Source organism: Saccopteryx leptura, chromosome 9 (genome assembly GCF_036850995.1).
Source record: "Saccopteryx leptura isolate mSacLep1 chromosome 9, mSacLep1_pri_phased_curated, whole genome shotgun sequence".
NCBI lineage: Eukaryota > Metazoa > Chordata > Mammalia > Chiroptera > Emballonuridae > Saccopteryx > Saccopteryx leptura.
Genome location: NC_089511.1, coordinates 89,690,257 through 89,762,345, shown reverse-complemented (window position 1 = coordinate 89,762,345; position 72,089 = coordinate 89,690,257). Strand labels below are relative to the sequence as shown.

The 72,089-nt window shown below is 42.1% G+C and overlaps 1 pseudogene; it reads right to left on the bottom strand.

The window, feature by feature from the left end:
- Window positions 1-39,869: 39,869 nt before the first annotated feature.
- Window positions 39,870-67,765, bottom strand: LOC136381528 (mpv17-like protein 2; annotated as a pseudogene).
- Between the last annotated feature and the right edge of the window lie 4,324 nt (window positions 67,766-72,089).

Sequence of the window (72,089 nt, the reverse complement as noted above, 5' to 3'; positions counted from 1 at the left end):
CCTAATACACAGACAAAATGGGCAGACAAAGAAATGTGACTCAATGAATCAACAAGAGAAATCCCCAAAGAACTAAATGAAATGGAAGTAACCAAACTACCAGATGCAGAGTTTAAAATAATGATTTTTAGGATGCTCAAGAATCTTAGAGCAACAATGGAGGTCATAATGAACACCTAAATAAGGAGATAGCAAGCATCAAAAAGGGCATTTAACTCATAAAAAAAGAACCAGTCAAAAATGACAAAGACAATATCAGAAATGAAGGTAGCACTAGAAGGAATCAATAATAGGCTGGATGAAGCAGAGGATCAAATCAGCAATTTAGAAGACAAGATAAACATAAGCACAGAAGTAGAGCAGTGAAATGAAAAGAGGCTCAAAAAGACTAAGGAAACTCTAAGAGACCTCTGTGACAACATGAAGAGAAACATCTGCATCATAGGGGTTCCTGAAGGAGAAGAGAACAAACAAAGGATAGAGAACTTTTTTGAAGAAATCATAGCTGAAAATTTCCCTAAAATGATGAAAAAAAAAGTCACACAACTTCAAGAAGCTCAAGGAGTCCCATTAAAATGAACCCAAAGGCCCTGGCCTGTTTGCTCAGTGGTAGAGTGTTGGCCCAGCGTGTGGAAGCCCCAGGTTCTGTTCCCAGTAAGGGCACACAAGAGAAGCACCCATCTGGTTCTCCACTCTATCCCTCTGATTCCTCTCTCTCTCTCTCTTTTTTTTCCCACAGCCAATGCTTCATTGGACAAAGTTTGGCCTGGGTGCTAAAGATGGATCCATGGCCTCCGCCTCATGTGCTAGAATGGCTCTGGCCACAGTGGAGCAATGCCCCAGATGGGCAGAGCATCGCCCCATGGTAGGCATGCAGAGTGGATCTCAGTCAGGTTCATGCGGGAGTCTGTCTGACTTCCTCCCTGCTTCCAACTTCAGAAAAATACACACACACACACACACACACACACACACACACAAAAGAGTAACCTAAGGAGAACTACAACAAGACACATCATAATTAAAGTGCCAAACTTAAGAGACAAAGAAAGAATACTAAAAGCTGCAAGAGAAAAGCAGTTAATAACCTACCAAGGAGCCACCATAAGGATGACATCAAATTTCTCAACAGAAACACTTGAGGCCAGAAAGGTTTAGCAAGAAATATTCCTAGTGATGAAAAACAAAAATCTACAATCAAGACTACTCTATCCAGCAAGGCTATCCTTTAAAATTGAAGAAGAAATAAAATGCTTCCAGGACAAAACAACAACAAAAAAAAAACAACAACAACAACAAAAAAAACTCAAGGAATTTCTTACAACCGAACCAGTAGTGCATGAAATGTTAAGGGACATGCTATAAAAACAACAAAAGAAAAAAAAAGAAATAGAGAAAAAGAGGAAGGTAGATTTAAAGAATAAAATTGCAACAAATAAGTACATGTAAATAATTATCTTAAATATAAATGGATAAAATGCTCCAATAAAAAGACATTGGGTAGCTGCATGCATAATGGAACATGACCCGTACATGTGCTGTCTACAAGAGACCCACCTCAGAACAAAAGATACACATAGACTGAAAGTGAACAGATGGAAAAAAGTATTTCACAACAATGGAAATTAAAAAAAGCTGGGGTAGCAATACCTATATCTGACAAAATAGCCTTTAAAACAAAGGCTATAGTAAGGGATAAAGAAGGTCACTACATAATGATAAAGGGAGCAATCTAGCAGAAGGATATAACCATTGTAAATATTAGCTCTCTAATATAGGAGCACTTAAATATATAAAGCAGATTTTGATGGACATAAAGGGAGAGATCAACAGCAATACTATATATAATAGTAGGGGACTTTAATTCCCTACTAACTTCAATGGATAGATCCTCCAGACAGAAAATTAACAAAGAAACAGCAGCCTTATATGACACACTAGATCAACTGGATTTAATTGATATCTTCAGAACCTTTACCCCAAAGGAGCAAAATATACATTCTTTTCAAGTGCTCCTGGCACTATCTCTAGAATAGACCATATGTTATGACACAAAACGAGTCTCAATAAATTTAAGAAGATTGAAATCATATCAATCATCTTCTTTAATCACAATAGCATAAAACTACAAATCAACTGCAATAGAAAAACTGAAAATCATTCAAACACTTGGAGACTAAATAACATGTTATTAAATATTGAATGGGTTAACAATGAGACCAAGGAAGAAATAAAAAATTTTCTTGAAAACAAACATACAACAACCCAAAATTTAGAAGACACAGCAAAAGTAGTCCTGAGAGGGAAATTTATAGTATTACAAGCATATCTTAAGAAGCAAGAAGAAGCCCAAATAAAAAAACTTAACCCTGTATCTAAAAGGACTATTAAAAGAACAATAAATAAAGCCCAGAGAAAGTAGAAGGAAGGAAATAATAAAGATCAGAATGAAAATAAATGACATAGAGGCCAAAAAAAAATTCAAAGATCAATGAAACCAAGATCTGGTCCTTTGAAAAGGTAAACAAGATTGACGAACCTTTAACCAGACTCATCAAGAAAAAAAGAGAGAGGACTGAAATAAAGAAAATTAAAAGTGAAAGTGAAGAAGTAACAACTGACACTGCAGAAATACAAAGGATTGTAAAAAAATACTATGAAGATGTATATGCCAAAAAATTGGACAACCTAGGTGAAATAAATAAATTCCTAAAAACATACAATCTTCCAAAACTCAATCTGGAGGAATCAGAAAACCTAAACAGACCAATTACAACAAATGAAGTTGAAGCAGCTATTACAAAACTACCAGCAAACAAAATTCCTGGACTGGATGGATTCACAGGCGAATTTTACCAAATATTCAAAGAAGAACTAACATTTATCCTTTTCAAGCTATTTCAAAAAATTCAAGAGGAAGAAAGACTTCCAAGCTCCTTTTAGGAGGCAAGTATGTTCCTCATTCCAAAACCAGGTAAAGACACTACAAAGAAAGAAAACTATAGGCCAATATCCCTGATGAACATAGATGCTAAATTCTCAACAAAATATTAGCAAACTGGATCCAGCAATATTTGAAAAAAATCTTACATGATGATCAAGTGAGATTTATTCTGGGGAGGCTAGGCAGGTACACAATTTGCAAATCAATAAATGTGATTCATCACATAAACAAAATGGAGCATAAAAATCACAAGATAATATCAATAGATGCAGAAAAAGCATTTGATAAAATTAGGCACCCATTTATGATAAAAATTCTCAGCAAAGTGAAAATACAGGGAACATACCTCAATGTGATAAAGGCCATCTATGACAAACCCACAGCCAACATCATATTCAATGGGAAAAAAATGAAAAGAAATCCCCTTAAGATCAGGAACAAGGCAGGGGTGCCCCCTTTCACCACTCTTATTCAACATAGTTCTGGAAGTCCTAGCCACAGCAATCAGACAAAAAAAGAAATAGAAGGCATCCAAATTAGAAAAGAATAAGTAAAACTATCATTATTTGCTGATGACATGATACTGTACACATAAAACCCTAAAGTCTCAGTCAAAAAACTACTAGATCTGATAAATGAATTTGTCAATGTGACAGGATGTAAAATTAATATTCAGAAATGAGTGGCATTTTTATACACCAACAATAAACTGTCTGAAAGAGAAATTTAGAAACAATCCCCTTTACTATTGCAACAAAAAATAAATAAATAAAGCCCCTCAGAGTAAATTTAACCAAAGGCATAAAAGATTTGTACTTAAAAAATTATAAGACATTGAAAAAAGAAATCAAGGAAGATACAAACAAGTACAAGCATACACCGTGTTCATGGTTAGGAAGTATAAACATCATTAAAATGTCTATATTACCCAAAGCAATCTATAAATTCAATGCAGTTTCTATTAAAATATCAGAGACATACTTCAAAGATACAGAACAAATATTCCAAAAATTTATATGGAACCAAAAAAGAACATGAATAGCCTCAGCAATCTTGAAAATGAAGAATAAAGTGGTAGGTATCACGTTTCCTGATATCAAGTTTTATTACAAGGCCATTGTACTCAAAACAGCTTGGTACTAGCATAAGAACAGGCATATAGATCAATGGAACAGAACAGAGAACCCAGAAATAAACGCACACCTATATGGACAATTGATATTTGACAAAGGAGGCAAGAGCATACAATGGAGCCAAGACAGTCTCTTTAACAAATGGGTTTGGGAAAATTGGACAGCTACCTGCAAAAAAAAGTGAAACTAGACCACCAACTTACACCACTGACAAAAATAAACTCAAAATGGATAAAAGACTTAAATGGAAGTCATGAAACCATAATCATCTTGGAAGAAAACAGGCAGTAAACTCTCTGATATCTCTCGTAGCAATATTTTTGCTGATTTAGCTGCATGGGCAAGTGAAATAAAGGACAGGATGAACAAATGGGACTATATCAAACTAAAAAGCTTTTGCACAGCTAAAGACACCATGAACAAAATAAAAAGAATGTAATGGAAAAACATATTTGCAATATTTCTGATAAGGGGTTAATAATCAAAATTTATAAAGTACTTCTAAAACTCAACAGCAAAAAGATAAACAATCCAATTAAAATGGGCAAAAGTACTAAATAGACGCTTCTCCAAAGAGGACATACAGATGGCCAATGGGCATATGAAAAAATGCTCAACATCACTAATCATTAGAGAAATGCAAATTAAACCACAATGAGATATCACCTCACACCAGTCAGAATGGCGCTCATCAACAAAACAACACAGAATAAGTGCTGGCGAGGATGTGGAAAAAAGGGAACCCTCCTGCACTGCTGGTGGGAATGCAGACAGGTGCAGACACTGTGGAGAACTGTATAGAGATTCCTCAAAAAATTAAAAATGGAACTGCCTTTTGACCCAGCTATCCCACTTTTAGGAATATATCCTAAGAACACCAAATCACTGATTCTAAAGAAGAAATGCACTCCCATGTTTATTGTAGCATTGTTTACAATAGCCAAGATCTGAAAACAGCCCAACTGTGCATCAGTGAAGGAGTGGATTAAAAAGCAGTGGTGCATATACACAATGGAATACTACGCAGCCATAAAAAAGAAGGAAATCTTACCTTCTGCAACAGCATGGATGGACCTGGAGTTTATTATGTTAAGCGAAATAAGCCAGGCAGAGAAAGGCAAATATTATATGATCTCACTTATATGTAGAATCTAATGAACAAAGTAAACTGAGGAATGGAATATAGGCAGAGGTGGGGTCACAGAGAGCAGAGGGACAGCTGTCAGAGGGGAGGGGGATGAGATGATGGGATCAGAGAAGGTGAAGGGATTAGTGAAATTATATATACATAACACGGAGATACAGATAACAGGACAGCAAATCTCAGAGGGAAAGGGGGGAGTTATGGAGAGGGGGACAAAAGGGGAATAAAAAGAGACACATGGGTCGGCAGTGAGGGTGTTATATTCAGTGGGACACTTGAATCCATGTAAACACAATAAATTAAAAATTAATAAAAAAATTTAAAAAATTGTCTGGGCCTGTGTGTTGCCATCATTCTGTGTTGACAGCGCTCTCTTCCCCCACAAGGGTGCTCCTGTAGGAGGAGTGCCACTCCCCATCTCTCTGGAGCCCAGGCAGAGGTGCAGAGCTAATGAGCAAATGTAAGGACCCCACCTATTCTCAGGGTCACATCCAAGGCCAAAAGCCCTGGTCTCTCAGTCCCAGAGGCTTATGTGTCTTTTTCCTCCAGTCCCACCATCCTACTGTAAGGCTCAGAGAGAGGGCAATAGAAGATCAATATTAAAACACATCTAGAGCTGGAGCAGCCTTCTTGCTGCAAATGTTTATCTAGGAGAGATAGAGTGAGAACTCTGATGTTAAAACCCACAGGCTCAGGGAAAATGTCTAAACACAAACCTTTGGGCTCAAGGGCAGCAAAGCTCTTCCTGAGCTGTGTGCCACAGAGCACAAAGTAGGAACACTATGGGCTATGAATTTTCCCAAAGCTAGAAGACTGAGCTGAGCTGAAATCCCAGTCCATTCTGGTGCCTACACCCGTGTCCTGCCCACTGATCCACACTGCTCCCCACCCAGCAATAAACAAGAATCAGATTATTCTTTTCTTTTTTTTTTTGTATTTTTCCGAAGCTGGAAACGGGGAGGCAGTCAGACAGACTCCCGCATGCACCCGACCGGGATCCACCCGGCATGCCCACCAGGGGGCGACGCTCTGCCCATCTGGGGCATTGCTCTGTTGCAACCAGAGCCATTCTAGCGCCTGAGGCAGAGGCCATGGAGCCATCCCCAGTGCCCGGGCCATCTTTGCTCCAATGGAGCCTTGGCTGTGGGAGGGGAAGAGAGAGACAGAGAGGAAGAAGAGGGGGAGGGGTGGAGAAGTAGACAGGTGCCTCTCCTGTGTGCCCTGGCCAGGAATCGAACCCGGGACATATGCACGCCAGACGTTGCGACGCTCTACCAGTGAGCCAACCGGCCAGGGCCAAGAACCAGATTATTCTTATGTGACTCAGCATCCAGTTCAGAGTTCGACATGTAGACAGACTATTGCTAATCAGGGTGACTCGTGCAATGGTGGCCTCATGAGAGGTCCTTCAGTTTCTGGGTGGTGTGTCTGCAAGTGCTTTAGATAGTCAGAGCTTCTCTTCAATATGTCTTACACACATCCTTATGATACTTTTGGACTTTTTTTTTTTTTTCATTTTTCTGAAGCTGGAAACAGGGAGAGACAGTCAGACTCCCGCATGCGCCCGACCGGGATCCACCCGGCACGCCCACCAGGGGCGACGCTCTGCCCACCAGGGGGCGATGCTCTGCCCATCCTGGGCGTCGCCATGCTGCAACCAGAGCCACTCTAGCGCCTGAGGCAGAGGCCACAGAGCCATCCCCAGCGCCCGGGCCATCTTTGCTCCAATGGAGCCTTGGCTGCAGGAGGGGAAGAGAGAGACAGAGAGGAAAGCGCGGCGGAGGGGTGGAGAAGCAGATGGGCGCTTCTCCTGTGTGCCCTGGCCAGTAATTGAACCCGGGTCCTCCGCACGCTAGGCCGACGCTCTACCGCTGAGCCAACCGGCCAGGGCCTTTTGGACTTTTTTAGACCAGATGGTCCTTAACCCTGAACATAAGTGAGCTCGTCTTGGCTGGAAGTCTTAAGCTGACTTGATCTAAAATAGAATTCAGTTAGTCAACACGGCTTTATGTTAAAAATAAACAGGTGGAAAATAACAGATCATGCTCTCAAACATCAGCCAAGTAATAGCACATGACAGAAAGATCTATGTGTTACCGGGCTTCGTGGAAATAGTCGGGATGACTCCAATCACCCTACGTGCTCAAGCACTGCAGAGTGGGAATAGTTTCTAAGCAATACATGCACACTCATTTGCAAGATGCATGGCAGCTCAGAAGGACCACTGCCTGAATCACTGAGGGAAAAGCCAATAGGACCTGTTTGCACACATAGATTTGAAGAACCTACTTGAGTGTCAACCCAAACTTCTCAAATTGTCTACATGGCTTTATAATTCCTACGTTCATCATCCACCTTCCTGAGGACCTTCTCCTATCTGCTCACATTACCTCTGATTCCTCGTTTCCTTTTCCCCTTAACAGGTTCCTCTGGGAGGGAACCAAGAGTCAGGGAAAGTCAGCCAAAGACCTTCTGCCTGGGGAAAATTTACTGGTGCTTTAAGTGCTCGGAGATCTGTAACTCCCAAATGGACCGTGCTAAGCTCTTTTCCCTTAATTTCAGAGGCCCATGGTGTAGTTGAAAGAATATCTACTCCATGTGTTTCTGATCTATCTCCATGCAGCTCATCCAAATATTGGATTTTAAGGTTTGTAGATACACATGATACTTTTGGATTTAACTTTACAAGCCTTCTATGCTTTTATTTCTATTGAGAGAGGAAGCCAGCTTTTGCCAAGAGTAAATAAGTTGGCATCTCAGAAGGTTCACATCGGGTCTTTAATATTAAAGCCATGAGACTCGAGTGGAAGCTTAGCTTCAGAGAGTGCTGAAATTCAGAGTTTCAGAGAGGAAACTTCCTTCAGAGGGCTTGAAGCCTTCCCTTTCCAGCCTCTGCATGTTTTACGCTCACTTGCTCGTTGCAGCTCCCTGTGGCGCTCAGCAGTGTTAAGAGGGAATCTAACACTCTGCCAAGAGGCTCTTGTCAGTCAGGGGTGATTTTGGGGGGTGGCTGGAATGAACCTTCAGCAGAGAATTGATGCCTTTACCTTCTGGCTTTGAGGTATTAAAAGGAGATGTGCAATGGTGCCCACAGCTAACAAGTTGAATCAGCCCCCAAACTGTCAACACGTAATATTCCTACCTATTGAGGTTCAAGGTAGAAGAACATGACTGTGGATCAATTCAGACCTTTCCAAATGAATATTAGTAGCCAGGGAGAGAGTGGAAGGAAACACGGTCTTTCTGGAGAGAGCGGTGCACTAGAAAAGGAAAGAGGAGGGAGCAGTTAGGCCCCCAGGGGAAAGCAGGCTGCACATCCTTCAGGTTGAACATTTCAGGAATGGCATGAAGTGTCCTACTTGGAGTCTCTTCAAACCTTCCACTTGACTAGTCACTGACACATGGTGTTTATGTAAAGAAACACATGTAGCAACAAAGCAAAATGCATGTAGCTAGAAACTGCCCTCATTTCCAGGCAACAGGACCTGAGGTGCAGCAGCAGGGCATAGCACAGAGCTGGTGGTCTTGGAGCCAGGTGAATCTGGACTTGCGTTCTGAATCTACTACCTAGTAGCTACATCACCCTGGACACATTCTTTTACCTCAGTTTATTCTTCTGTAAAATATGCCTGACAATATCAACCTGTTGGGGTAATTGGGAGAAAATACACAAAGTGCTTAATAAACTGTAATATTACATGAAGATGGTGACAGATCTGACATTGATAGGTGAGTAGGGTTCTAAGGCCCTGTGAGCTGGTTGGCTGAGGTCTCAGGAGCTCTACTCTGCAACCTGCTCATCAGACTTTAACACATTTGAAAGGAGTCAAGACAGAGGTCTTCAGAGATCACACAGTAGGGCCATGCAGAGCAAGGACAGAGCTAGGATGCAGGAGTCTAAACCCTTCAGTCCTAGGCAGAGTCTCCGCTCCCTGTCCTAGGGAAAGTGGCTAAACTCCTCTGGGCCTCAGCTTCTTTATCTAGAGGAAAGAGGGTAATGATACTGCAGCCCATTACTGTCCCAAAGATGAATGAGAACACGAAGTGGTAAGATTCTTGGCAGAGGCCACCTAGCCAATGCTCATGGGGGCCAGACAGGTAAAGAAGTAAGGAGCAATCTGTAAGGGAAATAGAGTGATGGGAATGTTTGGGGGTGGGCTGAGCATGCATGCCCTAATTGAAGGCATGTGTTTTAGTGTTACAAATAAGCTCCTTCACCACCAGGAGGAATTGCACTGTGTGAGTCAAACAGCAGGCCAGCCATGGGGAGCTAGGATGGAATGTCTGGACAATTCATACCTATAATTTGACATGCTACCTCATTACAGAGAGTTCCTCAGTCAAGGATGGAAAACTCCAGTAGCTGCCAATAAGTCAGCTGGGTCGAAAACATGAGAATAAACCATTTATCAGGGGTACATGCTTCTTAGTCACACCATGGTATTAGGCAAGTCATTTCTTTGGGTAAGGCTTAGCGTTCTGCCGCAAAGCAGAGTGTTAGAGAAGACAAAGGGAGAACGCCATTACCAGGCGTCTGGCACGTGGTCAGAGCTCAGTTGTTACTTTTGTGTTTTCACTCCCATACATAAAAACAGTCCAACTGGACCAATTTTTTTCTGATAGTTAGTGCAGGCTTTTCTTAATATTGGTGACCAAATATCCAAAAGAAAAGACAATACAGAGGAGACCAGGCTGAAGGCCACCTCCTGAAACAGCCCAAGGTGAAATGCAAATTTGGTCTTGGCACAATTTACTGCTCTGTTGGTACCAAACAGAAGTGCGCATGACTGTGAGGGCTTCCTTCTCTGTCTTCCTTAGGCAGGGGGCTTGCAGAGAGGAAGGCCCACTTCCTCCTGGGCCCTGCTCACAGTGGACTCCAGGAAGGCTGCTCTCCCACCTCCCCGGTGTGTTTGGATTCTGGAGGCCCTGCCAGTCGCAAACACAGCTCCTATTCACCGTCACCTCTGAAGAGCCACAGAGCGCTTCAATATTGCATGGACCAGGCTCACAGAAATTAGGCTTACAAAGAGTTATTTTCTTAAGTACAGATTTTTTTTAATTCCATTTCCTTCTCTCTTGCTCATGCCCAACCCCATATCCTTGTGATTGGACCAGAAAGCTCCAGGCCAAGCTTTTCTTGGATCGAGTGAATCAAGATCAATAAATATCTGTGCTGGAGCAGGACTTGCCCCGGCACCTCTCCACGTGCTGGAATAAAGGCCCTGGTGTGGCGGCCACGCAGCCTGGCATCACGACTTTGCTGCTGCCATGTCTGTGCTGTGTGTGCTGCAGGCCCACCAGAATGTCAGCACCCAGAGAGGAGTGATTCTTTCCGGGCACACACACCTGGAGGGCACTCTCCCTGAAGTGCTGCCAGTCTCAGTGGTGAGGCACTGAGTCTGGATTAATTTGCAGGCCATGAGGTCCCGCTGGGTTTTAGGTGGTTCATGAGGTGTTCCCAGTGCAGCTACACACATGAGCTCTGGGGAAGCAGCAAAGCTCTTTTAAAGAGTGTAGCCTGGTCTCTCCTCCCTGTCTCCCTGCTCAGGGTCCTGCCTTGAACACACTCCAAGCAGGTGTGTCCCACTGCTCCCCAGAATTGCTGCCGTGCTGCCGTCTTGTGAAACCTGGTGATGAGTGCTTTGTCTTCTCCTGACTCCACCTCTCAGCAACACGTGTCAGTGATCATTCCATCCTTTGCAAACTCCTTCGCTCCTTGTGCTTCCACAGAGCACAGAGGGCCACGTGGGCTGTCTCCGTTATCACTCTGCCTGGGCATCCTCTCCTTCCTGATCCAGTAATGTGGGGTGCCAGGGGCTCAGGCATCTATCGACCACTCACTTCCCAGGCAATCACACCCAGGCCTGTAGCTTCAAACATTATTGATGACGTTAACAGTTCCACATTGATCATTTCAGATCCACCCTCTTCACACTGGCCTAGTTCAAATCACCATTCGAATATTTGTTTGAAATTAATACATTCAAACTCAATGTCTCTAAAACATATCTTTGATGCATCATTTACCTCTACCCTGTCATAAAACATACCCTTGCTTAGAACATACATTCCACTCTCTAGTCTCTTTCTTCGCTTTCTTTTCTTTCTATAATTAGATTTTTTCCCATTTATTCCCTTGTTCCTTGTTTGTGCTATAATGTCTACAAAAATAAAAAAAAGACACTTCATTTATCTTATATTTAATGCTGTATTCTGAGACCCATGGATCATCCACTCAGGCACTCTATAAATATTTAATAAATGAGTGAATAAAATAACAATGAATTTTGTAATGTGAATGTTATTCTCTTTCCACTTCTTTCTCAATCCATAAAATAATGTCTGTAATGCTGTTCTAACACATGATAGTTTCCCTTCTTAGCAAAGAGAGAATAGTTGCAGTCTGAGAAACTTGGCAAAGCAGCATCCTGCTAGGATTTAATGAACTTATTTTATTTTTATTATATTCTAAATAAGGTTCTCTTTCACTTATGGCTGGTATATAATTCTATATTTATACTTGTGATATGAAGTTCCATTTTTATTTTATGTACTAGGCAATATGGGCAAACCAACTTAAAGGGAATGTGAAATAACTAGTAGAAGATGGTACACTGGCACTGGCTGGCAAAGGGAGATATCTGTCAGCACCTCAGCCTCAGCGCCAGTGGGCCCCAGAGTCACAGGAAGAGAGGTGAGGCAGGTGTCTCTTCATCACAGGATGGTGGGAGGAGGCACACGGGCACTTCATAGGGAAGCTGGGAGGGACTAGCCTCACCGCAGTTTTTCCCTCACATGGAGATTCTGGATAATGACCGCCTCCTATCAACTTCTGCTGGTGCATCTGGGACCCCATGTCCTAATCAGTGTAGCAGAGAGAGAGGAGTGTTCATAGGGCTGGAGCCAAATGGCCTCAAGAACCTTCAGGGATGATTCTGGGGAGGAGAGAAGTGAAGGGGAAGAGGAAGAAGTGTGGGGGGAAGAAGTAAGGACTTTGTTAAGCATTCATTATTTACCATACCTTGCAAATTTTCTCAACTGATTTACTCTCTTTGGTAGCCTATAGACACAAAGGTACACTTGTCTAATTGCTTCATTTTCTGCTCTGAGACCAAGTGTTTGGCAGTGAGGTCAGTTATGAACCCTGCTGCAGAGGGCGGGACCTCGGTTCACCTTGAGCCTCATGGTGGCTTCCCCAGAACCTCATGAATGTTTAGCAGCTGAAAAGTCCTTGATGAGTCAATGGAATAGAACTAAAAGTGAGGGGGGGGGGGGGAGAAAAAAATCTCTAAAGATACCAAGTCCTCATCAATAATTTAAAACAAGGTGATACAGGAACACCTCAATAAACATGTGGCACGAATGAATGAATTGACTTAAAGGAAATGTTGTAAGATAAAGGGGGAAGGAGGAAGTAGTTTTGAGTGCAGCACTGTGCAAAGTCACTTAGGTCAGTGTTTTTCAACTGCCGGTCTGTGTACCAGTCTGCCAGAAATTTCATGCCAGTCCATGAACAAGCTAACTGCCCTGACATTGTATGAAGATTATAGACTCAATGATCACAGACTCTATAATCTTCATACAACATCAGGGTGATTAACTCTTTCATGGACTGGCATGAAATCTCTGGGGAACCACTGAAAACCACTGACTTAAATGCCTCTTAGATCCCTAGGAATATCAGTGAGGTCTATGGGTTAAAGGGTTAAAGGAGAAGCCTGGAAGGGTTGGCAGGGAAACGCCAAGCCCTGAGGCCCCTGGTCTATGGCCCAGCCAAGATGTTTTATATGAGTAGCTAGAGAGTGTCTCTCCCAAATTTCAGCCCGAGAGACCCCAGTGAGCTGCCATCTGGAGAGAGAAACAGTGTCTAGAAGCAGGAGTCTAGAAAGGGGATATTGGCTCCAGAACTGCTGAAGGCATGGAATCTACAAGGTAGAAGACACGGGCTGTGGTGGAACCTCAGAAGACATCCTGGGGGTCTATGGATGAATGAAGATGTTTAGAGGGGATGAGGGTGGGCTTTCAGGAATTTTTTAATGAGCTAGAATCAGAGAATACTGAGCTGAGTTTGTTGGGAGTCCATTCCAGGGTCAGACCCCCCAGGCTGGCTTGGTCATGTGATACTTGGTCCACATTGATGTGACCCTAGAGACTGATAACCAACAGGCAGGATGCTGGCCAAGGCCTGACTCTATTTTCATCAATACTGAACGAGTATATTACTTTCATGGGAATGGCCATCCTGTGGCATCAGGGTTGGTGAATGCTTTATTTTTTAAATGAATGTTTGAAAAAGGTAAGATTTCATGACATTTCTACCCCAGTGTTTCACTTCTAGAAATCTAGTCAAAGAAAATAGTATTAAACAGAAAACAAGCTTTATGCATGAAGATGTTTATAGCAGTGATACTTATGCTAATGAAAAAATGCAAAAAAAAAAAAAATCTAAATTTTCCACCACAAGGGGATGTAATTAAGTAAGTTCTTTCATAATCCACTCTGAAATATTTATTCTGCCATTGAAAATAATGGTTTCAAGTTTTATGCTAACATAAAGAAATGTTTAAAATCAGTGAAAATTGGGAAACAGAATTCACATAAGGTATGTTTACATCTGTAGACAAATAAGGAAAAGTAAAATTCTATGCTTTCTGAATTCTAATAAGCTTTTATATTCCTCTAGTAACCAGAAAACCTAGCAGTCCCAGAGATCCTTACCCCAGAGAATCCTATATAAGCTTGTACTTTGACACGGAGCAGGTCATGCCAACATGTCAGCCAGACATCTGGGCAATAAACATGTATTTGTGCACTAAATGGCTCTGACAGGCTCCATTAGTCAGTATGAGTGAGGATGTGCTTCAGTGACAACTAAGATTACAGGTCCAAAAATGTCAACTGGGGACTCTGTCCCTTACTGTCCTCACTCCGAGTGCAGGCTGACAGTTTCCACCCCCAACAGTGCAGAGTATAGAGAGGGGGAACTGCATGTGTTGCTCTCCACAATTCAGTGCCTCACCCCAGAAGTAGCCACATCACTCCATTCACACCCCTGGTACAGAACCAACCCTGTGATTCTCTCCCCTGCAGAAGCCTCTTTGTGCTGAAGAAGAGAGGAGGCCAGCTGCTTCTGAGCAGCACCATTGGCCACCACAAGGGCCTTCCCTGAGCCTGAGTGCCGCCACGGAAGGTTTTTTAGAGCTGCTGGCTCTGCATCATCCCTCCTCCTTTGACCACCTGAGAAAGGCAAGACTAGACCTTTGGGCCCAGAAACCATAGCAAATGATTTCTTTCTCCCTTCTTCTTTGTTCCAGGTACAAAATGGAGATATTTCCCTTCTACACAATTATTCTTTCGGGCACTTCACAGAGTGAACAGCACTTCTATCCGCACACAGCCTGAGGCACCAATGATGGATGAAAGCTGCATGGTCCAGCCTGATGGGTTCTTTGCTGGAGTGGGCACTCCCTCTAGTACTCACCTCCAGCTGCAGGAATGTGCCACACCCCAGAACAGAAGCTTCTTACCTGAGGCGGTGAAGATGCACTTACTGAGTGTGTCTCACAGTTGGCACTATCAGGATGGAAGGGTTTAAAACTGAATAAGTAAATCAGAAGCAACATGACAGTGTTTGCTGTAACAAAAACACACTTTTGTGAGGAAGCTACAGGAGCCTCTACTTTGTGCTGTAAGTATGATGGTTAATTTTTTTTTAATCAAACTTGCTTAAACCGAGATAGGTCCCTGTCTACTGAGGCTTATCTCAAACCTTTCTTCCCAGGCTCTGAGACAGCGAGCAACAGGAAAAGACTGGACAAGGATATGTCAGTTTCTGACTGCTGCATAAAAAACTGCTACCAGCTTTGTGGCTTAAAACAATATTTGTGTCTCATCTCATCTCCCAGTTTCCCGCGTCAAGACCAGGCCCCGGTGGCTGGAGTCCTTTGCCCAGGGTCTCACCAGACTGAAGTCACGGTGTCAGCCAGCTGTATTCTCATACAGGGTTCACTCAAGAACTGGCAGAGTCAGGGCCTTGTGTTTGTGACACTGAGGTCCCCATTTCCTGCAGAACTGGGGGCCAGAAGCCCCTCTCACTCCTGAGACTGTAGAGCTCCTGGCCATGGTCCCCAGCATGGGCGCCGAGGATTGCTTTCCATCAGGCCAGCGAGAGGGCTGCTGCCTCTTGTCTCCCTGAATGCTCCCCTGGCACTTTCCGGCCTATTCAAGGTAATATTTTTATTACATCAAAGTCAACCTATTAGGGGCCTTAGTCACAGATGCACAATAAATATGGCATTATATTCAGGGGTACTACCCACACTCAATGGGAGAAGGAAATTATAAAAGAAACATGCATACCAGGGGGCGGAGTCTCCAGAGTCTGCTCGCCACAAGCTCTGCTCCTCTGATCACAAGACTCAGTGCACAGCTAGAGGGACCCTCCCAGGGGGCACACTGAGCGGTCTTGGACATAGCAAAGAGCCGCATTTTACTCTGAGTGTTCCTGGTTCCCACGTGCCAGGCCCATGATAAGAAGGGAGCCTGCAGTCCTGAGCAGAGAACAGAAGCCATAAGAGACCCACTTCTAATTTGCAGGCATCGCACTCCTCTCTGTGTGGCTCCCCCAGGGAAGGACAGGGCCAACAGAGTAGGGCGATGCCACACACAGAGGCAGCAGGCCTCACAGCCCGGCGGCGGCCACACCACTCTGTTCTTCTCACCAGTCAGGGGATGCAGAGGAGAGTGGGGCTGGGGAAGGTAATAGATGTGTATGGGGCCTTGCGACAGCTGACGACATGAGGAGCGCCAGAGATCTCCCCTCCTCTTTGAAAACGGGCTCTTTGGCCTCTGTCCAGAAGGCTGCATGGGCCATCACTCAGATCAGCCCCCACCCAAAGTCACTTGTCTGGCAGCTGGAAACCTTGTGGGAACTTGAAAGGCAGCTCAGAGTCCCAGGGACGGTACTGGAGTTGAAGCTGAGGGCCTTGGGTACCAGGCCTGCCATTTTACTGGCTGTTGGTCTGGGCAAGTCGCTGAACTTTTCTGAGCTTGTTTCAAGACCCATACATCAGGGTAGGTTGGGATGGAGTGAGCTCCCCCTAGGGAAAGTGGCTGCTCATCCATCTTGTACTGTGGTTCACTCCCTGTGCCATCTGGCCACACAGCTGTGCCAAACCCAGAGCCTGAGCTACTGGTCAGGTCTGATAAGTCGGGATGTACTCAGGGCCTCAGTTTCCCCATCTTAAATTGAGGAAGTTGGGTTGGTCTTAAAATATCCACTCTGCCATCTGAGATCTAAGGCTGGGCCTCTGTGATTCTGGGGTAACCTGCTGTAATTTTAACCATCTCTCCCTCCCCCCATGATGCCAGTCATCTCTTTATTCAAATAACCATCTTGTTTTTCTTTTTTAACTAAATGGTCTAGCACCCAGTAATTAGTAGGCCCCAAAGGTTTACTTAGTGAAACCAAGTTAAACATGATAATCTCTGAGAAGACCTTCAAGCTGGATAAATCTGTAGGTCTAGACAGGGCAGAGTGTGCATTGGAAGAGTCCATCACTGATGACAACACCCAACCCAAGTGGGGGCCTAAGCTTGACCCTCCAGTGATGCAGCGCTCACTGCCCAGAGCCCTCATTTCACTCCTTGTTGGGAGGTCTGCCTTAAGCTAAAGCTGGCCTCTGGGTCACTCCGCATGGTGGCCTTAGCCTTCAGAGAGTGGAAGGAGCTGTGTGGGGCCTGGCCTGTGCTTGCCTGGGGATAGGGGCAGACAGCTATGTTGGGAGAGCTGCCTCTGGGTTTCCAGACCCTGGGCTTTGCCCCCTGAAAAATGGAGCCAACAAACCCATTTCTCCTAGGTAGAATGAGAATGAACCAATCCAGAAGAAACAGTTTTCCTGGGTGTCATGGTAACAGTTGTGGCCCCCAAAATCTGTATGTTGAAGCCCTAACACCCAGGACCTCAGAATGTGGCTGGATTTCCAGATAGGGCTTTTAAAGAGGTAATTAAGGTAAAATGAGGTCATTGGGATGGACCTTAATATCCAACATGTCTAGTGTCCTCATAAGAAGAAGAGAGGGGGTCAAAGACGCACAGAAACCATCTGTGAGACAAGAAGAGAGAACTCAGAAGAAACTGGCCTGACACACTGACCCTGGGCTCACAGCCTTCAGAGCTGTGAGGCAGTAATTCTGTTGTTTCAGTGACACAGCCTGTCGTATTCAGTTATCAGTCCCAGCTCAACAACCCTCAGGAAAGGTTCATTTAGCATCAGGCAGAGAGGGGACAGCCCCAGGAGCTGGAGCTCCACCTCTGCAGGGCCTCCCAAGGCCAATTCCTGGCCCCCTCCCGACACCCTCCACCCCTCACCCCCACCCCATGGCTCCCAGCTCAGTGTGCTCAGCAGGCCTGCAGCCTGCCACAGCCTGTGACCAGCACAGGACAGCCATTGGGGCCTCAGGCAACATCACTGACTGCGCCCATACCAAACTTGTTTTGATTTCAGGAGGCTCTGCGGAGAGGCTGCACAGTTCGCCAACTTGTCTAATGTGATTCCGCGAGAAATGTTGACTCTAAATTACAAGGACTTAATTTTTCCAACCACAGCTAGGAAGTAAATGACTCTCTGAGATGGCAGATGGAAAGTTCAGTTACTATGTTTATCTTCAGGCTCTAAGCAGGGTCTGCCTTCCCCAGCAGTCCTCGGGCTGTCTGGCTGCTGGGCCTGGACCCTCACACCCACCCTGGACACGTGTGGCTGCTGTGTGCAGGACAGGAAGGCCACCTGCAGGCCCTGGCTCCAGGCGCCTCTGTGTAGTCAGCTAGGTCGTCTCTGTCTCAGAAAGTCAAGTGTGCTATCTGAACGGACAATGACCTGGCTTTGTTCCAAGGTGACAAATCACATGACTTCTTCAGCTTGAGTCACCTACAGAATGGTAATTCAAAACTCTCCTCACCAGCCTCTAGGCAGATGTTAGGAACAGAATCATAACTATAACAGCTAAGATCTTTTTTTTTTTAATAAATAAATTTTTATTTTAATGGGGTGAAATCAATAAATCAGGGTACATATATTCAAAGAAAACATTTCCAGGTTCTCTTGTCATTTAGTTCTGTTGCATACCCATCACCCAAAGAGAGATCGTCCTCCGTCACCCTCTATCCAGTTTTCTTTGTTCCCCTCCCCCTCCCCCTCCCCCTCTCCCTCCTCCCTTCCCCCCACCCCCTGTAACCACCCCATGCCTGTCCATGTCTCTTAGTCTCGTTTTTATGTCCCACCAATGTATGGAATCCTGCAGTTCTTGTTTTTTTCAGATTCACTTATTTCACTCCGCATAATGTTAACAAGGTTCCACCATTCTGCTGTAAGTGATCCGATGTCATCATTTCTTCTAGCTGAATAGTATACCATGGTGTATATGTGCCCCATCTTCTTTATCCAGTCTTCTATTTTTTTTACAGTGATTAAAAGCCTTTAAGCAAACTCTTGACCAATACAGCAAGAATCCATAAAAGAGTAGTGTCCTTAACATGTTCACCAAGTCCAAGTTGGCACCATCACCATGCCAAATCCCTGAAAAATGCAACCCAACCACAGTTCAGTCTGTTAGGAGCTGTCATAGGGAGCAGGAGTCCAGGAAAAGTCCATATCCAGGAAAAGTCCTCATGGCACTGGAATTGTTGTCACCATTCTATACTTTGCAGCTCATGTCCAAGTCCCAATGACCACTGCTTCTAGCTGGTAATGATTCAGGTAGACTGAAAAAGCCATTTGCAGCATGCGTGGATATGGAGCTTCTGTTCTCCTCTGCCTGGAGAGATGAGACCAGGTTGCTTTTTCCTGGAGCTCTGTGACTGTGGCATGGTAAAGAGAACCTTGGGATACACTAAGCTGGGTGGCAAAGGTAGATTCATAATAGAAGTTGGCAAAAGGGGGAAGGAGAGCTCTAAATTAGGAGTAGGTCCCAGCCTGAAATATGAGTGGGGCATTGAGGTAGGAGGGATAAAGGAAACACTATATATTAAGCAAAGCAGCAGAAAATAGGAATATCAACACCCACAACAGAGATCTTCGAGGGAAGAATAAAAAACCTGACTATTCAGGCAAAATATAGTTAAGTGGCCATTGTGCAAATGAGATCAGTTTACCTGCTTCTTGGAAGAAATACCCTAGGCTTGTCCACAGTGTCATAGATGGGGCCGACGGCCCTGGGCACCTTCAGCCTTCAGTGGCAAACCCCAGCATTCTGGGCAAGGTTAGGTCATAGGTGGCTGGAGCAGGGCTGGAAAAGACTGAACCCTCCCTTAGAGGAGTGAGGGGGAAGCCTACCTTCCAGTGTCCCTGTTTCCTCACAGCAGAGGCATGTAAGCCTGGCAGGCTCTAGCTCAATGCCCTTCCTTTCCACTATTGAAGCAGGATCCAGATGGCATCCTATGAGACCCCTTTGGGGCATTGGAGCCTTTAAGGGTGTATCCTAAAAGCTGGTAGTTCCCCTGATCTCTATTGGGCTTTTTCTTCCTCTAGGTATCTTAAAAGCCATTCTCAGAAGATCTCGCTGAGGGATTTGAGGATCCCCATCCGCCTATATAAATCTTTTCCATATATCTGGAGCTATTTGGAAAAAGACAAAACAGTATTATTAGCTGGATCTAATAACAAAGGTAGTAGTTTGCAGGTGAAAAAGATTTGGTATCTCCTATTCATCAGCATTCAAAAGAAATGTAAATTTTTTTTTTTTTAAAGTAAGAAGCATGATATGGTAGACCCATAGGAGTTCCAGGATATGACTAGCCCCTTTAAAATTTTTTTTTTAAATTGACCTTAAAATGTTTGCTGGGTATACTTTAATAATACCTTAACTTTAAAGATTGTAAGCATGACAAAATACAGTAAATGCTTTTGCTCCATATGCAGGAGCATTTTCAGTTTAGCCAGTTTAGGAAATCCAATAATAGAACAATGCATACAGACAATGAGCTATAACATGCTTAGCAGCCTCTCCTGTTCTGACAGAGGTTACTATAAATCTGGAATATGTATCCACTGTAATGTGGACATACGAATGTTTGCCAAATGAAGGTATATGAGTAACATTCATCTGCCAAATTTGTCCTGTAGGGGTCCTTGAGGGTTAACTCCAAATGAAGGGGCAGTATATGAGCTAAGATCTAAGTGGTGTTTTCTATGGGTCTGAAACTAGGATATAGATATTATTTTGATTTTTGTGTTGAGGAAATTGAGGCACAGAAAGGGTAAGCAGCCCGCTCAAGGTCACACAACTAGTGAGAGGCTGGTAGGCTCCTAATTCATATTCTAACCATATCTGCACTGTCTCTAAAGAGAAGGTGTAGGATGATGGTGAGGTAAAGACCCTCTGTGGCCCTTGGCAAGACAGTCACCACTCACCCCGGATCCCCTCCCTCCCTGTAAACAGCAGTGTGCTGGGCTTGGGGCCACCTGAGGAGGGTGTCAGGTCACACCGCGGCTGCTCACCCCTACAGGGGAAGAGTGGAACCCCTTCCTCCAGAGCTCCTACATCTGGCCTGCCCATGCTCCTCTGTCTTGGGAGCCTGCCCACAAGCCCCCACGTGATGTCACTGCTAAGACAAAGTAACCATCAGTGCCAGAGTAGGCCCATCCCCTCTGAATCCACTGTTTCCAGGGAAGGACCCCAGGCCATCACCCCAGCCCACTCATCTACTGGCTGCCACTCAGGTAGCTTCCTCGCTTAGCCTGTTGGACATCAGGCCAGCAGCTAGTCCAAACAGCTGGAGCCACCGAGAGGATCTGGGGACAGTTCCACCTTAGTGAGTAGAAAGAAAAGACATGAGCGTACAATTCTTAGCAATGTGGGCCCTAAACACATCAGAGCCCAGAGTGTGGGCAGGGCCTTGAGGCCCAGTGAGGAAAGGCTTCCTTGCCAAGGTTCTGCCTAGACTAGGCCCTCTGGGAGAAGCTTGGTAAGTGATGGTTAACAAGGGTCCCAGGCAAAGGAACGAGGTTAGCAAAAGCAGGAGAAGCAGTGCGGTAGAGTGTGTGAAGAAGCCTCAGAAAGCAGAATGCTAAGGTGTGGCAGGAGGGCAAGCAGTACTGACAGACAGACAGACAGACAGACAGACATGGATGGCCACGCTGGGAGGGGCAGCAGAGCCCACCTATGTGACCTCTGTAAAGGCTGGACATGCCAAGTCTAGGAGTTTGGGTCTCTTCCTTTAAGGAATGCATACTTTCTTTGTGGTAAAATATGCATAACATAAAATTTACCATTTTAACCATTCCTGAATGTGCAGTTCAATGGCATTAAGTGCGTGCATATCATCGAGTGACTGTCTCCACCATCCATCTCCAGAACTTCTCCAGCACCCCAAACTGAAATTCCACATGCATTAAACAAAAACTCTCTGTCTCTCCTCCCAGCCTCTGGCCACCATCATTCCCCATTCTCTCTGGCTATGATGGCTCTAGGTAAGTGGATGTGATCCCAAGCTGGAAAGTCTGACATGCAGAGACAGCTAGTCTCTGTAGCTGCAGAACAGGGTCAGCTGAAGAAAGATCTCCTCAATGGCTGCTGCAGAAGGCCAAGGAAAACACAAGGGCTGCTTGCAAGGAGGCAGTGGGCACCAGCAAATGCCCAGCCTCGAGGTCAGGAGACATGGGTTTGAATGCCAGCTTAAACGTTCAGAGCTTTGTGGCCTCAGGCAAGTTCTCAGCTTCTGCAGGCTAAGGTATGAAACAGAGATGGCAGTGCTTTGTGAAATTGACTTTGGATAATGTGGATAACAAAAACAATGACTATTTATTGTTCTCTGTCCAGGGCCAGGTAGGTACCAAATGTCTTACATGATGCATCTCAGATCACTCTCGTGCTCTGTAGGGTGAGCAACTCTAGAGAACCGAGGATTATTGAGGTTCAGGGATTATAGCTCAGGATTTGTAGCTGAGAAGACCTTAGCCTAGGACCCAGCACAGAGAGGTTGCTCATAAACATGAGTGTACTTACAATCCCTCCATAAATGCAAATGAACCATTATGCTGAATTTCTCACATTAGTGCATGGATTAGTCATTAAGGCAAATGGCACTTCCAACTCTTGGAGTTGCGCTAGAACTGAAAGCACAGTGGTCCCAACACAGACTGAGTCCAGTGCAGCCACATTCCCTACAGGAGGACATGGCTTCTGTTGAGAGGCAGGGAGGACCCCAGGGCCCTGACAGCTCCTCAGAGAGGCTATGCGGAGCTTCAGCCTGAGGCTGGCCCATGCTTCCTGCTTAAGATGTGGGGGGGCAGCAGCACTCTGCAGGTTCCTGGGCATAGGAATGTTGGGGAGGATCTAGTTGAGCAGCCCCTGGTGCCAGCCCCAAGTTACCTTGGGGAAGTAAGACAACTGGGAAGGCCCATGTGAGAGGAGGAGGTGCTTGTGCTGCAGGGAAGGCAATGGTGCCATGCTTTGGGACCCCAGAGCCACAGCAGCTGACCCCATGAGGTTGGTGAGTCTAGGCTGCAGCGTTTTCTCTGAGAGCCTGGGAAGAGATTCCCAGCATGTCATAGCCATTAAAAGGCAGAATATGGGTTGTAGGATAGGCTGTAATTCTCAATACTTTGATTCCCATGGAAAAATGTAAGGCACACTCTCCTCCTTCTCTGTCATCTTCTGCGATACTCCACTTCTGAGTCTCACCTCCCCAGTCTGGTACCCAGACCTCTGGTAATCTGGCCATGTATAATGCTGCGGCATCCTGGTACATTCACCTCTCCTCAGATACACTCCAAGACTCCTGTGATTGGGTACTCTATGAGTAGACTGTGCCACCCGCCTAAAACTGTTTTATTTTCTTCTGCTGACCAAATTCTACTCAACATCAACTCAACATCATCTTCTTTCAATGCCTTCTGAGATTTTCCCCACTGGATGGTCTCCTACCAGCTTCCCCCTCCAGCTCACAAGCCCTGTGTTCTCACGGTACTGGGTTCTACCTCTAATGTTGCTCTTTAATATTTTTCCATGTGTCTGGTCCTCGCTACATCAGCAGGTCTGTTCCATAGTGTCTGTAGCCACAGTATCTAGCATGGGCCCTGACACGGGGTGGTGCTCAGGGCATACTGCATGTCTGAGTTAAGCAAGGTGCGCCAGTCATCTTTGCTGGGTAACAGGCTATCACAAATGTGGCAGCACATAACAATTGTTCTATTAGACCCGTGGATGCTGAGGGTCTGGAACTCAGTCACAGTGCTGTAGGACTGTTTGTCTCTTCTCCATGAGGTCTGTGACCTCTGTGCAAAACCTAGGACAGCTAGGTGGTGACTTGATGGCAGGAGGTTGTAATCATGTAAAGACCCCTTCACTAAGAAACCCCATGTGGCCTCTCCGTGTCACTTGTCTCCTCACAAGACGACGTCCTTAGGAGAGTCAGACCTCCCATATGACAGCCCAGGCCCCAGCTCTGGTGTGCCAGTGGGTAAGGAGGCAGCTGAATTGCTCTATACCCCTTTTTTGTGTGTGTTTTCATAAGCCCACCAGAGTCAAGAGGAGGAGATGGGGACCTTACACGTCCATGTGAGAGGGTGACAAAGCCACATGGTACTAGAGCATGCAGGACTGATGACATTGTTGCACCCTTCTTTGGAAAATACTATCAGAGTATTAGATAGTAGAGAAATTGAAATATAAATACTTAACTGAAAATTTTTTTCCCTTCTCTCCGTAGAATATGCCCCCATCCTCCTTAACAAAATCAAATTTTCGGGCACAGGGAGTGAGGTGGATGCCAAAAGGCTTATGCAGGTGAGCTCATTCATGGCTTCAGAAATACGCCGACAGAAACTCCTCTGCCAGCACATAACCTCACGCATAATTTAAAACATGACATCCCAGGCCCCGTGACAAAAAAGTTATTTTTTTCTCCATCTTTCTACAGGGTAGTTTCCAGAATCAGACTGTTTCTTGATCTAAGTTTGAAAACTGAAAGAAGAACATTAGGTCGTAATCTCCATCAACAAATTCCTTTCAGCCAAGAACTCCCAGGTTCTACTTTGTTCATTTCTGTAATAATTTGAACAAGCTAAAAGAGACACCATTTTTCAACTCAGGATCTCCATCCCATCCAATTAGAATGACTGTCAGATTTTAAAAGCGGAGGTGGAAATAAATTTCTTTAAAAGCATGTAATATGAAGGAAGAAATGAAGACTATCTCAGAATTAATAGAATGCTGGATGTTGAAATGTGCATTTGCTTATGGAACAATTTTAAAGAAATTAAAAATGCAATTGTTTCTATCTCTCTAATTGGACATAAAATCAGCAGGTTGGGGTGTCCAGGTTAGCTGAAAAAAAAGGCTGCACCAACCGCAGTCTAAACAGAGAGAATTAATGTGAGCACCAAAAACAAAAACAAAAACAAAAAAAACAGTTGGTTATTTTTATTTAAATGTAAATAATATTTTTGGCCAGTAGAGAGCTGAGGACAGGTTAAAACTGCCTTTCCTGCTTTTAGCAAATAAAATCCTATTCAAGACACAGTGTAGACTAGCCACCAATTAACTCTCTTTTCAAAGATCATATGGCTTATTTGAGCCTTCAATGTCACATAACTGGTCTGGGACCTTGGGGTAACAACTGGAAGGAATGTATATAGACAAATGCCAGAAATAACTTTTAAATATCAATCCTTTAGAATAAGTTGTGGGACAGGGGGCATTTTGCAGAAACGATGGAAGGAACAAACATGCCTATTGGTTTGGAGAGCAGCCTAGCCTCTACTGCACCCTGCGCTGCTGAGGTAATGTGATCAAGAGGTACATTTCTCTACCTTCCTTATGCTCTGATCCATCACTGTAACAAACTAGCCTGCAGAAAACACAAGGGTATCTCTCATTTATGAATGTGCCCATGGTAATCAGGAGGGCCCTTGGCTTTTCTGAGTTTTCTCAAGGGGCAACGCTGCCATTTAACTTAGCCAATAGAGCCAAAGAGGGAGTCCAGAGAAACTTGGTGCCAGGAAGTTGACTGAACATCCAGCCTGACCTGCTCTCAGCAGCCCTGGTAACCCATCTTTCAACTTGTACTTGCATACCTGAAGAGATAGAGAACTCACTACCTCCTAAAATCTTCCATTACACCAAGAGTCTTCATTGGGCAGCTCTTCCTACTACTAAGCTAAAATATCAGTCCTCTCCAGTAAATTCTAGGACAAAATTAAAAAAGAAGTAAGTACCAAGCCAAGCTCATTCTTACTCATACCCTTGATCAGGCTGTGCTCCCTAGGCCTTTATAGAAGGAGTCCAAGGCAGAAAGTCGAAGAACGAGGGGAAAGGAGAGGAGGATGAATGTGGAGGGCTTGTTTACAGAAGGTAGTCAGCTAGAATACCCTGAGGAAAGGGCATCTCAGAGTTCCTTCAGAGGGAGCAACATAGGTGCCAAAGTGTGTGGCAAGAAGTGCTGGGTTGTCAAGGACCAGCAGCAAAGACACCAGTCGTTCTGGCAGAAGGTGAGCAAGAGGAAAGATGGCGGGCGACAGGGTAGGACTGGTAGTGAGGCTCTGAGCATGTGTCTCTGACTTTTTATAAGATGGAGGCCATTGGGGAGTTTTGGCAAAAGAGCCGTATGATCTGGCTTGCATTGTGAGAGAATTACTCTGTATGTTCTGAGAAAAAGTGAGGTTAGGGGAGCAGGAAGGAAATAGGGGTCTCCTACTGTAGTCCAGGCAAGAGATGATAGGGACCCAGACCAGACCAGGCCGGGCTGTCTTCAGCTTCAAGTGTCCATGATATGTCTAGCTGAGCATGTCGTTGCCCGAATGCCATCAGAGTTCTCCTAGGGAAGAAGATGAGGAAAGATATAGACTAGATGGCAGCAGGGCCTTTGGGTACAGAGTTGGGACTTCAATACTGTACTCCAGCAAAAGGCATAAGGACACTTGTTCTCAAATCTTGGGGTAGGAAAAGTATTAATGAGTATGGAAGATATTGTTAATGATGATAAATAAGGGTGCTTTCAGAAAATTAAAGTGATGCTACTGTTGAAGGAGAAAGGTGCCAGTTTTAAAAGATCCCATCAACCAAACTGACCTAGGAAAAGAAAATAATAGTGAAGTTTACCTGAAACAGGTTGACTTTGCAGAAGACCCTGAGTTCATAACAATAATTAAAAGAGAAACGTTAATATAGTGTGTGCAAAAGAAGAACGCGTTTTTTACATATTAATTTTTTTTGAGAGATAAAGAGGAAAAAAAGGGGTGGAGAAGGAGCAGGAAGCATCACCTTGTAGTAGTTGCTTCTCGTATGTGCCTTGACCAGGCAAGCCCAGGGTTTCAAACCTGTGACCTCAGCAGATTGACACTTTATCCACTGTGCTACTATAGGTCAGGCTAGAGTGCATTTTTCCAATGAAGCATATGTCTATCTACAAAGCATAGAGTCATATTTCTTGCACTATCGGTAGGTAAGGAAGAATAAACAGAGGGAGCTCTAAGTAAACTAAAGAAATCCCTCAAACACAGGCACTGTCTCATGTAATAAGCGGGTGGAGAGGAAGCCAAGCAGTCAATTGCCCTAGTGGTCCTGAACAGCAACCAATTACACAACGAAATCCTGCAGCACTCCAAGATGATTAATTAACCCAACACTGCGTACACTCCATCTCTCATCTCCTAGTAGATGGAACCTCAAGACGACCCTACTAATTATAATGCAATATTGATAAGTCATGCATGAGTTTCCAATTAATATTTATAGATGAGGCCAATTTATCATAATGACAGGACAATAGTTTAGGTATTGCCAGCCATAAGGAAATTTTAGAAATACATCATTCCTGGGAAAGACACCAAGTTTTGAAAAATAAAATCTTTAAATTAGAAGTTTGAAAGGCAGGGGCTTAAAAAAGTCCGGATATAACAACTAGATCTCCATTATCTAAAGGAACTCAGCCAAGGATTTGGTTAGACTATATAAATGTGTCCTAGATCAGAACCTGTGACCTCTTTGCTTCCAAAATGATGTGCATGCATGTTGTTTGGTGCCTGCTGAGGTTATTAGTCTCCACTAGAATTTCTGAAGCCTACATGTGTGTGAAAAATAAAACCTTGGGCCATGGCTGGAGAGCTCAGTTGGTTAGAACATTGGCCTGAAGCACAGAGGTTGCAGTTCGATCCCTGGTCAGGGCACTTACAGGAACAGCTCGATGCTCCTGTCTCTTTCTCTCTCTCTCTCTCTCTCTCTTTCTCTCTCTCCCTTCCTCTCTGGCTAAAATCAATAAAAATAAATAAATTTTAGAAAATAAAATAAAAGAAACTTTGGGAAAATTATAAATGCTGATTAAAATTTCTTTCAAATGTAAGTAATTCATAATTTCACCTACTGGCAGTTTTTAAAACGTGTCTACAAATTCTATAATACTTTCCCTTCAAAAAGTAGAAACTAATTTTCTTCCCTTTACATGCAGTCTCTCTTTAGTAATTTGCCTCGGATGAGTGGAATGTTACTGTAGTAATGATGTGTAATACGTGAGACCAGACCATAAAAGGCAGTATAATATTTGCCTTAATCTATCTTTAATGATTGATTATAGGGAGGCCAGTTGCCATGTTATGAAGACACTCAAGCAGTTCTATAAGCAGGTCCACACGGTTGGGAACTGAGACCTCTTTGTAACAGTCAATGAAGAATTAAGGACTCAGGTCAACAATTCTGTAAGTGAGCCGTCACACAAGCTAACCCTTTGGCCTCAGTCAAGCCCTCAGAGGATTGCAGCTCCAACTACCATTGTGACTATAACCTCAGGAGAGGTCCTAAGCCAGTACCACCAACCTAAGCTTTTCTAAATTCCTGACCCACAGAAACTGTGATATGATAAATATTTGTTGTTTTAAGCCACTAAGTTTAGGAGATGAAGGGTAATTTGTTTTTTTTGTTTGTTTTTTTTGTTTTTTTAAAAATAAATAAATTTTTATTAATTTTACTGGGGTGACACCAAAAAATCAGGGTACATATATTCAAAGAAAACATGTCCAGGTTATTTTGTCATTCAATTATGTTGCATATCCATCACCCAAAGTCAAATTGTCCTCTGTCACCTTCTATCTAGTTTTCTTTGTGCCCCTCCCCCTCCCCTCTCCCCCTCTCTCTTTCCCTCCCCCCCCCCCAATAACCACCACACTCTCGTCCATGTCTCTTAGTCTCATTTTTATGTCCCACCAATGTATGGAATCCTGCAGTTCTTGTTTTTTTCAGATTCACTTATTTCAGATCCCACCATTTTGTTGTAAATGATTCAATGTCATCATTTCTTATGGCTGAATAGTATACCATGGTGTATATGTGCCCCATCTTCTTTATCCAGTCTTCTATTTTTTTTTACAGTGATTAAAGCCTATAAGCAAACTCTTGACCAATACAGCAAGAATCCATAAAAGAGTAGTGTCCTTAACATGTTCACCAAGTCCAAGTTGGCACCATCACCATGCCAAATTCCTGAAAAATGCAACTCAACCCCAGTTCAGTCTGTTAGGGGCTGTCACAAGGAGCAGGAGTCCAGGAAAAGTCCATATCCAGGAAAAGTCCTCATGGCACTGGAATTGTTGTCACAATTCTATACTTTGCAGCTCACATCCAAGTCCCAATGACCACTGCTTCTAGCTGGTAATGATTCAGGTAGACTAGAAAAGCCATCTTCAGCATGTGTGGAGATGGAGCTTCTGTTCTCCTCTGCCTGGAGAGATGAGACCAGGTTGCTTTTCCCTGGAGCTCTGTGACTGTGGCATGGTAAAGAAAACCTTGGGATACACTAAGCTGGGTGGCAAAGGTAGATTCATAATAGAAGTTGGCAAAAGGGGGAAAGAGAGCTCTAAATTAGGAGTAGGTCCCAGCCTGAAATATGAGTGGGGCATTGAGGTAGGAGGGATAAAGGAAACACTATATATTAAGCAAAGCAGCAGAAAATAGGAATATCAACACCCACAACAGAGATCTTCGAGGGAAGAATAAAAAACCTGACTATTCAGGCAAAATATAGTTAAGTGGCCATTGTGCAAATGAGATCAGTTTACCTGCTTCTTGGAAGAAATACCCTAGGCTCGTCCACAGTGTTGTAGATGGGGCCAACAGCCCTGGGCACCTTCAGCCTTCAGTGGCAAACCCCAGCGTTCTGGGCAAGGTTAGGTCATAGGTGGCTGGAGCAGGGCTGGAAGAGACTGAACCCTCCCTTAGAGGAGTGAGGGGGAAGCCTACCTTCCAGTGTCCCTGTTTCCTCACAGCAGAGGCATGTAAGTCTGGCAGGCTTTAGCTCAATGACCGTCCTTTCCACTATTGAAGCAGGACCCAGATGGCATCCTATGAGACCCCTTTGGGGCATTGGAGCCTTTAAGGGCGTATCCTAAAAGTTGGTAGTTCACCTGATCTCTCTTGGGCTTTTTCTGCCTCTTAGTATCTTAAAAGTCATGCTCAGAAGATCTCGCTGAGGGGTTTGAGGATCCCCGTCCACCTATATAAATCTTTTCATGTATCTGGAGCTATTTGGAAAAAGACAAAACAGTGGTATTTGCTGGATCAATAAAAAAGAAGGTAGAATTTTGCAGGAGAAAAAGATTTGGCATCTCCTGTTCATCAGCATTCAAAAGAAATTAAAAATTTTTTAAGTAAAAAGCATTATATGGTAGACCAGTAGGAGTTCCAGAATATGACTCCCCCCTTTTTAATTTTTTTAAATTGACCTTAAAATATTTGCTGGGTACACTTTAATAATACCTTGACTTTAAAGATTGTAAGAAATACACATAAGTCGAAAGGCTTGAAAAAATACAGTAAATGCTTTTGCTCCATATGCAGGAGCATTGTCAGTTTAGCCAGTTTAGGAAATCCAATAATAAAACAATGCATACAGACAATGAGCTACAACATGCTTAGCAGCCTCTCCTGTTCTGGCAGAGGTTACTATGAATCCAGAATATGTATCCACTGTAACATGGACATAGGACTGTTTGCCAAATGAAGGTATATGAGTAACATCCATTTGCCAAAGTTGTCCTGGTAGGGATCCTTAAGGGTTAAATCCAAATGAAGGGACAGATGGTAGTATAGGACCCCTTGGACAGGATTTCCCAATCTGCTGTGCTGCTTCCCGAGAAAGTTGAAAAGTTTACACAGGGCTGCAGCATTCTGGTGATGAATAGTATAAGACTGAATTGCTCGATCTGTCATGGTTACTCCAAATAATTTTCTTTTGGGTAGCTTGATCAACAAGGCCATTCCCTTGTGCTAAAGTTCCAGGGAGCATGGAGTGAGCTTGAGTATGTCCTATAAAACATGGAGCTTTATGTTGACATACAAATCTTTGAAGAAGGAGGAACTGCTGAAATAGTTCATCAGCATTTGTCCCTGAGACAACAGTCTTTATAGTGGAAACATCATAAGTAAATATTTGCTGTCTATATATAGATTAAAGGGGGAATATGGCAAATGCTGAAAAGCCATGATAATGGCATATAATTCTAGTCTTTGAGCTGATTTTAAGTTGACAGTTTCAATATAAAGTTGTCCATTGATTTGCAAGAGTGATTTGCCATTTAGTGGAAGTTTCCCAGAGCCATTGTTGTTGATCCTTTGAAAAAAGGAACAACAATAATTTTGAGGCTCAAAACCTATAAGCTGTAAGGGTCACCTATACCCCTTGATAATCCAGGAGGCAACAAGATCAAAATAGGAAAATGTATTCCATAGGCTATTAGATGGTTCAATGTGCCCAAGCTGTAGCTGCTCTTGTACCAACTGAGCAGCTGTCCTAAGTTTCTCCTGAGAAAGGGTCCATTGATCTACCCATACAGGATTATCTAATCTCCAAGTAATTGGGTCTGCACAATGCATTATTGAGGTAGCAGGAGCTACCAAGGCAACTATGCTAAATTTTGATATCCTTATCCACACCTTCTGGTATTGGGTGCCACTTCTATGGGGGTGAGAATTCCTCACTGTTCTTTCCCTAGTCCCTTGTGGGCAAAAATCCCAAATCAAGCATCTGAGCACTGACTAAACCATTAGGACTGACAAGCAATGCTCCCATATTTTTCAAAACATCTCTACCCACAAATTAACTGGCCATCCAGGGAGCACATAAGGCTTCAAGAATCCAGAATGACCTTCTTAATCTTCTCAATGTAGAAAACTAGAACTTTGTTGAGGGGATTTACTCTGCCCTATACCTTGTAATTCTGTGGCTGCTGCATGAGTGGGCCAGGAAGGAGGCCAATGTAGCTTAGCAATAACAGATACATCAGCTCCAGTATCTAAAAGTCCTTTAAATTTATGCTCATGTATTGTTAGGTCCATTTCAGGGCGTTCCTGACCTATTTTTTTAAATTCAATTGGTAAAATCAGAGGAGCCAAATCACCAATTTTCTTGGGGCCTCTTTTGCAGGATGTGGCCTGAGAAGCAGAATTAGCATCCTTATACTGTTCTTCTAACTGCCTAAATTAGCCGTGAGACAAATTCTTTTTTATTTTTTGAATAATTTTAATGGGGTGACATTGATAAAATTGTCTTCCATCACCTTCTAACTAGTTTTCTTTGTGCTCATCCCCTCCCCAACACCCTCCCTCTCCTTCCCCCCACCCTGTAACCCCAAAACTGTTGTCCATGTCTCTGAGTCTCATTTTTATGTCTCACCTATGTATGGAATCATATAGTTCTTAGTTTTTTCTGATTTACTTCTTTCGCTCAGTATAATGTTATCAAGGTCCATCCATGTTGTTGTAAAAGCTCTGATGTCATCATTTCTTATGGCTGAGTAGTATTCCATACTATATATGTACCAAAGCTTTTTAATCCTCTCGTCCTCTGATGGACACTTGGGCTGTTTCCAGATCTTTGCTATTGTGAACAATGCTGCAATAAACATGGGGGTGCATTTCTACTTTTCAAACAGTGCTATGGTGTTCTTGGGGTATATTCCTAACAGTGGGATAGCTGGGTCAAAAGGCAGTTCAATTTTTAATTTCTTGAGGAATCTCCATACTGTTTTCCACAGTGGCTGCACCAGTCTGCATTCCCACCAGCAGTGCAGGAGGGTTCCCTTTTCTCCACATCCTCGCCAGCACTTATTCTATGTTGTTTTATTGATGAGTGCCATTCTGACTGGTGTGAAGTGATATCTCATTGTGGTTTTAATTTGCATTGATGAAGGGTAATTTGTTATACCACTGTAGATCACAAATACATCGAGATAGGACAAAGGGGCATTAGAGGGTTTTATTCTGACAATTTAGTGTTTGGGCCCAGAAAAAGAACACTTCACTTCTACTCTCAGCCTATTAGACAGATTGGCCAAAGGATTATGTCAAATTCAATGACCTGAGACTCTTCCCACATGTGCAAGCAGGGAAGGGACTCAGATATGGGAAACTATGGTAAGCCTTCACTACAAAGCATTTAAAACATAAAAAAAATCTTATACAGAGGGTGTGACATATGTAGACTTACAGTTGTTCATATGAAAAAAAAAACACAATAATTAATACATGAACAAATTCTGTGTTTTGCATAAACATCAGTTTTCCCAACCCTGTATGTCACCTTTGTTTTTAATTAAATGTATAGAAAGTTTGATTAAATGGGTCTGTAAAAATGTATAAATATGAGAATATCTTAAGTTTATCTTATTCATAATTGTGAAAGATTATATGAGAAATAGTTATTAGAGGAAATATTAATTGCTAATACAGTGATACCTTGAGAAACAAATTTAATTCGTTCTGTAACCAAGCTCATAAGTCATTCAATTACTATATCAAACTGCCAATACTGCACCCACGCACCAATGCACCAACTAATGGCAGTTTCCCGAATCACAACTAATATCTCAGAAATTCGCTCGGATCTCGAACAGAAATATGGACCGAGTCACAACTCATATCTTGAAAGATTCAGATGTTGGTCTGTTCATATCTTAAGGTACCACTGTATATTAAAATATTTGTTTGTTAAAATACTAAGATTAATAAGCTTTTCATTAAATCCAAGATGAACAAGTACAATTACTCTGCTCCTCACACTTGAAAGAACTGATCAACCAAGGGAAGAAGTGGATGGCTCAGATAGCATTACCTAAAACACAGACAAAATGGGCACACAGAGAAATGTGACCCAAGTAAATCAACAAGAGAAATCCCCAGAGAAAGAACTAAATAAAATGGAAGTAACCAAACTATTGGATGTAGAGTTGAAAGTAATGTTTTTTAGGATGCTTAAGGATCTTAGAGCAACAATGGATGGATATAATGAGCACCTAAATAAAGAGATAGCAAGCATGAAAAAGGACATTGAAATCCTCAAAAAGAACCAGTCATAAATGACAAATACAATATCAGAAAGGAAGACTGAACTAGAAAGAATCAACAGCTGCTGAATGAAGCAGAGGATGAAATCAATGATTAAGAGGACAAGATAAACAAAAGCACAGAAGCAGAGCAGCAAAACAAAAAGAGACTCCAAAAGAATAAGGAAACTCTGATACCTCTGTGACAGCATGAAGAGAAACAACATCTGCATCATAGGGCTTTCTGAAGGAGAACAGAACAAACGAGATAGAAAACCTGTTTGAAGAAATGATAGCTGAAAATTTCCCTAAATTGATGAAGGAAAAAGTCACACAAGTTCAAGGACAGAGAATCCCGTTAAAGAGAAACCGAAGGTGGCCTACACCAAGACAAAACATAATTAAAGTGCCAAAGTTAAGAGAAGAAGAAAGAATACTAAAAGCTGCGAGAGAAAAGCAGCTAATTACCTATCAAAGAGCCCCATAAGGATGACATTCAACTTCTCAACAGAAACAATTGAGGCCAGAAGGGATTGGCAAGAAATATTCAAAGTGATGCAAAACAAGAATCTACAACCAAGACTTCTTTATTCAACAAGGCTATCCTTTAAAATTGAAGAAGAAATAAAAAGCTTCCCAGCCAAAAAACTAAACCTCAAGAAATTTATTACAACCAAACCAATATTGCAAGAAATGTAAAGGGGCCTGCTGTAAAAAAAAAAAAATAAAGAAAAAAGAAATTCAAAAAAGGAAGACTGTAGATTTAAAGAATAAAATGGCAATAAATAACTATATATCAATATTAACCTTAAATGTAAATGGATTAAATGCTCCAATAAAAAGATATAGTATACCTGCATGAATAAGATAACAGGACCCATACATATGCTGTCTATAAGAGACCCACCTCAGAACAAAAGATACACATAGACTGAAAGTGAAGGGATAGAAAAAAGTATTTCATCCAAATGGAAATGATAAAAAGCTGGGGCATCAATACTTATGGCTGACAAATAGCCTTTAAAACAAAGCCTATAGGAAGGGATAAAGAAGGTCACTACATAATGATAAGGGAGCAATCTAACAGGAGGATATACCACTGTAAATATTTATGTGCCTAATATAGGAGCAAATAAATATGTAAAGCAGATTTTGATGGAAATAAAAGGCAAGATAGACAGCAATACTATAATAGTAGGAGTTTTAATACCCCACTAATATCAATGGATAGATATTCCAGACACAAAATTAAGAAAGAAACAACAGTCTTAAATGACACAGTAGACCAACTGGATTTCATTGATATCTTCAGAACCTTTCACCCCAAAGCAGCAGATTATACATTCTTTTCAAGTGCTCATGGTACATTCTCTAAGATAGACCACATATTAGAACACAAAATGAGTATCAATAAATTTAAAAAGATTGAAATCATATCAAGCATCTTCTCTGATCACAATGGCATGAAACTAGAAACCAACTACAATAGAAAAACTAAAAACCATTCAAACACTTAGAGAAGGGGTCCCCAAACTATGGCCCATGGGCCACATGTGGCCCCCTAAGACTATTTATCTGGCCCCTGCCGCACTTCTGGAAGGGGAACCTCTTTCATTGGTGGTGAGAGTACTGTATGTGGCAGCGCCGCAAAGCGCGGTGTTGCTCAGGTACAGTACTACTTCTGGTGACACCGGTGGCACGCGTCAATGCTCTGGAAGTGCATGATATCGTTTGTTACGGCTAGCAGTGACAAATATGGAACCAGACATTGACCATCTCATTAGCCAAAAGCAGGCCCATAGTTCCCATTGAAATACTGGTCAGTTTGTTGATTTAAATATACTAGTTCTTTATTTTAAATATTGTATTTGTTCCCATTTTGTTTTTTTACTTTAAAATAAGATATGTGCAGTGTGCATAAGGATTTGTTCATAGTTTTTTTTTATAGTCCGGCCCTCCAACGGTCTGAGGGACAGTGAACTGGCCCCCTGTACAAAAAGTTTGGGGACCCCTGACTTAGAGACTAAATAGCATGTTATTAGATAATGAATGGGTTAACAATGAGATCATGGAAGAAATAAAAAATTTTATTGAAACAAATGAAAATTAACGTACAACAACTCAAAATTTATGAGACACAGCTAAAGCAGTCCTGAGAGGGAAGTTCATAGCATTACAGGCATGCCTTAAGAAGCAAGAAAAATTGGTCCTGGTTGTTGGCTTAGCGGTAGAGCATTGGTCTGACGTGTGGAAGTCCCAGGTTTGATTCCCAGCCAGGGCACACAGGAGAAGCGGCCAACTGCTTTTCCACCCTTCCCCCTCTTCTTTCCCTCTGTCTATCTCTTTCCCTCCTGCAGCTAAGGCTCCATTGGAGCAAAATAGGTCCAGCACTGAGGATAGCTCCATGGCCTTCACCTCAGGTGCTAGAATGGTTGCAATCTCAATGGAGCAACACCCCAAATGGGGAGAGCATCACCCCATAGCGGGCTTGCCAAGTGGATCCTGATCAAAAAAAAAAAAAAAAGAAAAAAGGGAAGAAAAAACTAAAATAAACCACTTAACCCTGTATCTAAAAGAACTATTAAAAGAACAACAAATAAAGCCCATAGGCAATAGAAGGAAAGAAATAATAAAGATCAGAGAGGGAATAAATAACATGGAGGCTAAAAAACAATACAGAGGATCAATGAAACCAAGAGCTGGTTCTTTGAAAAGGTAAACAAGATTGACGAACCTTTAACCAGACTCAAAAAGAAAAGAAGAGAGAGGACTCAAATAAAAAAAATAAAAAATGAAATTAGAGAAAAATTGACACCACAAAAATACAAAGGATTGGAAGAAAATACTAGGAAGAACAGTATGCCAAAAAACTGGACGACCTAGGTGAAATGGAAAAATTCCTAGAAATATACAATCTTCCAAAACTCAATCTGGAAGAATCAGAAACCATAAACAGAACAATTGCAACAAATGAAATTGAAACAGTTATCACAAAGCTACAAGCAAACAAAGCTCCTGGACTGGATGGATTCACAGGTGAATTTTTACCAAATATTCAAAGAAAAACTAACATCTATCCTTCTCAAGTTATTTCAAAAAATTCTAGAGGAGTGAAGACGTCCAAGCTCCTTTTATGAGGCAACAATTACCCTCATTCCAAAACCAAATAATGACACTACAAAGAAAGAAAATTATAGGCCAATATCCCTGATGAACATAGATGCTAAAATTCTCAACAAAATATTAGCAAACCAGATCTAGCAATACATTGAAAAGTCATACGTCATGACCAAGTGGAATATATTCAGGGGACACAAGGCTGGTACAAAATTTGCAAATCAATAAATGGGGTTCATCACATAAACAAAAGGAAGGATAAAAATCACATGATTATATCAATAGATGCAGAAAAAAAGCATTTGATAAAATCCAACACCCATTTATGATCAAAATTCTCAACAAAGTGGGCATACAGAAAACATACCTCAAAATAATAAAGGCCATCTATGACAAACCTACAGCCATTATCATAGTCAACGGGTAAAAATTAAAAACAATTCCCTTAAGATCAGGAACAAGGCAGGGATGCCCCCTTTCACCACTCTTATTCAACATAGTTGGAAGTCCTAGCCACAGCAATCAGACAAAAAGAAATAAAAGGCATCCAAATTGGAAAAGAAGAAGTAAAACTATCATTATTTGCTGATGACATGATAATGTACATAGAAAACCCTAATGTCTGAGTCAAAAAACAACAAAAAATAATGTACCTAGGAGTATATTTAACCAAAGAGGTAAAAGATTTGTACTCAGAATATTATAAGACATTGAAAAAAGAAATCAAGGAAGATACAAACACGTGGAAGCATATACCTTGTTCATGAATAGGAAGAATAAACATCATTAAAATGTCTATATTACCTAAAGCAATCTATAAATTCAATGCAATTCCTATTAAAGTACCAATGGCATACTTCAAAGATATAGAACAAATATTCCAAAAATGTATATGGAACCAAAAAAGAACATGAATAGCCTCAGCAATCTTGAAAATGAAGAATAAAGTTGAAGGTAACACACTTCCTATATCAAGTTATACTACAAGGTCATTGTAATCAAAACAGCTTGGTATTGGCATAAGAACAGGCATACAGATCTATGGAACAAAACAGAGTACTCAGAATTAAACCCATGCCTTTATGTTCAATTGATATTTGAGAAAAGAGGTAAGAGCATATAATGGAGTAACAACCGTCTCTTTAATAAATGGGTTTGAGAAAATTGGACAGGTCCATGTAAAAAAATGAAACTAGGCCAACAACTTACACTATTCACAAAAATAAACTCAAAATGGATAAAAGACTTAAATGTAAGTTATGAAACCATAAACATTTTTGGAAGAAAATATAGGCAGTAAATTCTTTGCCAATATTTTTTCCAATTTATCTCCACAAGCAAATGAAATAAAGGACAGAATGAAGAAAAGCTTTTACCCAGCAAAAGACACCATGAGCAAAATAAAAAGACAACCCACACAATGGAAGAACATATTTCCTTACACATCTGATATGGGATTAATAACCAAAATTTATAAAGAACTTCTAAAACTCAACACCGGGAAGACAAACAATCCAATTATAAATGGTAAAAGAACTAAATAGACACTTCTCCAAAGAGGACATACAGATGGCTAATAGGCATATGAAAAAATGTTCAATGTTACTAATCATCAGAGAAATGCAAATTAAAACCACAATGAGATATCACCTCACACCTGTCAGAATGGCGCTCATTAACAAATCAACACACAATAAGTGCTGGCAACGATGTGGAGCGAAGGGAACCCTCCTGTACTGCTGGTGGGAATGCAGACTGGTACAGTCACTGTGGAAAACAGTATGACATTTCCTCAAAAAATTAAAAATGACTGCCTTTTGACCCAGCTATCCCATTTTTAGAAATATATCATAACAATACCAAATCATTGATTCAAAAGAAGAAATGCTCCCCCATGTTTATTGCAGCATTGTTTACAATAGCTAAGATCTGGAAACAGCCCAAATGTCCGTCAGTGGACTAGTGGATTAAAAAGCAGTGGTACATATACACAATGGAATACTATGTGACTGTGAAAAAGAAGAAAATCTTACCTTTTGCGATGGCATGGATAGACCTGGATATTATTATGCTAAGTGAAATTAGACAAGCAGAGAAGACAAATATCATATTATCTCACTTATATGTGGAATCCAATGAACAAAGTAAACTGAGGAATGGAATAGAGGCAGAGGCGAAGTCACAGGGAGCAGAGGGACAGCTGTCAGAGGGAATGGGGATGAGGGGATGAGATCAGAGGTGAAGGGATTAGTAAAATTATATATACATAGCATGTAGATACATATAAGAGAACAGCAAATTGCAGAGGAAAGGGGGATTTAGGGGGCGGGGGCAACGGAGGTGTAATGGGGGACACGGGGGTGGGGGTGAGGGTGTTATATTGATTGGGACACTTGAATCCATGTTAATACAATAAATTAAAATTAATAAAAAATTTTTAAAAAGTGGTTGGCTAAATGTTGTCCTGGTGTTCATAAAAAAGAATATGGTCAGCTCTGGAGGACAAGTCTCTGTTTCTTAAAAAGTGGTTAGGTTGTCTCATTAACTAAGAGAGTGCACACCTGGGAAGGAAGGGGGCAACGTGGCTCACCAAAAGTGAACCATGACAAGCCAACATCATTTCCTCAAAGGGTGGGCTTCACTATTAATTAAGTTTTGCAGAACCTATGCGAAGACTATATATTTTTTAATTCCAAAGATAATTTAATGAAGTTTCCACAGTTATGACCAGAACATAGAACCCGTGCTGCCTGGCCCCACCTAAGGCTCCAGATCCTGGGGGCCAGTCCCAGGCTCGGCTTTGCTCAGAGCAAATAGGCAATGTCCGCGCCTGTGTTCCAAGGCTCAGAGCCCAGCTCACAGCCGTGTGGAGGGGTTGAGGCTCAGGACTTGTGGGGTGGCTTGGCCTAGTGTTAAGGATGGGACAGCCTGGTCCCCGAGGTTCCGAGTGAGGAGACCTGGGGAATGACTGTCAGTCTTCTTGGTCTGTTCCAATGGGGAAACTAAGGCCTGGTATTGGCCTTGGAAGTAGCAGCTCAGCCAGATGCCCAGGAGTGGTGGTGGGACTAGAACTTGGCCCAGGCCCCTGGCCTGCTGCCCACTCTCCCTCCCTCCAGGGTGGGTGGTTAGCTGGAAGTCATCTTGTCCTGTCTGCCATCTACTGAGGGAGTGGGACAGCTCAGGCTGCATAGGACCACTCACGTGAGGGTTGTCAGGGGGTCTGGAATTCAGTACTGGAGGTAGGACAGGTATGTGCCCCAGCCCAGTGTCAGGCTATTGATGTAAGTGACTTGGAACTGGGGGGTGGGGTTACAAAGGGGAAGGTCATCAGCTGTGCAGCAGGCCGCACACACCAATCACCTTTGTTGAATTCCTGGAATTTGTCCCTCAGCTAGTGGTAGCTCTTTTCCAGGCTCTAGGCTGCCATGACTCAAGAAGTACCAGACACCAGCACGGAAGAGGCCACCAGTTGTCAATGAGGACTTTCCTGAGAATGTTTGGATGCAGGGATCAGGCAGTCCAGCCAGAGGTAGCAGTAGTGTAGGAAGGGGCCCATGCTGCCGTCCATTAGCAAACATACTCACTGAGCGCAGTGGGTCAAACTTCTTGCCCGGCCAGGACTCACATCTCCCAGGACTGACACACCAGTCCCAATTGCCATGAGAATACCACAACCCAACATGTTGGTAATGGGCAGCGCACGGCCTTGGACCATGGGCTGGCCTACTGCCCATTGGCTATCATGTGTGGGAAAAAGACTATTTTTTTAACCCTTGCCTTAAATGACATATTAATTCACAGCTAAAATGACACTCGAGGACTATCAACCTGATTAGAAATATTACAATATTTATCTCATGTTTCTGTAGCTGTCCCTCTTCTGCTAAATAACTATTAAAAAAACCACAGAAGCAAATAACATAAAACCTGGGTGTTAGTTAGTCTGTTTGATCACAAAATCATGATTCTAAATGGTCCAACAAGGTTGGGAAATTGTCTGAAGCCAAGATGAAATAGAATATATTCAGAGAACCTTTCACTAGTTGACAGGGACACTTTATCTTTCACCATTTTTTTCACAATCTGCCTTATGGCCAGGACAGTAGAGGTTCCTAAAATCTGAAGTCTTCTGTTTCCCTTTCTCTTCTATCTGACTATAGATGATCAGGGCCCAGAACTTGTGTACTGTAGCCACACTGGCCATCTGGCTCTGTGTGTGTGTGTGTGTGTGTGTGTGTGTGTGTGTGTACACCTGTGTGTTCTAGCTTCTTTACTTTTAAATTATGAGTGAGCTAAGTCAGGCTTATACTATTTCCTGGTATCTTCCATACATGAGGGGGAGAGCTGAGGTCACCCTTCAGCATGGGAGAACCAAAATGAGTTCTCTACTCTGGTTTAGATCAAAGACGTCTGTGTTTTGTCAATCTTGGGACACATGCCCAACATTAATAAAGTATTTTCATTTTTGTATTCATCTCTTTTTGTCTACAAACCATTGGACAGAACCTTGGAAGGGAAAAGGGGTAAGTCTTAGGCCTCGATTCCCAGTAGGTCCAGATGGAACACAAGCCCAGAGTGTGACGTAGTTGCTGGGAAAACTGATGTTATTTTAGGTGGCATTGCTAGAATTGTGCAGAGTCCAGAAAAAAGCAGTGATAACCTTTCATTTGGCAATGATCAGATGATAGAAAAATAATGCTTACTTTGGAGCTCCACACTAAAAGAGGTGATACAAAGAGTGTTGATTGAGATAATAAGCAGTTAGAGGTCACATAAGGTCTAGTAAGGAGAACTGAGGCTATGTAAACTAGACTGGAAAGGAACATATTGATGGCCTTGGGCATTTGAAGGGTCATGTGAGAGTGGGTGTGGACAAAGCCAGCTCCATTTATGGGTAGAGAGCTAGACCTGAGAACCGGCTGTGGCAGGAAGATAGTTTTAGAGCAAAGAAGAGTTTTCTGACTGAGCTGGTTTAGCTAAAGCATGGTGTTCTCTGGCTCATGAGGTAGTGACACTATCATTGGAAGTGACCAGAAAGAGGCTTAACAGTCATTTTTCAAGGTTGAAACTAAGGATCCTAACTCAGAATAAACTGAACTAGTAGCCTCCAGATGCCTTTCTTACCAGGATTCTGTACTCTCAGGAGATAGAAGCTCATAGGTTAACAGATGGACTTGATTTAACAAAGAGAGCTTTGATCTGTATGGTCAATGTATATAATTAGTATCCACCAATATTTAGTTCTTCTCTACTTTTGGTTACACAGAAAATTATAAATTCTATCCCTTGGCGTTAGGTATGGCCATGTAAACATGTCACTTCTGAGCCAAAGTGATTAGCCGCAGAGGCTTGACTTTCTTGACTTTTTCATCTGCAACAGTGAGAAGTGTTGAGATGGTGAGGCCAAAAAATGGAAACCATTTGAATGGCTAAATATAAAGATGAACTGTCCTGAAGCGTCACTTAGATCTACAGCAGGCTTCTTGAGAGCGAGAGATTGACTTTTTGTGGTAAGCCACAGAGAAACGGAAGTTGTCATGGCAGCAATATTTCACCTATATATTTTGGGAACAGAGGGTGTGTGAGTTTCGGATAGGAAAGAAACTGGAGAACCTGGTGAGATAAGTAAAGGGAGAGCTATGAATCAGATCTACTGAAGCTGTAAATATTCACAGAACATCGAAGTGTTAAGCGCATTTCTAAAGTTCCCTCTGGGGCCCTGAATAGGTGTCCTTCACTGTTAAATGAGAAATATCTGACATGAACTATTTAAAACCAATAAGGCTCTGGATCATGAAAGGAAGTTGGGTGAGGCTTCTGGAGTTCCCACCTTTGTGGGGAAGATACTCCTTTTGTGGGGAAAAAGCAACACCACTGTGTCAGCAGACAAATCCCATCTGGGTCTCTGCAGAATCTGCCGATAATCATAAACTGGTTCCTTCTAAAGACTGCTTCTTTTATACATGTAGAAACTGAGGTCTCCCAGGTTTGAGTGAGCTTATAACTGCGTCTCTTGGTCTTCTGTCTCCTCACCAAGCCAGGCCAAGGCGATTGCACAATGGACTCATTTTTTCAAAGGAGAATCAAACAACACTCCCAGACACCTTGTCAACAGCCCTGGGCTGGAGAGGAAAGGCTGCACTCCTCACAGAAGCTCAATTTACAGCAGGGCTCACCCTTTGCCCCAAGGCAGCTTTGATCACCGTGAAGTTTCCACAAACACAGAATGAATGAGGAAGAAGATGGCTGTGTTTTTAACTTGATCTACACTGATGAGAACTAAGGAATACGCAGTCTTCAGCACAAAGATTTTCCCAAATGACTGTCAGCTTTCCCTTTAAAGTAGAGGCTTAAAATAGTTATATATTTTGTTTGCTTTTTATCAATTCTGATATCATAATTAAGATTTAATGAGGACAGTCACTTTGACCGACTTAGTTCAGCAGAGAACAAGTCCAGAAAGCAGGCTGCCTGCCTTCAAAACTCAGTTATCTGCTTTCAACTTTTTTGGCTGTGTGGCTTTGGGCAAATTACTTAACCAATATGTGCTTCAGTTTTCTCATCAGTTCAGTGGGTTTTGTAATAGTATCTACCTTGTAAAGTTATTGTGGGATAAAATGTGTTAATATATGTAAAGCGATTGGAAAAGTGCTTGGCATGTGGTAAGTATTCAAGAAGTAGTATTTATGTTTTGCTAAGTTCTTGACTGGCAGCCAACCAAATTCCAAAAACTGTGAACAGTCTCTGTGTGCTCAAGTCTAGGGGGCTTTTAAAATAAGGTAATTCATAGCTTCCCCCTAACAGCCTTGAAAGTTATTCAGAAAGAAAAATTAAACTAAGCAACAATCCAAAGATTATGAGTAAGAATAAGTTAGGAATGAGCAAGAGATCTCACTTAAAACTAAAGAATAATGAGAAATAGACAGGAAACTAACAGCATATACTACAACCGTGGTATCACATGATCACCTCTAATTATAGGGATGCTGGGGAAAAATTGTTTTCAATGGCTAGTGAGATGAAAGCAAACATTTGCAAGGTTTTCTGGAAAGTTATGCTTTCCTGCTCAAGAGCTGTACCTTCTTCTTCATTTCATCTTCCTCCTCTTTCTCAGAAAACAAGATTATCTGTTTCCAACTAAGAAAGATGACAAGAACTTCAGACTCCTCATTCCTGACAGTCTTAAGCCTCTGAACCACAACTAGGTGAGTGAGAAAAACACAAAACAAAACTGTAATATTTTATGCTACTATTGAGCGGGCTTTCCTATTTGTGAAAAAAAAGCAAACTTTAATACCGTAACTGTGACTTCTGTGCAAATGGACAAATGTATCAAAAGTGAAAAAAAAGGGAGAGAGAGAAAAGAGGCTCGTGAGAACTATAGCGTAGTCAATGATCTACCAATTTCTTACTTCCACATATTTTTAATTTTAATTTTTTAATTTATTGATTTTAAACAGAAAGGAAAGGAGTGAGAGAGAAACATTGATTTGTTGTTACACCTATTCATGCATTCATTGGTGGATTCTTGTAAGTGCCCTGACTGGGGATCAAAACCACAACCATAGCCCTGGCTGGTTGGCTCAGTGGTAGAGCGTTGGCCTGGCATGCAGGAGTCCTGGGTTCAATTCCCAGCCAGGGCACACAGGAGAAGCACCCATCTGCTTCTCCACCCCTCCTCCTCTCTTTCCTCTCTGTCTCTCTCTTCCCCTCCCGCAGCCAAGGCTCCATTGGAGCAAAGTTGGCCCAGGCGCTGAGGATGGCTCTATGGCCTCTGCCTCAGGTGCTAGAATGGCTCTGGTTGCAACAGAGCGGTGCCCCAGATGGGCAGAGCATCGCCCCCTGGTGGGCATGCCAGGTGGATCCCAGTCAGGTGCATGCAGGAGTCTGTCTGACTGCCTCCCCATTTCCAACTTCAGAAAAATACAAAAAAAAAAAAAATTGAATAACCCCCCCCCACACACAACCATAGAGTATCAGGATGATGCTCTAATCATCTGGGATACCTGACCAGGGCCCACCATCTTATTAAAAAGTATTTTAATGGCATGGAACCTGAAAATAATGTAGAATTTAGTCAGGGACAAGCCAATATTAAATGATAGTGTTGATACCTCTATCTGTTCCCTCAGAAGCCAAAAAATAAAGGATTTAAAGATAGATGGATAATTAAAAGCTAATTAAGAAGCAACAAAAACTGAAAAAAAATTAATATATACTTAAAGCAAAAAGAAGGTACCATGAAAAGAGAACGCAAAAGACTTAGAGATTACAGATATCATTGCCAGGTTAACAGATTTGTTAGGCTTCCTAGAAAATAAGGAGGGAAAATATCAAAGAATATAAAGTAAAAGAAAAAGATATATATATATATCTTAAAAATTTGAAGAACAGAAATTTCAGAAAGGGATGATGGAGAAGATTAAGGAAAGAAAATTACCAAAGTAATAATATACAAGAATGTATTTCAGGAGGAAACAATGAACAAGAACAGAGACTAACAGCAGTTCTTTTTCTTGTACCTACATGTCTAAAGCTAAAAAGAAAGTGATAGAGCTAATATACTCATAATTAGTCTGAAACATAAACTTACATAACCCCTTTGAAGATCATTTGACATTAAGGACCACAAGAAAAGTAATTTTTATTAACTCAGATATCCCATGTGTAGAAATTTGTCTGAAAAAAATACTTCCAAAATCAGAAAATTTGCATATGCAAAATGCTCTTTATAATACTAATATAATAATAAAAAGTTGGAAATAATTTTTAAATGTTTGTTAATTAAGAAATGGGAAAGGAACTCAAAAGAAAATAATGCAAGTCATCAATAAACAAATTACGTTATAAAAGAAAGTACAGTAACAACAACTTAACTGTTTTGTCCAGCAAATTGACAAAATTTTAAAAAAGTAATGTCCAATGTTGTCTAAGATGTGGGTAAACACAACTTCGTTCTCTAATGGTGAGAGTGAGGACTGATACAACATTTCTAAAGGCTATTTTCTTTTTAAAAATTTAGGTTAAAATACATTCTTTTTGACCTGGCAATTCTACTTCTGAATATTTTACATTAAGAAATAATTCATTGATTGATCATATAAATGTGTACACATGAAGATTTTATTAAATGACATTTATAATGTGAAAATGCTACAAATGATGTATGTCCTTCAGCAAAGAACTGAAGCACTAGGGAGAGACACGGGCTACCATGGCAGCATGTGGGCACCATGCAGGTCTGAATAGATGAGTGCAAGGTCAAACTTTATGAAGTTCAAAATTCAAGTGATGAATGGTATGCCTTGTATGATCCTACTTTGGTGAGTATATCTCCTATTGAAAATGTAAATAGAAATATTGAAAATGTTTGGAATTCTATGTACCTTAATTAGAAGGAATGCTATCACAGACTTCTTACATTTTGAGGAATTCTTTTTCTTTTTAACTTTCAGAATTGCTAAACATCTTCTTTACAACTCATTACCATTTTAATCATTTAAAAATACACACAGCCGGCCCTGGTCGATTGGCTCAGCGGTAGAGCGTCGGCCTGGCGTGCGGGGGACCGGGTTCGATTCCCTGCCAGGGCACATAGGAGAAGCGCCCATTTGCTTCTCCACCCCCGCCCCCTCCTTCCTCTCTGTCTCTCTCTTCCCCTCCCGCAGCCAAGGCTCCATTGGAGCAAAGATGGCCCCGGCGCTGGGGATGGCTCCTTGGCCTCTGCCCCAGGCACTAGAGTGGCTCTGGTCGCGGCAGAGCGACGCCCCGGAGGGGCAGAGCATCGCCCCCTGGTGGGCAGAGCGTCGCCCCTGGTGGGCGTGCCGGGTGGATCCCGGTGGGGCGCATGCGGGAGTCTGTCTGACTGTCTCTCCCCGTTTCCAGCTTCAGAAAAGAAAAAAAAAATACACACAGCCATTTTTCTGGGGGTAGAGGAAGAAAATAGAGAATGCCTGCCCTCTGCCCCCAGCCTCAGTGGCACAGAGAGCAGAGAACAAAGTCTTCCCTTCAGGTGGGTGTGCATGTTTTAAAGCCGTGAGACTGGATGCCAACCAAGCACCTTATTAGTGCCAAATCAAAATGGGTCATCTGGAGCCCACGTCGTCACTTCTGAAAGGTTTCCTCTTGTGTACGTTTAGGTAATAGCCTTGTGTAGGTTCAACTCATTCATTTACTTAGAGGCACTTCTCACAACTAGTTTATCTTGGAGTGTTCATCAGGAAGTCACATAATTTAAAGTGATACATCCTTTGCTAAACTTTGCTGAGGCTTTTATTACTAACATGAATATTTGGCCACACCTAGTTTAGATTTTCCATCCTATAACATAAAAACCTTGGGCCTTGAATGTACTCCATTGATAAAGTAAACTTCAATTTGTCTTCATTTCTTTTTCTTTTTTTAAAATTCATTTCAGAGGAAGGGTGAGAGAAAGAGAAAGAGAGAGACAGAAACATCAATCTGTCCCTGTATGTTCACTGACTGGGGATGGAATCAGCAACCTCTGTGCTTTGGGATGATCCTCTAACCCAGTGGTCACCAACCCCTGGGCCACAGACCGGTACCGGTTCGTGGGCCATTTGGTACCGGTCCGCAGAGAAAGAATAAATAACTTACATTATTTCCATTTTATTTATATTTAAGTCTAAACGATGTTTTATTTTTTAAAAATGACCAGATTCCCTGTTACATCTGTCTAAGACTCACTCTTGACGCTTGTCTCATAAGTTCGACAATTATATTTAAAAATACCACAGTTTTTATGCCGGTCGCATAATTTTATTTTGTGCATTTATCCGTCCCACCCTAAAGGTCAGTCCATGAAAATATTTTCAGACATTAAACCAGTTTGTGGCCCAAAAAAGGTTGGGAACCACTGCTCTAACCAGCTGAGCTATCCAGCCATTTCTTAACTCTCCAAATATTCTTTTACTTTGCTTTGTGCCTGACCCTGTTAGTAAATGAAGATATCATGGCATTATGGGTTGAATTATGTTCCCCCATCATTTGTATACTGAAGTCCTAACCTTCAGTGCTTTGGAATGTGACCTTATTTGAAAATAGGGGTTTTATAGGGGTAATTAACATAAGGAGAGGTCATTAGAATGGGTCATTAATTCAATGTGACTCATGTCCTAATCAAGGGGACATTTGGAGACAAAGACATGCATAGAAGTAAAATGCCTTGTGAACATGAAGATGGCCATCTAAAATCCGAGAAGAGACCTGGAACACATCCCACCAACACCTTGACTTCTGACTTTTCTCCTCCAGACTGTGCAAGAATACATTTTTGTTCAAGCCACTCAGTTTGTGGTGCTTTGTTAAGGCTGCCCCAGCAAGCCAAGACACCGGGGGTCAGGTTTGGGCCTTACCCTCAGGAAGCTTCATGTGTAGGGAGGGAGAATAGCAACCAAATCTACACATGAAGAAACATGGCATGAGGTAGGACAGGCAAGATGACCCACTCCACAGGCAGTTATCATGGTCAAACATCTGTGTGTCTCTCCAGAGGACTGAATCTGGGTTTCAGTTTGGCCAAGTGTTTCTATGCGCCACTTTTTAACTAAAAGGCAAAAAAGACCAGCTTCACTGTAGGTGTCAGAGAGTAAAACCTTAAAAGCATCATCACTTCTCACTTAAAAATTAAGTTGAGGAAAATATTATTCCTTGAGGACTGGGTGAAGGGTAAGCCAGAGCAGCATGGAGCTGCTGGAGTAGGCAGTTAGTAGGCATAAACAGAGCAGGAACAGTAGGCCAGGTACAGAGTCTCTAGGGCAGAAAGAAAGTTCAGGGTGCCTAGCAATAGGCAAAACTAGAGAAAACAACTAATTACAGGTTAAGACCTCGCCCCCAGGGTGACATTTTTTTTCCAATAGCCTGTGGTTAGTCATGAAGATTAGACATCTTTAGAGGAGGAACAAGGAACCAGAGAATCACCTCATATGACCCCTATACAAGGACAGGGGATGACAGGACAGGCCCTCATAGGTCAGTTTAAAGAAGGAGGTAGTTAGTCCTTCCTGGGGCTAAAAGGAGTTGTTGTCAACACCCCAGGGGCAGCTTTTTGCCTCATTTGCTGGATTCTTTCTTTCAAGTGTACTTTCACTTTGCTTGCTGAATAAATTTTTTCTTGCACTAGAGTCCTTGGCTCTGAATTCTTTCTCAGCTGAACTCAAGACTCGAGGTCCTGCATCGCCACCAACAGCACAAGTCTGTTGTGTTCCCTTCCCAGACGTTCCTTTCACACACCTGTGCTTCATGGTTAAAGCCCAGTAAAGCAAACCCAAAGGTGGCCTGGATGTTGCCCACTTACTTGCTCACCCTCTGAGGGTGCTGGTAAAGTATGCTGCCCCATCCCATGCACAGGGAGTGCCAGGTTGGAGGCCACCGGCACATGACTTTCAAATCTCAGGAGCAGAAATGAAAGCATTCTTCTTGGGTAGCTGTCATGGTTTGTCTTTATTAAGGACAATGTAAATAATGGCATGTGATCATGTTCTCCCCTTCTTATGGGCCATTTAGAATGCCAGAAACCCTTTTTAGACCACTCAAAAATGTGTGGAATCTTGAAGTGCATTTCCATGCTTCATTTTATTATTTCTACCATTTTTATCCTATACCAACTTCTATTTCAACTCACATCAATAAGTGTTTATGTGAATATAAAGCCAGTAGCCAGGGCCAGGGCCACCACAGCTGCCCGGCCCATGCAGGTTCGCATTGGATTCAGACAGTCGGTAAAGAAACAACGGAGCCAAGAACTGGTGGGCCATTAGCTTTAATCCTAGCTTGTACCCGGTGGGCAAGCAAAAACACACACTGGGCTCCAAAACCCATTCACGTTCAGTGCTCACAAAGCTACTGACTTATCTGAGTTTCCTAGAATCAAAGGTTCCTAGCTCACTGGACTTATTCACCTCTGTTCCCCATCTCCTTCCTTCTCCCTGCACAAACTCTGTACAAACTGACTTCTCACTCAACGCTCCGCCATCTTGGCTGCTTCTCCTGGCCTCCTCCACGTGGCCTTTCTCTGCTCTCTGCTCTCTCCTCTAATGCTAATCTCAGGAACCAAGAGAGCAAGATCCCGTTCTGCCCCCATTTTATAATGCAGAAATCAAAACCTTTAATCCAATATACAAAATAGGGAAGTCTCTAATACAAAGTCACTTCTCTGAGTCATGATGGGATTGTACCACCCCACATCAAAAAGGGTGGGAAAGGCTTAGTCCAAAAACCAAGCCCCAGGCTACAAAGATCCTGCCTGCCCACAGCCCACAGAGACACACATTAATATCACCTGGGCAATGGCTTTCCCGTGGGCAGCGCCATCTTTAACAAAATGAGCATAACACATTTTATCTGCCCAACAGTGAAGAAGGGCATGGATGTGCTATTTTGAACTTCGTGGATTAGTCTGCGGGCCACACAAAATTGTTCGGCGGGCCGCGAGTTTGAGACCCCTGCTCTAGAGCCACCGCAGGAAGCAGAACCAGGCTGCAAGCTCAGAGCAGCGGTATCCAGCACAATGTAGTCACCGTTCTCCTACAAACCTCATCTCATTATAAAAGCAGATGCTTCACAGCTCAGGATCGCAGCATCTAAGTCAGGTCCAGGGACTTGCAAACCAAAAGGTACAACAATGAGAAAGAGGGGCAGGATAACTGCAGTAGACACTTCCACGAAACAGGGGATGAAAACAAGGCACCTGGTAACCACTGGTGTCCTGCTGGGCTCCTGCAGACTCCTGCTGTGAGGCCAGCACAGTCCCCAGAAGTGCCTCCCAGTCCACTGTTCCAACAAGCTCTCACATTCACTCTCTTGGACACCCTTCCTTTTGTGTTCACAGCTGAGTAGCTTTTTCAGCCTGAATCTTGTCCATACATATTTGGAACCCTTTTGGGTGGTCAAGTTTTACTGTCTCAGTCTCTGTTATAACTGTGTGGTTATTTAGATCCCTTGAATGAAGCTCCTCACTAAACAAACAAAACAACAGCTATAAGAAACGGTTTCTCAAATGAAAGGCTGAGCTAACACAGAAGTTAGAAATTCACAGAATAATTTGGAAATATTAATACTAGGGGCTAATCCAGGTTTTGTAAAATATTAAACTTATAAAACTTGGAGGACCTCTTTAAGAAAAAGAATACTAAACTGAAAAAAAAAATGAGATTTAGCTTTTTGGAAAGAACTCATGCAAATGAAGAGTTTTAAGTGTATCCTTTGAGATGGCAGTAGAAATATTGAGAAACTGTAGATATTCTTAAATATGCATATTGGAATAGCTAAGATAACTATTAATAGAACAGACATAAAGTGTATATTTGTAAGAGAAATAGAGGGAAAACAATGGAATTGGATTTTAAGGCACTTTGTCCAAATTAAGGCATAAAAGAAGATAACAAAGAAAGAATAAAATAGTAAAAATTGCATAGTAATATTGTGGCCAAAAATCTTAATCACACTACAGTTGACCTTTAAATGACACAAATTTTGAGCAATATTAATCAAGAAAAAGAGGAAAAGCACAAAAAGTGGGAATTGAAAGGAATATAAATATAAAGAAATATAATAATAATATTTTAGAACTTAAATTAATAACAAAGAAATACATAAATACAACAAATGATATAGGTACATATGTACAAAAGTATAATTTATTAAAATTGTTTCAAGAAGAAGTAGAAAACATTCCTAGTTGCTAATATTTTCACAAAGGAAATACCAGACCTATGTGCTATTGAAGTTGATTTCTATCAAATATCAAAGAACAAATAATTCTATCTCATACATATTCTTCCAAGGAATAAAAGAAGCGAAGCACATATTAACCCATTTTATGAGGTCATCTTATGCCTGGCACTAAGACTAAACAAGAAACCTCAAGAAAATAAAACTATGCTTCAATTTCCTTTGAAAATTGGAATATAAAATCCTAAACAAAATACTATAAAAAAAGTCAAAATACTTTAAAGTAAATGTGCAGAGAACATGAGTCATGTCTACTTTGAGATCTTCCCAGGAATACAAAAGCAAAAGGAAAAGAAAACATCACAGACATGAACAACAGTGTGGAGATCACTGGAGTGGGGCTAGAGGAGGAAAATGGTATAGGGGGCATAAATGTGATGGATGAAAACTTGACTTGGGGGTGGTGGACACACAATATGGTGGACAGAGATGTGTTGTAGAATTGGTCACCTGAAACCTGTATAATTATGTTAACACTGTCACACTAATAAACAAAAAATAAATAAATAAGGTCAATTAATATAATTCACTATGTCAGCAACTTAAGAAAGCAAGACCAAATATTTGTGTTTATAGATACAAAAATCTGTCTGAAAAATTTTAATATTTATGCATGACTTAAAAACAAGACAAAACTATACACAATAGTAAAACAGCAAAGGCTGAGAGGAACATCCTTAACTTGATAAAGGGCCTCAACAAAGCCTACAGCAAATTATACATCAAGATGTTTAAGGTTGACCTTAAGATCAGAGAAATTACAAGAATGGCTGATTTCACCTTTTCTGTTCAGTAATGTATTAAAGAGCTTAGCCAGTGCAATAACAGGGGGAAAAGTAAATAAAAATGGAAGAGATTGCAAAGCCACAATCAACACTGTCATTATTTGTGGAAGTTAAGACTTTCCACATAGAACACCCAAAAAAACCTAGAACTATATTATTAAATTTAATAGAAAAATATACTACCACATTTGTTGGAATAAAAAAAATCAATATACAAGCCAAATGCATTTCTAAACACCAGCAATATGAAATTGTAAAATATAGTTTAAAAAAGACTACACTAAAAAGTATACAAAAGATGATAAAGACAATATTTAGGGTGCCCATTTGCTTGAAGGATTAGTTGAAGTGCAATTGAGGAGAGGCACACAGGGCCTTTCTAATTCATGGGTAAGGGTTTACTTCTTAAACTGGATGGTAGATTTTATTTATTTTTTTGTTTCAAATGTACAGGTACTCTTTTATGCATGACTTACTTTTGCAATCAATTATTTTTATTATTAAAAAACAGCTCATACTCTTTTATGTATGATAGTACTTGCAATTATTTTTATTATTAAAATAAAGCAGAGGCATACAACTATATGGCAGTCATTGTCAAGATTGTACATGGAAAATGATGAAACTGGGGAAATTTAAGTTGGAAAAGGATATTGAGGATCCCTGGATCTCAAATGCCAAGTTAAAGAACTTCTATTTTGTTCCAAAGAAACAGCTGTATAGTCTGTCAAGACACAATAAATGTATATACAAGCCAATAGTTGACTAAATTATGCCAATGTTTTAGGAAGCTAAGTGACAAAGTACTGGGATAGTCATTTTGGAATTTTAGGAATGGCTTTCTATGCTTCTTGATGTACTTTGGTCATTTTCTAGAAGTTAAAGCCTATTCTCCTCAGCTTCCCTGAGCTTTTCAGTGAGAAGGGTCAGGGTGCTACTCAGTTACAAGATGTTCTGTCACAGTCACCTTAGCCAGAACTCCTCTTTGTCCAGTAGCAAAAGGCTCATAAGATGAGGTGGCCTTGCAGGGTCATACATGCACTACCAGCCCATAGCCTGCAGGGACTGACCTCCATGCCACCCCCAAATACAAATAAGGTTTGACTTCTGGATTCATTCTCCGCTTGTCTCTCTGTCTCTGCTTCTGCCCAGAGTCTGATCTCCTTGGGGGCTCATTCTCTCTGTCCTGCACTTGCTTTCTGAATGGGGACAGATTTGGTTCCCCTATTTTGATCCTCATCACTATTATTATGCACTGACCTTGTCACTCTCGTTTCCAGAAAAATTTCAGATTCCCAGGTTCCCAGCTCTGGACCACAGACATAACCAACCTTCTCTGGCCAGACCACCCATGGTTTCGGCTCCCCAGGTCATTGAAATAAAAAGGCTTAGGCCCTGATTAGCTTATGTCCTTAGATCAGTGTTGGAATAGATCCTTACAGTATTTGGTCTTGATCATAGTTTGAAAACCTGTAGGTTACAGCCATTAGTGGGTTGTGAAATCATTTTTATGGGTCATATTTACCATTAATTTTTTTCACAAAGTAGAATTAAATAAAAACAGAACAGTAAATATCAAATTGCCTTTCACATGGTAAGGGCATGTACTCTTTTTTATATAACTTATATTTTACTTATCTGTAAGCACTGAATTTTGGACAAAATTGGGTCCCCCTCAAAATTCCTATGTTGAAATCCGTAAAGCTGGTGCTTCAGAATATGACTACATTTTGGAGATAAGATCTTTAAAGGAACGATTAAGTTAAACAAGGCTGTGAGGGTGAGTGTTGGCTGGTCTCTTTATAAGAAGAGGAAACTTGGATGCAAGAAGAGGCCCCAGGGACGTGCATAGAGGAAAGACCATGTGAGGACACGGAGAAAGGCAGCCATCTACAAGCCAAGGAGAGAGGCCTCCAGATAAACTAACCCTGCTGACAGTTTGATCTTGGACTTCTAGCCTCTAGAGCAATAAGAAATAGATTTTTGATGTTAAATCCCCCAGTATCGCATTTTGTTATGGCAGGAGACATGGAATATAATTCATATGGTGGATTCACACAAAAAACGTTAGTCACTGGGCTTAGATTGTCTCAAAGAGCCCTTTAAACTGTAAGATTAATGGAAGTTGACAAGAGTAAAGGCCTGTTCTCTAGTTTGCAAGGAAGCTTTCTAGAGGTTTTCACTTCCCATCATCATCCCCAAGAATGTGCCTCAACACCATGTTTACAGTCACAGATTATGTCTCTGAGAACTTTGGAATCCTGTACCTATGGCTCCCATCATGAAGACAAAAACACTCGAGTATGCAGGAATTAGCTGCAAGAGTCCAGGGACCAGACAGCTGCTTTGCAGCAAAGGGTTAAAAAAAAGAAACGGGACTTTTGAAATGTTCCTTCAGGACCAGGTATGCAGTCTCCTTAACACTGGGTCTCTTGTGTGATGAGATAACTTTAGTGAGGTATAGAGGTTTCTGGATCCTGTTCCATTTCCACCCATGAATTCACCCCTGAGCACCATCCCAATGTCAATGAGGGTGTGTCCTTTTCTAGCAAAGTGGGCCCCATCCTGGCTGGAGCAATAATAGGCTTACCACAACATAGTCCAAAGGTGTCTGTAAACATGGTCCCCAGAGTGCCATTTGATGACAACCTCCTCTTGGCAGGTCTGCATGGAGTATCCAAGTCTTATTCTCATAGTGGCTGTACAGCCTCCCAGGCCTGCTGCTAAAAAGATTTCTGTCTCCAAAAATAATCTCTAAATGATGATTAACACGACCCTGCCATAATTCATCCTCTCCAACGAAGTGAAAGGAGGCTAATGCCCAGCTTCTGGCACGACCATAGAGTGAGTATTGGAAGAGGAGGTGGCCGTGACTTCAGCCTTTGGCAGGAGGCTGTGGACTGGAGGGGAAGCCAGGCCAGCAGCAGGAGCCCTGGGCACAGGATGCCTGGCATGAGCATTGCCTTCTGGCCAGGGCCAAGGAACAGTGTGAAGTTCCTCCACCATTATTCCCAGAGCTTTGGGAGTCTGTCACCTGACCTGACCATACCACCATGCCTGGGTGTAACTGAGATTTCACTTTTCCAAAAGTTCTTGATAGAAATTTGAGCATCAGGCAACAGTGGTCTGGTTGTTGGACTTGATCCCTAATTATGAGAACATTTCTCCATGTACCATTGGGCCTCCTGTTGACCTGAGGTAGAGACCAAAGATCCCTGCAAATCATTCCATTCTAGATATGGTTTTATTCAAGGCTGATTTATAAGACCAGAGACTCATCACTTGCATTAAGGGAGGGATTCCTTGGGCCTCTGCATGCAAACTTTCTTCACATACTCCCCACCACCACCACCACCTCCACCCCCACCACCACTCATCAGGGCTCTGGTTAATCTGGAACATTTTCAGGCTGAGAAGAGAAGAAGGATGGAGTCTCCAATGAAATAGGAGGAGCTTATTTAGCATGACCAATTGTGTGACTCATCTTCACAACAGCCCTGTGAGTGACAATCATAGTACTTGCTTTGCATATGAAGAGACTAAGTCCTGTAAGTTTAATAACTTGCCATAGATCACCAAGCTCAGGAAGGGAATTCAAACACAGTTGACTTGCTGGTTGGGATCTATGGTCTTCATACTTTCCTCCACACCAAAGTGGGAAAACATATTATACTTGGTCCCAAGAGATACAAGTAGGAATGAAGAGGACACCCAAGGATGACAGAGAATTTGATGGAAAGTCTTCAGAGGCTTCCCCAAAGCATTGAGGGTGACACTAAAGGGCAGACCCTGGAGATGGTTCATGGCCAACCCCAGGTTGTATGGTCAGTTCTGCCCTTTGAAGTTGCTTTTCTTTATTAGTTTTGGAGACACTGGCCCTCCAGGGAGACACAGTCATGTGGCAGAAAGCTCAGGGGCTGGGGTCAGGCTTAACTGCACAGTTTACTGGCCAGGGAGACTCTTGGGCAAGTACTGGCCCTCTCAGTACCTGTGTCCTCATTTGGAAAATGAAAATGACACCATCTCTCACCATTCCTGAGAAGATTCAGCCCTGTGCTGGACACCTCTCTTCCCTTACACCACATGAGAGTAGCTGGCATGTGTGCACATACTTCTCACTTATGGTTTGTTATGTGTGGAGGTGCTGAAGTCAAATGGAAAATGTATACTTCTTCCACAGAACTCTCCTTGTTTGAATGAACTGAATCTTTATTTTCCTTTTACAAGCAAAGTGGTTTTCATTAATTTGTGCCAGACCATTTAATATATTCTTAGGTTTCTACAGCGTTCTTGTTTCACTTAATTTTCTGGATTTCCAAGAAAGTTTAAGGATTTGGTTTGGTGAAAGACTGTGAAGGGCCTGAGAGAAATAAGAAAAATGGAAAGCAATTTCTTTGCAATAAGACTTTAGTTTAAAAAGTGGCACAATCTTATTCTGAGGTTTTTGTTAAATATCTAGATCTTGTTTCTTGCTGAACAAAGTAAGATTGGTAAGATCAAGCCAACAACATAAGGCATACTGTTCTGTTTGTTTAATGCAGATCATTAATCAGTCATTAAATCCCTGGTCAGTGAGTCAAAGATGTTTTGAAGAAATATTCAGCCCTGGCCGGTTGTCTCAGTGGTAGAGCATCAACTCAGCAGGTAGATGTACTGGGTTCAATTCCTGGTCAGGGCACACAGGAGAAGAGCCCATCTGCTTCTTCACCCTTCCCCCTCTCACTTCTCTCTCTCTCTCTCTCACTCTCCCTTTCTCTCTCTCTCTCTCCCTCTCTTCCCCTCCTGCAGACATGGCTCAATTGGAGCAAGTTGGCCCCTGGTGCTGAGGATAGCTCCATGGCCTTTGCCTCAAGCACTAAAAAGAGCCTGGTTGCTGAGTAACAGAGCCAAGTTGGCCCCAGATGATCAGAACATTGCTCCCTATTGGGCTTGCCAGGTGCATCCTGGTCAGGGTACATGTGGGAATCTGTCTATCTGTCTCCCCTCCTCTCACTAAATTAAGGGACAAAAAAAGAAATATTCACTGTAAGCAGCCTAAAAGCTACCTGGGAATGCTGCAAGATCTCCATAGAGAACCAAGCCCACTCAACTGGATTGTTCCTCCTGTCTTACAGCTGAAAACATGGAAGCATAGCAATTTGCCTGAGTTCCCAGAGCAAGTGAGAAGAATCTGATTGACCTAGAAGATTCCAAAAGCTTTCATTGAAGTTGTGGGTGTGAGGGGATAAAAAGGGGAAGAGAGAAAGCAAGAGGAAAAAAATGAGAAAGGGGAAGAAAGTAAGAGAAATAGAGGGATAGAAGGGGAAGGGAAGGAGAAAGGAAGAGTGAGAGATGGGGAGAAAAAGGGAGAAAGAAAGAATTTGAAGAAGAAAAATAAGAAGAGACCTATGGGGGACCTGAAGATGGCAGGGGAGCAGGCAGACACACAAACTCCCAGATCTCACCACCAAACTGAAATACAAGTCAATTTAGGAACAATCAGCATGAAAAAACAACTCAGAACTACAAGAACAGCTCTCAAAAACAAAGGCACAAAGAAGAAGCCACAGCAAACCTGGTAGGGAGCGCCTGAATCTCCCCTGCTTACAGGAACGGAGTGAAGGGTGAGGCACTCCAGGGAAAAGAGCAGGAAATACTGCTCACAGCCACATGCCTGGTGACCAGGGAACGAGGTGTGTTGAAAGGACTGGCTTATCTTCCAAGTGAAAAGGGAAGAGAGAGAGACAGACGGTGAGGGGCAGAGGAATGCAAGGGATGACCTAAAAATCTGACTCATCTTGTGCTGGAGCCAGCCATAGCTGGGGGAGGGACTTATTCTTCCACAAAACAAAAGACTAAATTACTTTTGGATCACAGATCTGCAGACATCTCCCCAGTTCCTATCAGCACAACAAGATACAGCTGAAAACAAGAAGTGGGGAGGAGGGGCAGTAACTCATGTCTCCATGGAGATCTGAGATACACCTCCCCCTACTGAAGCTGAGAAAACACCCTGCCCCCAGAAAGTGTAACTGGTAGAAGAGGCCTTTAGAGTCTCAGGTTATACCCACCTCATTCCTGGATACAGTTTCAAGGAAGCCCCCTGCTGAGATCAGTAAACAAGACTATCACCTGTTAAGAAAACAAACAAATCAAGACTTCAAAGTGGCCCAAATCCTAAAGTGGATTACAATAATAGCTGATGCCAACCCAAGAAGACCAAGAAATAAAACAATTCAAAACTGGAGGCAGACAACATCAAGCCTAAATTCAATCAGCTCTACAAACAAAACAGCCAAACACACAGACATAATGAGAAGACAGAGAAGTGCAATCCAATGAAACCACAAGAGAAACCTCCAGAAAATGAACGGAGTGATATGGAAATAACCAAACTTCCGGATGTGGAGTTCAAAATAATGATTGTAAGGATGCTTAGGGATCTCAGAACAACAATGGATGGTCATTATGAACACCTAAATAAAGAAATAGCAAGTATAAAAAAGGATATTGAAATATTAAAAAAGAATCAGTCGGAGATGACAAATACAATATCAGAAATGAAGACCACAATGGAAGGAATTAAAAACAGGATGGAAAGAGCTGAGGATCGAATCAGTGAGTTGGAGGACAACTGAAATGAAGGTATGTAAAGCAGAGAGGAAAAAAGAAAAGAGACTCAAAGAGTATGAGGAAACTCTTAGAGAGCTCTGTGACAATATGAAGAGAAATAACATCCACATCATAGGGGTTCCTGAAGAAGAAGAGAAAGAACAAAGGATAGAGACCTTGTTCAATCATATCATAGCTGAAAACTTCCTTAAATTAATGCAGGAGAAACTCTCACAAGATCAAGAAGCACAGAGAACTCCATTAAAGAGAAACCCAAAGAAACCTATACCAGCGGTTCTCAACCTGTAGGTCATGACCCCGGCAGGGGTCGAATGACCAAAACACAGGGGTCGCCTAAAGCCATCGGAAATACATATTTTATTTTAAAATGTATTGTATAATAAATATGTATTTTCCAATGGCTTTAGGCGACCCCTGAGTTTTGGTTGTTCGAATCCTACCCGGGTCGCGACACACAGGTTGAGAACAGCTGACCTACACGAAGACACATCATAATTAAAATACCAAAGCTAAGTGATAAAGAGAAAATACTAAAAGCTGCAAGAGAAAAAAAAGCTATCACCTACAAAGGAGCCCCCAATAGGATGACATTTGACTTCTCAACAGAAACACTTGAGGCCAGAAGGGAATAGCAAGAAATATTCAAAGTAATGCAGAACAAGAACCTACAACCAAGACTACTCTATCCAGCAAGACTATCATTTAAAATCGAAGGAGAAATAAAAAGCTTCTCAGACAAAAAAAAAAACAAAAAAAAAACTCAAGAAATTCATTACAACCAAACCAATGCTGCAGGGAATGTTAAGGGGCCTGTTGTAAACAGATCAAAGTTGGAAAAGAATATAGCAAAAAAGGACTACAACTTAAAAGAATAAAATGGCAATAAACAACTACATATCAATAATAACCTTAAATGTAAATGGATTAAATAATCCAATCAAAAGACATAGGGTGGCTGCATGGATAAGAAAACAGGGCACGTATATATGCTGTACAAGAGACACACCTGAAAAAAAAAGATGCACATAGACTGAATCTAAAGGATGGAAAAAAACATTTCATGCAAATGAAAATGAAAAAAAAGCTGGGAAAGCAATACTTGTATCAGACAAAATGGACTCTAAAACAAAGGTATAGTAAGAGATAAAGAAGGCCACTACATAATGATAAAGGGAGTAATCCAACAGGAAGATATAACTATTATAAATATCTATGCAGGCTCTGGCTGGTTGGCTCAGCGGTAGAGCGTCGGCCTGGCATGCGGGGGACCCGGGTTCGATTCCCGGCCAGGGCACATAGGAGAAGCGTCCATTTGCTTCTCCAACCCCCCACCCAGGTGCTAGAGTGGCTCTGGTCGCAGCAGAGTGATGCCCCGGAGGGGCAGAGCATCGCCCCCTGGTGGGCAGAGCATTGCCCCTGGTAAGCGTGCCAGGTGGATCCCATTAGGGTGCATGCAGGAGTCTGTCTGACTGTCTCTCCCCATTTCCAGCTTCAGAAAAATACAATATATATATATATATATATATATATATATATATATATATATGCACCTAATATAGGAGCACCTAAATATATAAAGCAGACTTTGATGGATTTAAGGGCAGAATCAACAGCAATACTATAATAGTAGGGGATTTCAATACCCCACTAACATCACTAGATAGATCCTCAAGAAAGAAAATTAACAAAGAAACAGCAGACTTATTGGAAACACTAGATCAACTCGATTTAATAGATATCTTCAGATCCTTTCATCCTAAAGCAGCAGAATATACATTCTTTTCAAGTGCTCACAGTACATTCTCTAGGATAGACCATATGTTAGGGCACAAAAGTGGTCTCAACAAATTTAAGAAGATTGAAATCATATCAAGCACTTTCTCTGATCACAGTGGCATGAAACTAGAAATCAACCACAACAGAGAAGCTCAAAAATTCTCAAACACATGGAAACTAAATGGATGGGTGTTAAATAATGAATGGATTAAGAATGAGATCAAAAAAGAAATAAAAAATTTCCTAGAAACGAATGACAATAAGCATACAACAACTCCAAATTTATGGGACACAGCAAAAGCAGTACTGAGAGCGAAGTTCATAGCACTAAAGGCACACTTTAAGAAACTTGAAAAAGCTCAAATAAACAACTTGGCCCTGCAACTAAAAGAACTTAGAAAAAAACCAGCAAGTAAAGCCCAAATGTAGTAGAAGGAAGAAAATAATAAAGATCAGAGCAGAAATAAATGACATAGAGGCTAAAGAAACAATAAAGAGGATCAATGAAACTAGGAGTTGGTTCTTTGAAAAGATAAACAAGATCAATGAACCTTTAACTAGACTCACCAAGAAAAAGAGAGAGAGGACTCAAATGAATAAAATTAGAAATGAGAGTGAAGAAATAACAACTGACACAACACAAATACAAAATATTGTAAGAAAATACTATGAAGAACTTTATGCCAAAAAACTAGACAACCTAGATGAAATGGACAAATTCCTTGAAACATACAATCTTCCAAAAATCATTCTGGAAGAATAAGAAAACCTAAACAGATCAATTACACCAAATGAGATCAAAACAGTTATCAAAAAACTCCCAACAAAGAAAAGTCCTGGGCCTGATGGGTTCACAAGTGAATTCTACCAAATATTCAAAGAAGAACTAACTCCTATCCTTCTCAAGCTATTTCAAAAAATCCAAGAGGAAGGAAGACTTCCAAACTCCTTTTATGAGGTGAGCATAATCCTGATTCCAAAACCCAGTCAAAGACAACACAAAGAAAGAAAATGATAGGCCAATATCCCTGATGAATTTAGATACTAAAATCCTCAACAAAATATTAGCAAACCGGATCCAACAATACATGAAATAAATCATACACCATGATGAAGTGGAAATTATTCTGGGGAGGCAAAGCTGGTACAATATTCGCAAATCAATCAATGTGATTTATCACATAAACAAAAGGAAGGAGAAAAACCACATGATAATTTCAATAGATGCAGAAAAAACATGATAAAATCCAGCACCTGTTCATGATCAAAACTCTCAGCAAATTGGGAATACAGGGAACATATCTTAACATGATAAAAGCCATCTATGACAAACCCACAGCCAACATCATAATCAATGGGCAAAAATTAAAAGCAATCCCCTTAAGATCAGGAACAAGGCAGGGATGCCCCCTTTCACCACTCTTATTCAACAGAGTCCTGGAAGTCCTAGCCACAGCAATCAGACAAGAAGAAGAAATAAAAGGCATTCAAGTTGGAAAAGAAGCAGTAAAACTATCATTTGCAGATGATATGATATTGTATAGAGAAAACCCTAAAGTCTCAGTCAAAAAACTACTGGACCTGATAAATGAATTCAGCAAAGTGGCAGGATATAAAATTAATACTCAGAAATCAGAGGCATTTTTATATACCAACAATGAACAGTCAGAAAGAGAAATTAAGGAAACAATCCCCTTCACTATTACAACCAAAAAAATATAGTACCTAGGAGTAAATTTAACCAAGGAGACTAAAACTTGTACTCGGAAAATTATAAAACATTGATAAAAGAAATCAAGGAAGATACAAGCAAGTGGAAGCATATACCGTGCTCATGGTTAGGAAGAATAAACATCCTTAAAATGTCTACATTATCCAAAGCAACTTATATATTCAATGCAATACCAATTTAAGTACCAATGACATACTTCAAAGATATAGATCACATATTCCAAAAATTTATATGGAACCAAAAAAGAACTCGAATAGCCTCAGCAATCTTAAAAAAAAAAAGTAAAGTGGAAGGTATCACACTTCCTGATATCAAGTTATACTACAAGGCCATTGTACTCAAAACAGCCTGGTACTGGCATAAGAACAGGCATATAGATCAATGGAACAGAACAGAGAACCCAGAAATAAACCCACAGCTTTATGGACAACTGATATTCAACAAAGAAGTTAAGAAAATACAGTGGAATAAAGACAGCCTCTTTAATAAATGGTGCTGAGGAAATTGGACAGGCATATGCAAAAAAATGAAACTAGACCACTAACTTACACCATTTACAAAAATACACTCAAAATAGATAAAAGACTTAAATGTAAGCCGTGAAACCATAAGCATCTTAGAAGTAAACATAGGCTGTAAGCTCTCCAACATCTCTTGCAGCAATATTTTTGCTGATTTATCTCCATGGGCAAGTGAAATAAAAAAGACAAGATTAACAAATGGGACTATGTCAAACTAAAAAGCTTTTGCACAGCTAAAGACAATAAGAATAGAATAAAAAGACAAACTACACAATGGGAGAACATATTTGACAGTATGTCTGATAAGAGATTAATAACCAAAATTATAAAGAACTTGTAAATCTCAACACCAGAAAGACAAATAATCCAATCAAAAAATGGGCAAAAGAAATGAATAGACTCTTCTCCAAAGAGGACATACAGATGGCCAATAGGCATATGAAAAAATGCTCAACATCACTAATCATTAGATAAATGCAAATTAAAACCACAATGAGATATCATCTCACAGCAGCCAGAATGGCACTCATCAACAAAACAACACAGAATAAGTGCTGGCGAGGATGTGGAGAAAAGGGAACCCTCCTGCACTGCTGGTGGGAATGCAGACTGGTGCAGCCTCTGTGGAAAACAGTATGGAGATTCCTCAAAAAATTGAAAATCAAACTGCCTTTTGATTCAGCCATCCTACTTTTAGGAATATACCCCAAGAACACCATAGAACTGTTCCAGAAGGAGAAAAGCACCCCCATGTTTATGGCAGCATTGTTCACAATAGCGAAGATCTGGAAACAGCCCAAGTGTCCGTCAGAGGACGAGTGGATTAAAAAGCTTTGGTACATATATACTATGGAATACTACTCAGCCATAAGAAATGATGACATCGGATCATTTACAATAACATGGAATGGCCTTGATAACATTATACGGTGTGAAGCAAGTAAATCAGAAAAAGCTAAGAACTATATGAATCCATACAAAGGTGGGACATAAAAATGAGACTCAGAGACATGGACAAGAATGTGATGGTGCGGGGGGGGGGGGAGTTTGTAGGGGGGGGATAGGGAGAGGAAGGATAGAGAGGAGGTGGGGGGAGGGGAGGGGCACAAAAAAACCAGATAGAAGGTGACAGAAGACAATTTGACTTCGGGTGAGGGGTATACAGCATAATCAAATGTCAAAATAATCTGGAGATGTTTTCTCTCAACATATGTATCCTGATTTATCAATGTCACTGCATTAAATTTAATAAAAAAAAAAAGAGACCGATAGAATTCTGCTGAGATGGGGGGTAAAAACTCAGGGGACTTTAGCTTTCCTATCCCAATATTTGCTTCAGAGGTTAAAGTGACAAAATGACTAGTTAATGGCACTTGATGCTGAGAAATGTTTCCTGGTGGCAGACCTGAGGGAGGGCCATGTACCTGGCCACCCTCCGGCTGTGGGACCCTGAGCAAGTTCTTGCCCTTTTCTCTGAGCAGCTTTCTCACTCAGAGAATGGGGTTAAGAATAGTCCCTAACTTAGGGGTATGTTACAAAGCTCATACTCCCTGGGTGACCCCTCAGGGATACATATCCATAGTTTGATTATGAATATGACAACCCATTGAGAATTTTGACACACAACACATTATTGTTACCATTTGCATGAAATAGATGTGGACACAAAAGCAGCTGTATTTTAGTTCAGGAAATAAGAAGATGATTGCTCAGAGCACTGGGGAGAGACGGTTTCTGGTGTATGTCCAACACCTGGGGCAGAGGGGCCAGCTCGGCCCTGCCCTGGGTGCTCTGGGGGCCTTGGTGGGAACCCCTCACTCGGCCTGTCACTGCTCAGCTTCTCCTCCAAGCCGGACAGCCAGATAAATTAAAAGGGTGCTAGTCAAACTTTATTTTAGATGTGTAATGAGTATTTTTTTTTAGTATCACTATTTATACTAATGCAATATTTAGGATCTATTTGTACTAGAAGTCTGCCATTTATCTGGAACTCAAATGCAATCATTCTGCCTTTTTATTTGTTAAATGTGAGAACCCTGTCCCCAGGGAGAAAGGGAACATGCAAATCAGCAAACATTTCTGTTAGAATTTCTATAGAAAATCTAGGATTTACTAAAAAACAAACAAACAAATAAATAAATAAAACTAGGAAATAACTGCAATTTATACATAATACCTTGCTATAATGCATGGAAGACTCCAATACTTGAAAGTACTTAAGAACTATGGCCTATTTTCTTGAATTTCATATAACCACAACGAAGTTTTATGTGTGGATTTTATATTTCATTGGCTTACCATGACACCTAGTCTCCCTGTCACCAAATCTCCTCTCCCTTGAGTCCTGTCACCTAATATCACCTTCCTCACTTCTTGCTGAAGAAATCAGGGCTTTCCAATGCAATAGCCATGCATAGTACTCTGTCCACACGTCTTCATGTTAATTCTCAAGTGGCTTTCAAATTATTCCAAGTTATATGTACATAAACATGGCAATTTGAAAGTGATGATATTTAATATCTCATAGTGATCTTTCTGCACCCCTCTCACGGTTGCAGTCAGAGCTTCCTCCCCAAGCCAGTGAGCAGACCTGTGGACACTTCTTTCATCCCCCTCCAGTGGAGGGTTTTAGAAGAGAAGAAAAACCAGGGCTTGTATTCCTCTTCAAGCCCTTAAGCACTCAGTTCCCCAAAGATCATTGGTCTGAAAAATATAAAAGTAAAATCTACACGATGGTGCTTTGTTTTCTGAGGTAGAAAGAATGGAATTTGGAATAGAGTCTTTCACCTAGTGGCTGGGACATAGAGAAGAGATCCCATTTCTTCAGACTCCGGTTCTCATCTCAGCTGCCACTCAAATCACCGCACTGGAGGAGGTTTAAATCTGCTCACTCTCTCTACCCCACCACAGCCTTGTCAATACTTATCCTTAGGAAAGGGTTGGTAATTTTTTTCCCCTCAAGTTCCCTATGTGACTTTAATGGCTGCCAGCATCAAGGACAGGTTCTCTGGGAAACTTAGAAACTATTACTCACAGTGAGTCAAACAAGAGAAGACTGGAGAAGACAGAGGAATGTTAGAGACCTACCTATTTTGTCCAAGTTTCTTCTGACTCCCTGTCCAACCCCCACTGACAGTCACACCCTCACTCCTGCCATCCCAGGTCATGGTGAATATGGTTTTTGGCTCTGTCTGCCTACAAGGCATGACCTCCTTGAAGTTGCTCCCCCTGTCCCGACACTCAGGTCAAATCCTGCTCACAGTGCAAACTCAGCAAATGCAGGGTTAGTGAGGGAGCCAGAGTGCAGTTGCTTCTCTCTCACTGTCCGTGGACCTGGCTCCTCTCCATCTGAAGGGGCGGCTTGCAGGACCAGGATCTGCAGCTGCCCCTGAGAAGGGAGAGATCTACACACTTGTCACTCCAGAGCTAACTTTTACCATGTGGAAAACAGAGCCACTCCTCTGGCCATTTAGTGTCCTTTCCAGGAAGGGACACTGTCATAATCAGTCAAGGACATCAACTCCCTTAGGTGCCACACAGGTAGGACAGAGAGGGAACTTTATGAGCAGTGCCAACATCCAGGCTCAGGAAGCTGTTGGAGGCTGGAGGGGACTGTCTTAGTCCATTCAGGCTGCTTTAACAAAATACCAAGGACTGAACGGCTTAAACAACGTTGATGTCTCACAGTACTGGCAGCTGGGAAGTCAAACTCAGCGTGCCAGCATGGTAGAGTTCCGGTGAGAGTGCTCTTCCTGGCAAACAGATAGCTGTCATCCTGCTGTGTCTTCACACAGTGCAGAGAGAGCAGCTCAGGCTCCACCCTCCTGACCTTATCATAACCTAATTACCCCAAAGATAAAAATGAGACTCAGAGACATGGACAAGAATGTGATGGTAACAGGGAGTGGGGTGGAGGGGTGGGGAGGGGGCGAGGAAGGAGAGGGAGGGAGTGGGGGGAGGGTAGCGGCACAAAGAAAACCAGATGGAAGGTGACGGAGGACGATTTGACTTTGAGTGAGGGGTATGCAGCATAATCAAAGGTCAAAATAATCTGGAGATGTTTTCTCGGAACATATGTACCCCGATTTATCAATGTCACTGCATTAAAATTAATAAAAATAAGATAAAAATAAATAAATAAATGCCGTCACAAGGGAGGTTGGGGCTTCAACATATGGATTTGGAGGGCCGAAACATTCAGTAGGGAACATAAGGGAAGTTAGGGCAAGAGAAGTAAGGAAGCAAAAGGGAGAAACACAAGATCTCAGGGGAGCAGCTGCATGCACGGGGAAACATCAAGCCAGGTCGGTGGTTCCTCACCATGCAGTGGTGTTGGGATTAGCATGCTGTGACCCTTGAAGTTGGAGACAAAGCAGTGTTTGTCCCTTGGTCGTCCCTCTCATCTGGGGCCTTCAGAGTTATAGGAAGAGATGAGAGGACAGAAGTGCAGCCTCTTCTTTGGGAAGTGAGAGGCTGTGGGTCACTTACTAGGTTCGTTAATGATGCTTTTCCCAGGGTGACCCAAGCCCACCCGTTTCTGTAGCACCAGCTGGTCAGTTAGCAGATGTGTGGTGAGCTCCAGGTATGCCCAGGTGCTGCACAGGGAGCAAGATGTGCAAGTTCCCATCCCAAGGGACCCGCAACCTGTGTGTGTGTGTGGGGGGGGGGGGGGTGGTGCTAAAGAATCACACAGGAACACCGAGGCCAGAGGCCCAAGTGTGAGGTGGTGTCTGTCTGAGTTCATCTGATGGGGGCACCAAGGAAAACCAACTGGGGAGAGTAGACACTGGTTCCCTTGGGTCCCTGCTGGCTGCAGGCCGAGGCTGGCCAAGTCTTCTACTGAAGCTCTCATTCTGTCCACCCCAGCCTGTGTCCGGGTCCTGAGAACCCTTCTGCCCCACCTCCAGAGGCGGAGAGTAGCAGAGAGCCCAGTCCTCTTGTGACATCCCTTTACCTGAGCCCACACCTTACAGGCAGTCTCTTCACTGAACCCTCATCAAATTACCCAATGTAATTGCATCACCTGATTCCTGCTGAGACCCTGACCAGCCTAACCCAGTGACCTTGTCTGGGAGGTCAGGGAAGGTTACAAAGAAAAGGATGTTTGAACTGAGTTCTGAAGGATGTTTCCAATGGCTTCTAATGGGCGTGTCCAACATGCATGTTTGGTCCGTGCAAGGGATTTTGTGAGCTTAAGATAACAGCAAGGGGAACTGTAGGAAGCAGAGGGAGACCCTAGTAAGCCCTGCTGCTCCTAGCTATGCTTGGCCAGATGCCCCTGGGCCTGGACTCAGCTATAAGGAAGAACAGGGGGCAACTCCCATCCCTTCAACAACACTGCCAATGCCACACACCTTCTGCACGTGCGGACCTCAGGTCGTCTGTGTGCTCCCTGAGAGACCTAGGAAACAACAGGAGGGCTAGAATTCAACTTTGGGGCTGCTGTGTGAAACTGTAAACCTCATGAACCCCCTTGAACTTTATCTTTTGGGGCTGGTACCCCAGGAAAATGTGAGTTAGAAGTAGTCACATAGACACATATTCCAAATTCTATATTATAATTCTAAAGTTTTATTATTCAGGTGTACTGTTGGCACAACAAATTCCCACAAACTTGGTGGTTTGAACCAGTAGACAATTATTTGCTCACAGTCTGGAAGCTGGGAGTCTGGAATCGAAGTGTCTCTGGGCCTTGCTTCTTCCGGGGATTGAAGGGCAAATTTGTCCCTACTTCTCCCAGCTCTGATGGCTGTCAACAGTCCTCAGCTGTGCTACATCATGCCAGTCCTCAAGACCAACCTGATCAAACCTCCCTCTACTCCATCTTTGCGTCACCTCCTCCTCTGTGTGCGTAAGACTCTCCCCCGCCTCACCTTCTCAGGCACTTGTGTTTGCATTTGGGGATCCTGTCTCAGGCTACCATATCAGGCAATGAGGTTTCATGTTTCTGTGTGACACACAGAGCAGAAGCTGGATTGCAGAGGAGCCACTGACTGACAGCAGAATGCAAGATCCCTAATATGCCACTGCCATCGAGTCCCATTCTGTCACTGGGCTACTCTAGGCATTGGCTCTCTGTTTTATAAATGGGCTAGTGAAAGTTAATTAAGTACCATGGCCCACTAGGTGGTCTCTAGACTGGCTTTAAGACCCCTTGCAAAATGGGTGCTTCTATATGCAAATATTTTTGGAGCCCTTTCTAGTTCCTCTGAAGGTCTGGTGACAAAAAAGATCCATAAAGGGCCAACTGGCTGTCTTCTGTCCTAAATATTGACCTTCAGCCTCCAGAAGAGAGCTGGGAGCTTTCAAAGGGTAGCCAGGGCCCAGACCAGTTCAGCCAGAACCCATGGGGGTGGTGCTGGACATGGACAACCTGTTATATCTTTCTAGGAGATCCTAAAATTCAGACAGGGTGGGAAACAAGAACTCATCAATTCCTTTCCTTTAATGTCCTTTCCAGGTGAGGCACTTGATAAATCACAGAGACAGAACCATGGGTCTGGAATCTGGTTTCACATGAGCACCATTTAAAAAACACAGACTTCTGGCTTCCCTACCCCTGTGTGTGATTCAATTAATATATGTGTGACATGCCATCAGGACCTAAGGCTTCCTGGGTGATTTCAGGGTCCTGCCCATGCTGAGGGCCCTGTGGCAGGAAAAAAGGTGGCCTTCCATCATAGCTACTGTTCCAAAGAGGGACTCTTAGACCTAGGGAGGTCATTCTGACAGGGAGAGTTTCTAGACCATAGAAGGGTCTAGAAAGGTAGATTATGGAAATGACTTATCTGGAAACCAGTGAGGTTTTTAGTGGTCAGAGGATTTAGCCATGGCTCTGCTGCCAGAGGGTTGAGGCATGGATTAGATGACCTTTCGAAATTCCTGACAATTCCTTGAGTGTATGAATGCTGCTATCAAGCCTGCCCTTCATAGATTCTGCTGCCATTTATACAAGGATGTAAAATGACAAAAATAACCTGCTGAATTCAGGATTGTGGAAAATCTCATTACTGGTAATGAAAATTACAGGAAGCCTTGCCGACTTCTGCTCCCTCCCCAAGACTAACATGAGAGCATGTTTTTTCTTCTGATGCAATAATTAAGTTTGCCCAAGAAAACTTCTCCGTGAATGCCTGAAGGCAAGGGCTAAATGTAGCCTTTAACTGACTGATACATGAGACCCTCTCGGTTACTAAACTCTTCAGGACAGAAAGACTTCCCAAGTGGTGGTGGTGGCAGCAGTGGTGGGCTGTCTGTAAACACTGGCTTTGTTAGGAAATGGAAGAGGGTTGGGGTGACTGCTGAAGTTAGCAGTGGCCCCAACTCAAAAACCAGAGCCTGAAGTCAGGATGCCAAGATGAAAATAGCATCTCAAAGGAAGTCTCATCAGTACCATGGGGGCAGAGACACATTCCCACAACAATGAGCACAGAAGCGTGGGCACTGCATTGGCACTGCAGGTGCGCAGGGAGCAAAACACAGCCCTGTCTCCTTTCAGGGAAATCTCATTTAGTGAGAATGATCTTAATCTAGGCATCTCACCAGAACACACAGAAAACTGACTAAGACTGAGTGTGTGGTGAATGATGCCTGCTGTGGGAGATGAAAGTCTGAGCAGAATTAAATTGGGCTGAAGGCTGAGAACAATGTACCCATAGGCCACAGAAGAGACAGATAATTGCTTCATTGCAAAATGTGCAAATGAATATGGCATAAGGGGTTAGCCTCCAGCTATCAGTGATACAAAATGTGAAAACCCAGTGATCTCTCTCCTCTGGAGGGACACTCAAAGGATGGGCAGTGTGCCATGAATGGGGTCCTCACTGCTCTTTGGATGGAAGTGCAAATGGGCTCGACCCATTGGCAAAAATAAGTTGTGTCTCAGCACAGATGTATGTTTCAACTCATTATTTTCACTTGTGGAAATTTAAGAAACAATCTCACACCAAAGGCTCTAGGCTCAAAGGTATATATTCTGTGGTGTTATAGTCATAAGCAGAAGCCAAACTCTCCTACAACCACACAGAAAGGACCTTTAAGCCCCAAATGGGCATATATACATTGAAATACTATTAGACCAACAAAAAAAATTTATAAAGGAATCAAAGATTCTAATGATACAGGAACAATAACTGAAATATGCAAGAAAAAATATTATAATTATTTTGGCAACAACTATATAAAAATAAAAGGCTGTATAAAAAAATTAAAGATTTTTTTTAATGTTAGAGTTGTGGTATGACCAAAAGCTATTTTTATTTTATTTAATTGTCTAGAATAAATATTATTTTATAATAAAAGGAGTTTTTTGTTTGTTTCTTGTTTTTTTAAAAAAATATTAATTCTCTTTCAGTTGCTCAATGAAAGAACACTTAATTATTGTAATCACTATCTTTGTCACTGTTGGCCCAGTGACATGCTATTTCTCCCATTCACACACAAATACACAAAGGGTCTGTCTCTAAGCAGAAAATGAAGGTAGAGTTGCTCTGACTGTGGTGGGAAGCCAGCTGCTCTAATCAGTGGTTTCACAGTCTCTCCCTGAAACAAACACACACAGCACATAGTCTAACAGGATTATCTCTGGACTAGGTAAATCTGAAAGAATTTTTATGTTACTGGGACTAGATATATGATGCTTAAAACTTGTATTAGTTATTGACTGCTGTGTAACAAATTACCCCCAAACTTAGTGACTTGAAACAGCAAACACTTATTATCACACCATATGTGTGACCCTGGAATTCAGGTATAGCTTTTCTGCTCCTGAGTCAAGGTGTCTTACAAGGGTGCACCCAAGGTGTTGGCCTTGGCTGTGGTCATCTCAACACTCAACAGGGAAGGATTTACTCATGTGGTTGTTGGCAGGATTTGTTCTTCACTGGCTGTCAGCATGTGGGTCTCTCCATTGGGGCAGCTCATAACATGGCTTTCCTCAGAGGAGAGGCTTGTAAGATAGAAAGCACTAGAAGGTGATCAAACCATAACCACAATATTTTTGTAACCTAATCTTGGAAATGACATTCCATTTCATTTGCTGTTTTCTATTCATTGCAAGAAAGTTTCAAGGTCAAGTCCATACAAAAGGGACTCCCATGAGGGAATTAGTACCAGGACACAGGGTTTGTTGAACTACCTCAGAGTATGCCAGCCATGCACCTCATTAAATAAACTTTCTTTTCGCATCTAAGCTGCGCCTACTCTAAATTAAAGTGGGTTCAATGCTCACCACTGCTCCTTTTAAGTACATCTTTCCCATTCAGTTTCTGT